The sequence below is a fragment of the Dermacentor variabilis genome, chromosome 8 (genome assembly GCF_050947875.1).
Source record: "Dermacentor variabilis isolate Ectoservices chromosome 8, ASM5094787v1, whole genome shotgun sequence".
Taxonomy (NCBI): domain Eukaryota; kingdom Metazoa; phylum Arthropoda; class Arachnida; order Ixodida; family Ixodidae; genus Dermacentor; species Dermacentor variabilis.
In genome coordinates, this window is record NC_134575.1 from 71011969 (window position 1) to 71084057 (window position 72089).

Sequence of the window (72089 nt, forward strand, 5' to 3'; positions counted from 1 at the left end):
ACTCGAAGCGGGCAAATCTCGCCACTAAATGAGGACCGCAGCGTACGAGGGAATTTAAACTCTCGTTTTCAGCTCGCTTCGGCGCGCCCGAAGCAGCCGACGCGGCCGCTATGTCCACGTGATCCCTCCTAGCACGTCACGCCGACGGTGGCGCCAGCTTTTCCAGTGGTGGAGCTCGAGGCCAATATTAGTTGAATAAAGGCACACACACATAACTTCGCCGTTTGTTTCGTCCTTTAACAGCGGAGCTGTTTAAGCTTTTAGTTCCGCCGTGGAGCTCTACCGGAAAACTCAGCCGAGCTGTGCGCCGCCTCGCGCTGCCTAGCAACAACCTGCGAGAGCACCGAGCCACGTAACCTCCTCGCACCCCACGCGCTTAGGGTGGAGTCGTGACGTCACAGGCGAGTAAAAGCTCGGAACAGCCGGCACGGCGACGCACATCTTCCCTCCTGTACTCCGTGCGTACATGTTGCTGCCTTGGGAAGACCGAAGAAAGTCCGAACGCTCGATGAAGAAGCGGCTTGCCGTACTGCCTAGCGAGAAGCGATGCGTCGCCGCCGAGCTGATCCGGAACAGCGCGCCGAAGCTGCGGCTGAGAAGAGGCAACGCGGAGTGAAGGATCCCGAATTTCAGCACAGGGAACGCGAGAGTCGGCGCCTGAACGCCCGACGTCGCCGAAAAAGCGATCCCGGCCTGCGACTGCTCGAAAACTTCAAGCGTCAAGCACGCCGAGACAACAACTCAGCAGTACCTAGCACAACCTCGCAAAACCTACAAACAACTTAGGCAAGCCACGTAAAAGCTAGGTGATCACAAGCTCCGCTGTTGACTCCAGCCTTGCACCACGTGTGCAAGCTGCGCACGTTTTTTCGTTCTATTTTATTTATTTTCTTTTTCCATTTTTTATATTTTTTCTATATCTTTATTTTATTCATTTTTACTCTTTTTTCTTACTTTTCACATATACACTGAAGCTTCGACACGCATCATCATAGACTGCCGTTTGGGCAATCGCGTTGAGCGCTCCGGCGACTGTGAGAGTTTTAGTATAGCGTAAAGCAGCAAACGCAAAGAGTTAGCGTTAGCGTTGCGTGCACCACACTGCGCATGTGCTGTACGTAAACGCTGCTGGAGCTCTTACGTACGTACGCTATTTTCAGGATTTAGCGTTCAACGCTAACGCACGCAAGGGGAGCCTTACGTACGGCAAGATGGCGGCGCCAGTCGAAGTGAGAGCAGCCCGCTTCGGATCTATCGAGTCGTCGGCCTGCACTGTTCGGCTCATTCGTTCCCCACTAATGCTCGTGTTTGCTTTAGATTTTTGTGATGATGCTTCGACAGTGGCGCACAGGTGACAAATGGGCGTTGTTTACGATATACGTTCTCGATTAGCGGCGCAGTAGGCTTAACGAGAGGGTTTGCTAATGTTTGCTCATGTTTGCTGTATCCGCCTCGAGATGGTGCCCAAGTGTATTGCGCTCGTTCGCTTGGTGTAAAGCCGCATGTCAAGCCGATGCATGTCACGTTTTCCGCGGCAAAACACAGTAGTGTGGTCGGTGCTGTGGTCACAATGCGTGTGCGTTTTACCGACGACGACGATATGAACCTCCTGATGGAAGTTTTCGCCTTGAACCCATTCGGACGGACAAAAAAGTGGAAAGAAGTGCGAAATCGGATTTCTGGAAGCGAAATTGCCGGCGAAACGTCCCCTCCGGAATAGCTTCGATGTTGAGTGGATCTTGAGGACACTCTCGACAAAACAACACTCAAACTAAACACCTACATGCGTAATTAACGCATCGACTGTGGCTTTCGATAAGCTTGACTTAGGGACACACTTGCGGATTCGGCATTGGATAAGCTCGACATATCGCGTGGATATGGCTTTCCAGTACTTTGTGTTTTTACATCTAGATGGCGCTGTATTTGTTTGCGTTAACGTTAACGCTTTTCTCCGTTCCGCTATTCTAAAACACTACCTTGTGCCGCGCAGTGCAGTCTTTCTTTGCGTTAACGTTGCGTCGCACGCTAACGCAAGCATTTTAAAACTGTCTGTTAACATCTCGGGCACATTTCTTTCCGGATCCTAACCACAGACAGCTTCACTGTAAAAATTCATCAGCCCCTTCACTCTGTGAACAAGGATGAGCACCGAAGCTGGGGTGTGTTTTACCTCAGTCGACGCATATACGTATATACAGGTACTATTATGATTATTATTATTATTAGTAGTAGTAGTAGTAGTAGTAGTAGTAGTAGTATTGAAGCGCACAGACAACAAATGCGTATTTTGACTGTGGAATGCTTTATTTTTGTTCTTTTATGAAGTAGTGACGTATACAAGTATACCGACGCATGGCAGACGGGAATTCTACGATATTTACAACTTCACTGTGAACTACGTAATTACGAAAAGTAGATGAAACTCGGCGTAATGTTAGTCATCTTAGCAGCTAAGTGTTATAATTTATTTTGGAATAGTTTTAATAAAACAAGAGTTACCGCCTTTTTCTGTAACCATACTCCCTCTGTAGACGCTCATGTATTGACAGCAGACGGGAAATTTGTAACGCTTACAACTGCACCGTGAACTAACTAATTATTACAATTAAATGAAACTCGGCGTAATGATAGAGTCGTCATAGCGACCAATTTCGGTTAACCTTTTCCGAGATAGCTACACTAGAGTGAGAGCTACAGAACATTCGCAACGAACTGGGGACTACAATTTTTTACGTGTCTACGCGACGCGTAGACAGACGAACATGACCACCGCCAGAGGGTAGCTGTATACAGCGTCGCTGTAAAAACGTACAATAAGTCGCTGACTCGTTTAGCCACGGCAGATGCTCGATACCTGATTCGGCTGTACGTGCCCAGCAGGAACGAGAGAAATCAGGCTGATGGTTCTGAGAAAGGCTGAATTGAAGGAAGATGTATTGAGTGACAAATACACTGGCTGGGTGATGTATGGATGGACATGTTTTCAGACATTGCTGTACCTCTTGCACGTTGCACAGCTGCACGTTTCTGTGAATTTTCCTTTATTTCGAATTATGTTTTTAATTGTGTCTCGCGGCAAATCTTTCCTCCCTCTTACCCCCCCCCCCAAAAAAAAAAAATATGGAGGACGCTGAAGCTTCGCCTTTAAGAGTGGAACGCGACAGCATTCAAAGTTCCCTGACTGCTTCTCACGCTTCACGGCAACTGCAGCTTATGTAGCCGCAACGTTTACCTGGAAACGCTGGCTGCGAGCGCTATGTACGAAGGCGAGCTTTCTGGTAGAAACGCGCGGTCACTTGCGTGGGCCGCAGATGATGACCACGAAGGCCGGGGACCTTCCCTATCGGCGTCGCCGCCGCTGGGAGGCGGCCCTCAAAAGTTGGTAGCTGGAAGACCAGCCCTGGGCCGTCCGGCAAGCCGAAGATGCCGCCCGAGTCCAAGGACTTCGAGCCGCCGCCTGAGGCCACCACAACCAAAACTGCCGGGCCATTCTTTTCAATGAAGTTTATTTTCTTCTTTTTTTCCCCACGATATCTTATTGTCGCTGCAGTTTTAATGCGTAGCATTATAAAGGGAGTCGGTTGAAGAATTCCGTGTAAAACCAGAAAACTAATTTCCCAATACAGGGCGAGAAGGCGTACCTTAGGCCCATTGTGTCGCGGTTGATAGCTGTCATCCGGCGTACAGTGTCAAACGACCCATTCTCCGCGATAACTATAAGGGTGTCGGCGCAAAACCTTCCACGAGCCCGGCAGCTGTCGCCGTTCCCCATACGACACAGGTAGAAAGGAGGCGTTAGACGGGGGCCAGAAATGACTAAGCCCATACTATACTAAAAGGGGGATAATAAGCAGTAATGGGCCACCCTGGTAAACGGCCGACCTCTGAGAATGTATGGTCACTAAGGGGTACCCAAAAAATTGGCAGTTGCTTAGCTCGGCTATGCCAGGATATACGTAACGAAAGCTAAGGCATAGGATGGTTAGCCTTGGCTAATCTTGATTGCAAGTCCAGGTTAGTCTGGTTGTCTAGCTATGATGCGGTGCTTAGCCAGTCGTTCGGCGCGCTGTTCGTCTGTTTCCTGGGCGATTCGTTTCCTCTTCATCTCGCTCCGATGTCGATTCCAGGCCCCCTCCTGCTTATAAGAACTGTCGCCGTCCATAAGGCCGCCTCAACTGTGGTTGCGGCGCACGCGAACTCTCCTTTTCAATCCTCCTCCATGTTATCCGGCATGCGACGCAGCTGGCGAAGCGAGCGGAGGCGAGCGCAACGACGAGGAACGCGGTGTGACGAGGAACGCGGATTGACGTCGTGTGCCTCCTTGGAGCACCACCACGGCGAAATCGCAAGTTCGCGGCCAGTAAAGCTTCCGCTTTAAAAGAAAAGAATGCGCCACTCGTGCGTTAATTACGCATGCCGGCGCAGCCCTCCTCCCTCCGGTGCCTATGACGGCTAAGTGAAGCCTCCCTGAACGGTAAACTACTCAACGCATGCGTAGCATTATATGGCGTCGGCGTGATGCGACATGTACGTGTTCGGTAATGTAAGTGCATCTCTCTGGTGGTACCATTTTTGTGTAAATGACTAAATAATGCATACTACACCAGCATAACCCATCACACACGTCATCACTACGCCTAAGACATACCGCTATACACGCCGACTGCCCTATAATGCTGCGCATATCTTCGACATTTCCCACTCAGAGAGGTTCTGCTTAATTTTTTTTTAATTTGGTGTATTTTGATATAACAAGTAAGTAATGACATTTTTAAGACATGCAATCATCGAGTTCCTCTGGCAGGCCCTGGACGTGCCCGATCATGCAGGCCTGCGTGGCCTCGGCCTATAGGTCTTGAAGTCACGGGCCCAGTCCGGGCTCTAGTTTTAAACAGTGAGCCCGGCTCGAAAAATCAGGCGCGCACAGTGATTTAATCTAAATTAGAATTTGTGAGCTTCCGCAAAACATTAGGGCTTGGAAATTTGCACTTAGCGAAAGCTGCTCTTGCTACGCATTTCAGCTTACGAACAATTTTATCTGTGTACCCTCGTGACAATTAAGCAGTCATGACCATATCCGAGTATTATGTTCTGGGATTTTACTTGCCAAAAGAATAATCGGATTATGACGGATGCCATAGCGGAGGGCTCCGGAATTATTTTGACCACCTAAAGGGTTCTTTAACGTGTGCGCAGATAACTGTCGCGAGCGTTTTTGCACTCCGCCCTCGTCCAAACGCGGCCGCCACGGAGATCATATCCGCGACCTTAAGCTGAGCAGCAGAAAGCCATCGTCGCGGACCTACCGAAGCGGGTATAGACGAGGATAACTTGCTCCTATTATCCTGCAAATTTCCGAGCGTATAACATGCAAAAACGTGCACGTATTCGGTTTGGGTATAGGCACGATATATGTCCTCGACTTCAATGGATACGAGTGGCCAGTTTGCGTGCGTTTTTTCTGAGGTTTTGATGGGGTTAATTGCGTGGCTATTACACAACTCGAACGGCTAAGGAAAAAATATTTTACTGTATTTTACAATGAACGCATTCCCTTCCATCCCAGTCTACTTTTAGGAGATAACCCACTTGTAGGAACTTCATCTGTTTTTACTTTTTTGAAAGACGCAGCGATCCTAAACGAAATATAATATATCACAGAACTACTAATTCTAAAAATTCTTACCCAGTTTTCTCACGCATCTCATGATGCACCTCACCCATTTTCTCAGTCCCGAGAAGAAGGCTGAGGTCTCCATTTCATTTGTTGGGCTCCTCAGAGTCCTTGTCCGGACAAGGACTTTCGCTGAGAATACCCAATTTTTGAAATAAATCATACCATGTGTTTGGCGCATGATAGCCTGAGTTGCTTATGCGTCATAAAACTCAATACAATACAATTAAGAAATGCCAGGCTAGGCAAAAAATAACCCACACTCATAAATTTGTCGGACGGCCCCACGCGTGCCCTACCAACCGGCGAAAATGCCGAGAATTCATACACAACACAGGCCTCACAGCACACATATAATACACATATACGCATCAAGAATTATGCCTTAAGGGCAAGTCTTTATCGCAATAAAAAAAAATGCCGAGAAGACCTCACCCGAAGGGCAATTGCTTTACGGTCGACAACAGTGCCAGCCGCGCCTGGGCCTGTCTATCCACGTGCCGTATGATGGAGGGCTGGAAGTAATCTACTGCGAACGCCATCGCGAAGGCCGAGCATGCATGGCCAAGACAAGAAGCTGGTGGGTTTCACGCGCGCTGTCTTTCCGTGCGGCTGTGGTCTTGGGGTGTCGCGCAATCTGAGTTTCGTACGCGAAGCAGTTTAAATGATGAATCCAGCGGCAGCATGAAGCGTTCGCTTTGGGACAAGCGCGCGCGCTCCCCGCTGCCGGCGCGACCGTCGGGGCTCTTGAATGAAGTGTTTATTATCTCTCTCTCTTCATCAAGCCAGCGTTGCCACAGTGAGCGTTCGCGGTAATCGAGTGACATATTAATGCGAAGCATTCTTGGGAGTTCAAACCAGTTTTCTGTAACGACAATATGGTGACTATCTGGCCGTTTTTGATGGGCCCGATCCAGAAGATAGCGTAGTCTGAAAAGATAGGCTGATACCGAAGGGCTCTAGACACATGTGTCCAATGGTCATACATGTGCCACTAGATATGTGCCCCACGGGCCACTCTTTATGTGCCACTGGGTATGCATGCCCCTCTTCAATCAACCTCTTTGACGCCAACTTTAGTCACTAGGCAATGCCCATCGGTATGCCCATCGGTTCCCATCGTTATGTGCCATTGTTTCCCCGGGAGCCACGGGGTATACGAGCTCAAGGATGTTAATACGGGCAGTTTCCGCGGGTATTAGCCACTGGGTACGTGCCACTCTTCAATGAATCATTTTGACAACTTTCCCTGTGGTGGGACTAGACTGCGAATCGAATCTGTAAGCAAGTTGCCACGCTTCCCGCCTAGGCTCGCTCGACTCGAAGCTCTCTCAGCCGAACAGTTGCGTGTTACTGCTGGCTGGCAAGAGAGCGGGAGAGAGCGGACGCTGTTACATACGGGACCTTTTCCTGAGCCTCCTTCGAGTTCACCAGACCACATCGAATCGCGCCACAGCTAATTAAGGAGCGCAGAAGCACATCTACCCCGTTCCCGAGGCGCGGCACGTGCAAACGAGTTGGCGTTCCCCACCTCGTGCGCCGCAGGTGGAGCTATTCACTGCTTGACTCTTCCCGAAAGTGCAGCGGGAGCCTGGCACGGTTCCAGGTAACTCAGGTCCCGAGCAAAGCTGCTTTGCAGCACTGAAACGTCGCCCCCTTCCGCCTATTGTGACGGCGCTTGCAAGCCAGCAAGGCAATACCGCAGAGAGAAGTAAGCCCTCGGACAATTGGAGCCCAAGGAGCGACCCTCTGCGCCGGGTGTGACACAATCGCACGGGCGCCTACCATTGGCCGAAAATGACGACACCTGAGCGGGCTCGCCGATTGGCCGAACGTGACGTGACTTCGAGACACCGAAGGGATTAAAAGCCAGAGACCGGGAGCAGCAAGAGAGCATTCCTTCATTCATCTCTTTCGAGCTTCTTGCCACGGGCCGCAGCGTCCGAGTTGCTGCCGGCCCGTAATGACTTTATGACTATTAATTTCTTTGTACTCTCACTGTAAATAATGTAAATAAACCTCCAGTTTTCTTCTCAAGGTCCTCCTCAACCTCGGCAAACTCCCGCACCCAACGGCAAGGTCCAAAATCTGGGGGACAGCAATTGGGACTGTCCTCCAGATCCAATAACGCACACACTTGTTGCTCGCTCTGTTCAAACCGGAGACTTTAGCCCCGCATCCTGTGTGTGGCTTCAAAGCAGTGCAGGAGTGTATGCCGTCTTACCGCCGCTTGTGTTGCAGTTCCCGTGAGAGACGAACTCGCATGTCTGCGCGACACACCATCCCTCGCTCCCCGGATTAGGCAGCTTGAAGACAGCGCAGACTGAAAAATTTGGGCCGATCGCAACTGGATATATGCCGCTCTTGAATGAATCGCTTCGACGCCTACTCTATAGTCACTGTTTATCACAACATTAACGAACAAAACTATGCGCTACGCTTCGCATCAGTTAGCAACACGTCGCAAAAGCATTAAACATTGTCTGCAGAACAGGTTTGATTCATAAGAACCATTCCCTCCCAACCGTGAATGATTCGCATTACATACGTGTCAACTGGAGTTTAGTCTGCCTTATTTTTTTCATGTTTGACTGTATGCGCGTGACACGTACCATATCTTTTTTTAGTAAGCAAGCGAACGTTTACTGTAGCTTATATGGCCTATAAATCTACGAACATTCGCGTAATTCTCTAATGCATTACAATCGCTATCGGTGCTCTGCCTTTTGACCGGAACTGTGACTTTTGTTTTTATTGGCAACGTCGTAACACTTCAAAACGTCACCAAATTTAGCATGTGCCACGAAGGCCCGATAATATCGACGAAGCCGCGTCTGGCATTTCAAGAATGCCTTTACAGTCTAAGAAAATGTTGCGCCCTTCAGGGCATATCTTGTTCACAATAAATAATTCGAGAGAGAGAGAGAGAGAAAGAGAACTATATTTTCGTCGTAATATTACCGGGTGGGGCCCTTATAGTAGAGGGCTCAAATGACCATGGCAATGTCGTGTCCCCACCGGACCAGCGCCTGTTGAACTGCAGAGTTTGAATAGGGTACCCAATCCACACTCAAGCCTTGGGGGACGCCTACTCCATTGTGGGTCCTACGTGCTCTATTTGTGCTCGCTGTGCGTTCTTTTGTGGGCGCGCCTGTTTGCGACCCTCAACCCTTGGGCACCCTGATATCTCTTGCTTGCGCTTCCTTTCTTGAAAACTTTGCGTTCACTATACTTTCCTGTTCAGAATGCTATATATCTGGCTGATCACGCGCATGCCATTCATGGCCCAATATAGATGACGATTATTGATTGGGAATAACATAAGTGTCAAACATTGCACACATTCCGAAAAATACTCTCAAGAGTTTACACCCTTTGAGGAGTATCTTTTCTTCAAACGATAATCTCCATCTACCTTGCTTGCCTTTCATTAACGCTGCGCGCCGGTGAGCTTCCATGTCAGGAAAGGCATGCGCGTTATCCGTGTGCCGTATAAGATTTCTTGACAGGAAATTAGCGAGAGCAATTTTCTAGAAAGGGAATGCAAGCAAAAGAGATTACATTTATTGATTTGGGACAAGACACGCTCGAAAGGGCGTAAACATTTTTTTTTTTTTTAGAATGCATGTGGTATATGCACTCTAAAAAATCTGGGCTCGTTACTTTCCAGTCCCTAATTTTATGTCACGCTGGTAACGCGAATGTCGTTCATGACCGAAAGTATTGGCGCCCAGCGTTAAGAGGAAGCTTTAGCTGTGAGCCGCCTACGATTCTGCCTATCCAAACACATGTCAAACGCAGAAAAACTTCATGAAACAACCCTTTGACCGATCTGACTGGAATGTGTGGCATATTATGGAAAAACTTCGTTTCTAGAGGCTATAGGAAGCAAATTTTGATTTAGAGCCTCGGATTTTTTTATAAATTCCCGGAAATTTGCAAGTTTGAAAGAAATGATAGCCCAAAGTTCACAAATTGTGCCTCTGCACCAGAAATACACATCACAGTTTTGTAAACTGCATTCGTTAAAATATCTGAAAAGGACAAACTTGATATATAAATTTGCAGCTTACGTAAGTTTGTTACGGTGTTTACAAGGGTGTTGCAAAAGTTCGACTCACAAAGCTTCAGAGGGGTGCATAATACATCAACTTTGTCCGCTGTAAATGTATTAAGTGCAGTTTACATATTGTGGTATCCTTCTTTTTTTCATTGCGAAGTAAGAGTGCTGTAAATTTGAGTTTCCATACATTAAATTTTAGAATTTACAAAAATTTCCATAAAAGTATCAACAAACTAAATAAAGAAGCAGCTTGCGACAGTCACAAGATCTCAACCTTTTCTTTTAAATGCAACGAGCCTCATTTGTTAAATCGGTTTCTTTGGTTTCTGAGAAAAACGATTTCTTCCTTCCCATGCGTTTACCCAGGGAACACACTTCGCCCGTAGAAAATAAAAACTAAGTCCCAATGTCCGTGCACTGTTTCGGAGACAAAAGATTTGGCACCCTCAACTGTAGTCATTGTCTATAAGGCGACGCGTTCATGATTTGTAGAAAATTATTGCATGAATAATGTAACCGTTGTGTAGCGAACGGTTATGTAGAGGTTATCTGCTGTAATATTTATGTTTATATTAAGCTAGACATAATATTTCTAATGGCAAGATATAAAATTCAAAGCAGAGTAAAACCCAGTGGCAGGTTCCTAAAAGACATTCGGCAAGACATGCGTGATATGCGAAGCGCTATTGAAAAAGAACTCCGAAAGGAATTCAAAGATATGAAACATTCCATTGATTTCTTCAGCACCCAGTTTGACGCAATGACGACACGGTGTGCTGCAATTGAAAAGGAAAACGCTTCCTTAAAAAAGGAAAACGCTGCTTTGACAGCCAAATGTCAGGAACTTGTAGGGCAAGTGTCTGGCCTTGAGGAGAGGGTGACAACCCAGGAACAATACTCTAGAAACAGAAACGTTGAAATTAAAGGTGTGCCATTCACTGAAAATGAAAATCTTTTTGCAGTGGTAGCGAAGCTCGGCAGCGTGGTCAATGAGCCTATCTGTGACGCAGACATCGATGTTTGTCACCGTGTGCCGCGGAAAGACGGTAGCTGTCCGAATATTGTCGTTCAGTTTCGTTCGCGTTCAAAGCGTGATGGGCTCATTGAAAAGGCGCGAAAGAAGCGTATATCCGCCACTGAATTCGGTCAATCTGGTCATGCTCCTATTTTCGTAAATGAGCACCTGTGCCCAACACTAAAGAAGCTTCTTGGGCAAGTTGTTGCGCGGAAGAAAGACAAACAGTGGAAGTACGCGTGGACTCGGGATGGTAGAATTTTCGCGCGGAAAACTGACACGTCACGGGCACTACGCATATCTGCAGTTCAAGACCTTGATAAAATGGAGTAAGCACTTGCTAGTGTGCATCGGGCGTCGTCCTTACTGCAGCAGTTAAACATGGCTGAAAGACTGTTCACACCAACTGACGTTGGTAAAATATTTTCTAAGGGAAGTAAGTGCACGTCCTTTTTACATTTAAACACGCAATCTGCACGCAATAAGGACGATGATCTCAACGCATTGCTGTCTTCTTTTGGTTTTTTATTTGACATTGTCATGCTGTGCGAAACATGGTATCGCAACGAAGAAGTGTTGCAAATATCAGACTATGTCTCTCATTATCTGAATCGCTGCAATAAAAAAGGCGGCGGTGTCCTGTTGCTTACAAGGACTAACTTGCATTGCGAATTGTTGAAAGACTTTACTCAAATTACTGCTGACTTTGAAATTTTGACTGTTCTTCATGGTCGCAGCATTTTTTCTGTGGTATATCGCCCACCGGGAGGGAATGTGGTTAATTTTCTTAAATACATCGACAACCTGCTATCCTGGGTTAACGATAACGACTACAGTTTAGTTTTGGGTGGTGATATTAATATTAACATGTTACACGATAGCCCACTTCGCAGAGACACATTGCGGGTACTTGAATCAAATGCTTGCATTAATACAATTACTGCTCCTACTCGTGTTCAAGGTGACAGCCAAAGTTTACTCGATGTTTTCATTACGAATTTTGACACAGAAAACATTGAATCGGGCGTAATCACTGCTCACGTCAGTGACCACTTGCCTATCTTTCTACTTATTAATTCACCTGCGTTGCCCTCGCGTCTTTCTAAAGATCAACACTTCACATTTCAGGATATTAACCCATTCACACTTGAGAAATTTCGCAACGAAATATTGCGCATAAACTGGCAAGACGTGTATAACGAAAAAGACTGTGACAAAGCGTACGAGTTGTTTTTATCATTTTTTCAGATCGCTTACAGAAAGTCGTTTAAACGCAAAACAAAAAAAGCCAGAAAAGCAAGGAAACCTTGGATTACTGACAGTACGTTGAAATTGATCAAACAAAAAGATGCTCTTTTCAAGCAATTCCTAGGCACAAGGGATGCAACAGATTTAGCAGAGTTCAAAAAATTCCGGAATAAAGTTAATGGTACTCTAAGGGCAGCAAAAGCGCAATATTTCGAGAAATTATTTAATCAAGAAACGATAATGCGAACCGATATCACCTGGAAAAAACTAAACAGTTTACTTCGTGTAAACAATCAGCCAGAGAATGCAGAAGAGTTAGAAATAAATAATCAGCCGACATCAGGCACGGCATTGGCTGACGCTTTTAACAATCACTTTGTATCGCTGGTGAATAGTTCCTACGATCCTCGTTGCACAGAATACGTAAAACCAAAAGTCGTCGAAAGTGCATTCCTAAGCCCCACTAACACTCATGAAATCTACAGCACGTTTCTCAGCCTTCGAAATAGCAAAAGTTGCGATATTGATGATTTGCAGATTCGCCCAGCTAAGCATGTTCTAGACCTAATCTGTCCTGTCTTAGAGCACGTGTACAATCTTTCATTGGCGAATGGCATATTTCCTCGGCGCATGCAAATAGCGAAGGTAACAGCACTTTTCAAATCTGGCGACAAAAACGACCTCTCAAATTATAGGCCGATATCGATCCTGCCTATTTTTTCTAAATGTCTTGAGAAATTGATTAATACCAGAGTAACCTCTTTTTGTAAAAAGCACAATGTAATTACGGATTGCCAGTATGGGTTTAGAAAAGGTTGTTCAACAGAAATAGCTTTACTGATGCAAAAAGAGATAATTTTACGAGGCTTTGAAGACAATTTACTTACTCTCGGTGTCTTTATTGATTTTTCGAAGGCTTTTGACACCCTTAATCACGACACTCTACTAACAAAACTTGACATTTCTGGCTTTAGGGGAACTTTCCTGAACTTAATTAGAAGTTATTTGCAGTACAGGTATCAGACCGTTGTCGTAGGTAACAACTGTTCAAAAAATTTGCCTATATTCGCTGGAGTTCCTCAAGGAAGCATACTAGGACCACTATTGTTTAACCTGTATATAAATGACATAACTAATATCAATACCAACGCCCAATTTGTTATCTATGCCGACGACACTAGTTTGTTCATAACTTCTAAGGACGTGAAAGAATTACTATGTGTTGCTAATGATACACTAGCCCAAATAAACAAGTGGAGCTTATTCAACTCATTAACTATTAATACTACCAAAACAAAAGGCATGCTTTTCCAGCCAAAAAACAAAAGGCACAGTATTGACGGACATCTAAAAATAGGCACATCTTTCATAGACATAGTACCATCGGTTAAAAGCTTAGGTGTCATATTCCAAGAGAATATGCTGTGGAATGACCATGTCAACATTATTGCTAACAAACTTGCACGTGTTGTTGGAATACTAATAAGATTACGCTTCCTTTTACCATTAAGAGTGAAGCTCCTACTTTATAATTCTCTTTTCTTATCTCATGTTAACTATTGTCACCTCGTATGGGGCAACACGACTAGCAGTAACATCAACATTCTATATTTATTGCAAAAGAAAGCCATCCGTGCAATTTCAAACTCTTCATTCGATGCGCATACTGATCCTCTTTTTTGTCAATTAGATATAGCGCCGATACAATCGGTCTACAATACAATTTTGCTGAAACGCTTTCTTACGGAAAGAAAAGGTAGCACTCATTTTCTTGTGCACTTGTCAAGGCTAACACTAAATACAAGCACTTTCAGTACACGTCACAGAGAAACTTGGCATATTCCGCACTCAAGAACTAACTACGGGAATCAAATGCTGCGCCATGAACTACCATCTCTACTTAACTCTTTTCATTAATCACCCTACTTATTATCATTTCAATTGGGTGGCCAAACTTGCCACTCATATTGGCATTCACGTGAATGCTTAGTGTTTTTCTTTGTGTTTTGTTCTGATGTATACGTGTTCTAAGCTGTAATTGCACAGTGACCTATTTAGTTTTGTATTTCTGTGAATGTTACCCGTAAATGAAAAGGGATTCATAATGTCTGCATTTTGTTTATTTTTTTTTTCCTGTTCGTGTTTTTCGTAACTTGTATGACAATACTATATCTGCATTCATGTCAATTTTTTCGCCGCAGTGCGAAGTAACTTTGTATAAATAGTCCCATTTATTCACATATTGTTTATATTTTTTATTGTTCATCTTGTACTTGTGCACGCATTGCTACGTGATGCCAAAGAAACCAATAAGGGACACAGACCTAGTCAAGCCGATTTTATGGCTTTTTGTCTGTGCCCCTGCTATCTGTACGTTGTATAGATACAAATAAAGTTCAAAGTTCAGATACCCTATAACCTCGATGGCACATAACTTGAGACTGTACTGTCACCGGGATCGACTCACCGGCACAGCACGATATCTTGTCGCCGCCCCCCCCCCCCTTCAAGAACGTGGCCGCACACAAAGAAGAATGCAATTTGTGAATATATCCCACAGCGGGTAAACGGAGGATGTTGCGCGTGTACTTTTTTTAGGGCACTCCGCCACGTACGTTCCAAGGATATTTCACATAGACCTTTCTAAAATTACACATGAGTAAGTGTCCTTCAAAAAGCTTTGCCTTTGAGTTTCCTCGTAAGAGAATTGTGTGATATATAGCTCGAATTGTGATAGCTCGAATTGCAGTCCCGAGCTATCATTTCTGCTGCTCATGTGTCTGGAACATTGTGAATTTTCTGGCGCAGTTTACTTCGATAACTTCAGTTGGTTCAATATGGCACTTGTGCCTGGCAAACGGTCTAGAAGAATGGGGAGTACACTGCATGCACTTCCGCGCGCGTTCTTATCCGCGCAACATGTGTGATCAACATATCTGATCTTGCAGTGATTGCCCTCAGCCCGTTGCATCTGGCACAGAGCGTGTGCTGCGAAACCAAACGTACATAGTACAAAAGGCCCTGACGAATTGCCCGTGAAATGTGCACAGCGTGCAAGGGATATGTCTGCAGGACATAGAATTCAAGTGCGGCCAAACGTTTGTGCGAGGGACGTTCACTGGACGTATTCGACACATCCCTACGATATATGTTCCGACAGTGGACGCCCACATATACACTCACTGGACGTCATTGCAGTCACTGCAGGTAGGTAGGTAGGTAGGCGCCCCCGAAGGCACCCAAGATAGATGACGACTATTGTTTGGGTGCAAGAAGCCCTAAACGTACAACATTTTCTTAGTGTAGAGTTTCTAGAACATACAACATATATATGTTCGTGCCCCTTTGATAAGTCAAAGTATTTTTTATCGGCACATATATAGTGCTCAAAGTGGGTTCCAATGAGGGTCTCGTTTTCTGTTATTCTCGTTCATAGGCTTCCGTTACGTTCTGAGAAAATTCTGCACCATTTGGGGCTTATCTTAATTGTCCCCCAGCAATAATCGTCACCTATCTTAATTGCGCGCCTCTCCTTTCTTTAACGCTGCGCGCCTTGTGTATTTCCAAGTCACGAATGCCATACTCACTATAACGTGACATAGCATTCTTGGCAACAAGGCAGCGAGCGCAGTTTTTTCAAAAAAGGAAACGCAAGCAAGGCAGATGATGACTATCGTTTGTGGCAAGATGGGCCCCAAAGGGCACAAACATTTTTAAACAGCTAGTGACATGATTTTTCTACTATTTATTTATTTCGTTCAATGAAAGTTCTAGGTGTCTTAACCTTAGAAAATATATTGACGTTCCTCAGAGCGCCGTTAATAATTTAATGTTGGGGCTTTTCTACAGCCAGTCTCGGTTTCGTTTCCAGAAAGATACTATGTCGTGACGTTGCCACACATTATGTGGGAGTCAGAGATTGTTTTGGTCGAGCGAGCCGGAGCGTGTCAACTCGTCACAATGTTCTGCTTCCACGTTCAATACGGCAAAAGCCGTTTCGCTTAGACTGCTACATACCAGCACATATCCGTGTCTGTCCCTTCTCCACGAGGCTTACGCCGACGTGTATCGCGACGACGCCTGCCCGTCCTGCGGGCAGACCTCCACTCTAGCGCATATGCTCTGGGAGTGCGGGTCGACATACCCCAAGTTCGTCAAGGAGGAGTGTGACTCGCTTCTGCGAAGCCCCGCTCTAGAAAAGCAAACCCTGGCTGTCCGGCGTGCCCGCGACTGGGCCGGTGGGCTAGACCTGCCGGTCCCGACGTGGCACTAGCAGGGTGCGCCATAGGTGCGCGACAAGTTCGCGTCCCTCGCCGGACCTGCAATAAAGTTAGTTCACTCACTCACTCACTCGCTCACTTCCACGTGACCGCATACGGTGCCATGACGTCACGACATAGTATCCTCCTGAAAAATGAAACCGAAACTGGGTGTAGAAAAACTATTAAGTTATTCATGCTGATCTGAGGTTTGTCACTTTTTCTAGGGTTTAAAGATCTAGGACCTTCATTTACCGCAAATAAAATTAATTAGTCGGGAGCCGATCGCTGGTATCAACTCTATGGTGGTATCCATCATAGATTTTCGCAACCTCCAGCAGCAGCTGCCTTTGAGTGGTCTTGCAAGCTATGTGGTTACAGTCATAAAATTAGGAACCAGCTAGGGCACAGCTGGTCCAGCCATGGTACAATACATATTCTAACCGCCATAGTGCAAATGAGCAGTAAACGTGATTGCGGAAAAAAGCAGTGACGTCATGGCCGCCATGTTGAACGCTTGTTTCGGAGCAAAAGTAGACGAGCACATTCAACTAAATGTCAATATATTTATCAATAAATTTTTAACTTTTTCTTATGCAAAATATTCCTGAGCTCAGTTATGCCGAAATATGTAACTTGTGAATTATGAGCATGGTAGGACGTAAGCTGCAGTGGTTGTTGTCGGTTAACGGTGTATTCTACGAATGGTGTGCCCGCTTTACTGCCGGTGTATGTGTGTGTATGCGTGTGTTTTTCGTGTTTTATAAGCAGTGGTTCTTGCTGAAGTTTTGCCAGAGTCCCACGTAAACCGAACAAGATGGGGCGAAGATCCATCAACACCACGAAAAGTGGGAAATATATGAACCCCACGGATCAAGCAAGTACGTGCTAAACCACATTCTCACGACATGGTGCCCAGGCGGCAATTCATCGTTCATGCCCGTTCGCGATGTGTGCTCAGGGCTGTTTAGTGGTTCACTTTCCGTAAAATGAGTTGTTAGAAAGCAGATGTCGTTATTTAGTCAACAGAAAACTTGCTTGCCGCGCGATCAGTGGTTTGAGGCTGTGTGTCCAACGTTTGATCGCTCCATCAACGATGTTTGTCGCATCTTCACCTTTCACTGTTATCATCCGAAATAAAAAAGAAAGGGAGCGAGCGTATTGTAACAAACACCAATTTAAATGGTTACGCGATAATGTTCCAGTCCGGTCGCTATCGATCTCGCACACTGGATTCACTTTCTGATTGATAATTTGTGAAATCAGCGCCGTCGAGCTAAATCGTTGCTGTGGTTTGGTCTTTTTCAGGAAAAGAAGCCAGAAAACGAGAGCTCAAAAAGGTAAGGTAAACCATTTTTGCGTTAGAACGTCTTCCCAGTGTTGTGCTCGGGCCTTGTGTGCGTGTTCCGATATGAGCACGGTGAACGTTGTGGTTTCACTGTTCGAACCTCCAAGACCACCCGCTTTGAACTAATACTACTGCTTGAAATGTAATGGGACTCATTGCGTAAATGGATAATACTGGTGTCAGACGGGCACATAGGATCAAGATCGAGCCCGATGCGGATCGAAATCCTCTACCGCGATTGGCTCCCTTCTGCAGCATGCGCAAAGGGGCCATTCGCGACAGTGAAATAGGGCCCGATAGAGCTCGATCGCAATCGAAAGTGCGCCGTGTGACACAGCATCGGTATAGCAACAGGCCGTGTACGAAGGCTAAGATTAACTGTCTTAATAGTCGTACTCAATTGCCTACAAAGTTCTGTTCGTCTTCCTCCCTTAACTTCTATTAGGAGTGGATTCTATTCACGCCAACGAGGGTTATTAGAATTATACCCATAATAATAAGAAAGTATACCCAACGTGTACAAACATCCATTTCGTCTGCGACACCCCAATACTTGTATTCGGTTTTCTCATGCCGTTTGTTGTGTTCAAAGAGAACATGTTTGACTCCCAGCTGCATTCTGATAAGGCTAGAAAGCAAAAGCACTTGTGAACTGAGATTTGGGCGCACATTAAAGAACTCCCAAGTGGTTAAGGTTAATCGAAAGTTCTCCACTGTGTCGTCTCTCATAACCCCATGTGTTGCTTTACTATGTTAAGACTCTAGCCATAATGCTTTAATGAAAGCTTTGCACTTGCGTCACCTTGCATCCAGAGCATTTAGACTGCAGAAACACAGCAAACGAAGCCATTCATTGCACGTCATGGGTTTGATTCCCAGCTGCTTGTTCGCAGGTATTGAAGGCAAAAACACTCACAACCATGCCTTTAGTGCACATTAGGTAAGGGTAGATAGTCAATATTAATTCAGAGCCCTCACTTCAGTACATTAAACCTTCATGAAAGAGTGTTGGCTACAGGCAGCACTCGATCCTCAACACACTGGAAAATTATTTTTTTTTTTCTTGCTTAGTTTCGGTTTTAAGTGTGTAGTTTCCGACCAAATGTTTTTTGACCAACACTGAATGATGGGCAGCAAGCATTTTTTGGGTTAGATCAGGAAGAAAGGACGAGGAAGAAGTTTGGCACGTGTCTCACTTCCTCTTGCAAGCACAGACAGTGGAGAAAGACCAATGCAATATCTCCAGCTGCTGTGGTACCACACAGTCGATATTTATGCAATGCAATGTACACCTCTGCTTCACATCTGACAAGAACGGCCTGTTCAAGTTCCACATGAAGACATGGGTGGCTTGGGGGGAAGCTTGCTTTCAGTGCTCTGCTGCCTGGTGTTGCCCACAGGCAACAAACCTGTTACCAGAAGAGTGTCTAGAAAAATATTTATTTTTCATTTAATGTCCTTATTTGCTGTTTATTTTGCCCATTTCATTAAAAGAATAGGCATTTCCTTTTGCCCCTGACCACTTGTCAGAATTTCTTGTCAAGACTTTCTGTTGCAAGTTACGTAGACTGATGGTTGGAGATGACCTCTAGTGTTGAGCAGAGCACCAATATAAAAATATGTAACATTTTATTCGCACAAACAAATCACTACATCCTTGCAGACTGCATCATCTCCCAGCGTTGCTCGACCAGAGCCATCATTGACGTCACCACTCGCTCGTCCATGATTGGTTAGAAACGGAGTTGCAGATAATCACTTCACTGCAGCAAAAATTCTATCAATTAAGATGTGGTTTTGTTTTTGTGTGCCGTAGTTTTTATATTAACACAAATGAACACGGTCATTGAAAAACAAGTAACTTCAACTACAAGACACAATAGGGGCACTGGCTGTTATTTCACATCCAGCCACTGAGCATTGCTTTTGATGAAGAAATTGCGGTCACTGACCAAGTCAGGGTGAAAATAACACAGAGACATTTTCGGACCCGTACGGGTTCCTTGATCACTCTAAAAGCGGGCAAGAGCCGCAAGTTGTTTTTATGCCAAAATGGGACGTAGAGAATGGGTGTAGTTGGCAGGCAGATGGAAATCTGCCTGCCAACTACACCCATTCTCTATGTCACATTTTGGCATAAGAACGACTTGCGGCTCTTGCCCGCTTTTAGTGTGATCAAGGAACCCGTATGGGTCGCGAAACATCTCTGTTATTTTCGCCCTGACTTGGTCAGTGATCGCAATTTCTTCATCATCATGTAACCTGACCTGACGAACTTTTGTCGAACTCTTGACAGCATTGCTGTATATGCTCCTTGGTGTGTACACAAAAAGTTAGCACAGAAACATCTCTTCTCACTTTTGTATGCTCGTAAGCAGCCTTGTCACCTCATTTTGCACGTGCAATACGCTGGCGAGTGTTGTTCACGGGGCGCAAATTTCGCTCCTCAGTGCATCGTTGTTCCCACATCCTTTTTGTTGTTTGCAGTGCTGTGCTCAACTGCCTCCGCAGGCTATGAAAGACTACAATAGTTGTTGCTCAGTCCTAGGATGCTTGACAAGTAGGGGTAACCGTGATATGTGCTAGAATGCGCAAAGGTAGTTCGCTACCATGGCACCGAGTCCACCAACACACCGGAGTACCTGGAATCCGTGAACATAGAACATGTAGGCAACTATGGAACGCAAGCTTTCACTACGTAGGCACTTCAAGCTCTTGCCATTGGTAGCGAGTGGTTACATCAATGGGTGAGAGAAATGGGGACAGAAGGCTGAAAAATTTTAGTTCGAGAGCATGCACTTGTTTTATTTTCTTTTGAACATTCTCAGCTGAATGATGCTTGACTGTGTACCCCTATCACTGCCACTCTTGTTACATTTGTCTCTCCAACCATCAATCTGCACAACCTGCAACTGAAAAATGGTTACTTGAAAAATGTTCGAGGGCATTTTTAAGATATCGGTCAAGCAAATCAAGACATTTGCTGCAAGAGAGTCCTGTGGCAAGCTGTTGTGTGCTCCGGGAAAGCGATTTTCGCATCCTGTTGATCCATAGACACTCTTAGCGTACTTCCAGTGCAGCTGCACTCAGTTATGAGCACAGATGTTGTACCTAGCAGAACCATTTGATACTATATACACATGCAGTTAGAATGACAGTGTTTGGAGACAGCAAAAAAGGAAACAAATGGAAGTAATGCAGCAAGTCCAAAGATGGTGTCTGTTAACTGTCTTTTGCAAAAATAAGATGCTAATCATTATGTGAAAAGTAAATACTATGACTACTGTAAAATGGCAGGAGAAGTGGGGGGCTGGGCAGCCAACCTTGCTTGAGAGTCCCTTTGAGAGAACCCTACCTTGCCCTTGTAGGTTCTCTCACCAAACTAATTATTTTATTTTGTTCATTGCTGTAGAACAAGAAACAGCGTCAGATGGTCAGAGCAGCTGTACTGAAAGGAAAAGACCCACAGCAGCTGATTGCAGACCTGCAAAGGATTGACGAAATGGGTGAGTTGGAAAACTTAAACGATTCTTTGCCAGAATGAACTGCGTTCAGGGACAAGTACTGTTTGTAGTTGTTGTTTTCTCATGCACGGCAGTCTGTTGTGCATCAGTCGCATTGAATGTTGTGTATTGCATCCAGTCACTGTAGGGGCACAGAATGGCAGTTATTTAGACAACGCAAGATTGCTTTAAGCGCGGAACATGCCTATGATGTCTCGTGATGTCTAAAGACAACACAAGTTAATCTCAATTTATTTTGCGTGACACCCTTATTTTTTAAGGAACATCATTTTCGTAATGCAGGACTTCATTGTCGCTAATGTGCGATAGTAATTTCACTGTCATACACTGTAACCCACTTGTCACCTAATTTAATGACGGGTGACCATGTTGTCATGGTGTAGTGGCAGTGAAAAGGCAGGAAGTAGAATCACTTAAAAACAAGCAAACTGTTAGTCTGGGTGGCCTTTTGCCCTCAAAACTTAGCATGCGAGCGCGTTCATCAGCCATCAAATTGACTGATGCGGCTGCCATGCTGTCTCCCATTTATTTAAGTCTTATCAGACAACCTAGGTATGTCCAGATATCTATCTGCTAAATTTGGCGATGTTTCACAGCAATTCAGTTGGCACTCTGGTCTTCAGCAATTAGCAAGCACAAACACCTTCGTATTGGGAGCATATCTCACATGACAGAAATATGATAATATGTATCCTGTTTCACCTGACAATACGTATGGGTTAGTTTATTGACTGTGCTGAAGATAAGCCTGAATACAATGATTTACATTTCTAACCATCTCATTTTCCAAGTTTCAATCATTGTTTGACTGAAGTGCGCTATACAGGGCTAATTTATTCTAAAAAGGTACGCAACACACAAAAGCTGCTGGAATCGCTGAAGCCTGCCATAATTTTTATCTCTTTTTCAACAAAGTTTGACGAGCGCCACAAAATGTAACAAGGCATTGCTTTCATCTCTGCAGAGTACAATGTGTCCAACCCACCGGTGCTGAGCGAGAAAGTTCTCCGGGACAAGCGCAAGAAACTCAGAGAGACCTGGGATCGTGTCCTTCGCCTCTATGTAAGTGGCATTGCTGGTACTGGGAATTTTTCTTTAAGCTGCCTTGTATGACATTAACGTAATACAGTGCATTCAGACCATTCAATCGCTAAATATTGTGTTCTGTAAGCCGGAATCGGCTCAACAAGTGTTTTATCATTTTTATAGTATTACTGTAGAAGCTCATTAACACATTCCTGATAAATTTTCCCACTTCTTATGCTCTGAAGTACCGGTCCCGTTTCGTTCTAAGGAGTCATGTGCATTAACTTCCCAGTTGTTACATTCAAAGCTGCTACAGCACACCGCCTATGCGGCATTGTTGGTCGGCGAAACCAACGTTGACTGCCGCACATCGCCGTCGGAATTGATGACTTTGCAAAAACTGTCATGTGATGCAGAATCATCGCCATCAGTGTATACAGATCGTTGCTGGTCGCCAAGCTCAACATGGCTTACTGATATGAAAGCCTGTGGAAGTGTGGCAAAGGTGAAGTTTTGATGTGGGTTAGAACCCGACATCCACGTTCGGTGTTGCTGTCTTGTGGCCTTCTGCACATATTTTTGTATGGTTACTTCGATGTACAAGGCAGTGCGAAAACATGAAACGGGCTGTGAAAGCTTGAAAGAGGCTTTTGTTTCCTGAAATTCAACTCAAACGCTAGATGAAAATTACAACCTTTGTTAACCTTGATTCACAGCTATGACCGTTCCAAGAAAGAAAATGCTTAACATTCAATTAAACTGTCAGGCAGGGATGACAACCTTTACAGAGCTAATTTTCAAAAGTTTATTGGCTTCCTGTTGAATCTCTAATAAGCTTTTGTGTGAGAGTAGCTTATTGTCTCATCAATAGTGCTGCGGCAAGCATTATCAGGTGCAAAATTTTTTGTAAAAGTCTCTTTCTGTAGACCCCTCAAGAATGTACCAACGGGGTTTAATGTGGTATCAGATTCTGGAAAACGTGTCCGAATCTACTTGGGGCCTGTGGTCAAATGTGTGGGCACAGGTCGGCCAGACGTACTGAGGAATCATGCAATACAGAGAGAAACGAATTTATACATGTGGCAGTAGACATGGGACTAGACACCTAAGAATAAATTCAAACAGTACGTTAGCGAGGTATGATGAACTGATGTCGCTAACCTCAGTTCAAGCTCTGCAGCACTCGCATTTCTAACTGTAGCAGTTGATTACGAGCCGTAGTGGTGCGGTAGTGGTGGCTGGGGCGTAGTTCAGCCACAAGTTCGCCGCGGCGGTGACGGGAGCCGGGTTAGTACAGCCTCCAAGGACAGCACTGTTAGTTGGGGCAAAGCCCGATCCAGCAGGATCAGGACCGGTGACATCGGGACGTGGCCCAATGCTCGATCCGCAGTGCCCGACGAGAGCTCCCCGTGATGTCCCGCTCCAATCAGCTTGGCGGCCCGATTGCCTCAGGCCGACCTCCCGTGACCCGTGCACCAATCACACACACACACTCACACTTTTCGGCCCTGCACGCCGAACCAAGCACTGATTCCGAAGCCTGCATACTGCATATATCGTCTTCCTACTACCAAAGGACGCAGGAAAGTTAAATTTAAAGGCATACTGAAGAAAGACGCTAGATCAACCTAGACTGGTCTGTTGCAGTAAAATCCTGAATGTAACTTGAAGCCTAGCATAATGCAAGAGGTCAAAAAATGATTAATTCTGTACTTTTTTTCAACATTCATGCTGAGCTACATCGAATTGAGGCTTACACATATTTTTGTCATGTTTGTATAAAACGCATGTAAGTTTTTGTTCTTGCGGTGTTTCTCAGTTACTGTTCATTTATTTAACCTCCTTGTTATGTGTATAATTAGCCTAGCGTAATTGCATTACCTTACTGTTATGTTTTATTCTGACATGATGTAAAGTATGTATTTTCATTCAGAAGGTAATGCACATGTTTTGTTTACAAATGTTGTATTATCGTTGTTATTATAACTGTTCTTGGCAGTCCTGAGAGCCAGGCTGCTCAAACTTTTCTAAACCATGTCTTATTGTCCATTGTCAATGTTCAAGCATGGAGAAATCTGAAAACATTGCCATAGTGAGCTTTGAGAACACATTTAAAAAAAAAAAACAGTATAACCTGATCCAGAGCTCCCCACCGCAGCGTTTCCACCTAAAATAAATGCAAGCAACTCTGGTGCTACGATCTTTCAGCTACAATGGGCAGTACATGGATTTGTCTCATCTTCGCACTTGTGGCTTTAGTACGTTTTTGTTAGATTATTCATTGCGCTTCAGCTTTCTAAGTTTCCATGTACTACAAGGTTTAGACGTTAAAAGGAGGACCTTCCCACCGCTGGCAAACAGTTGTACGAGTTGGGGTCCGGCATGAAATATGTGGTAGCTGCCCATGCCATCGTCCAACTCCCCCACACTTGGGACGTGGTTGTAGGGAGGAGCTTGCTCTCATCAAGAACTAGGAGTACAGGATTTATTTACAGTATTTACGTTACGACTGGAGATACATTTCAACAGTCTAGCATGACTCCCAAGTGGAGTCTGAGAGCCGAAGCCTGAAGCACACAGCACTACTACTTAAAAACCCACTGTCCTCCCTAGATCTCTAGGTGAGGAAAAACTTCCGTCCACAGTTTGAGTTTAACCAGATCTGAATGTCGTGCTGCACAAGAGCAAAGGTTTACGCAGAACTAAACCGAAGGCTTTCAACCACCAATACCCGAACATAACTTAAGCACCTTAACTTCATGAACAGCCTGTTGTTACCCTATCGCAGTGGCGCAATTATTGCACATACTTGTGCCACAGAACAGTCTGGTCAACTTCACAGGTACGTAATCACAATCGCACTAGCTTTGTGGCCCCTATTCACAACGCGTACTTGCGTCGTATGCAAACATTTCATCATGCTTACTCTCGTTTCTTTCTCTAGTCCATACAGGACATGTTCCTTAAACGAGCCCAACTTGCGTAACTTACGCACTCCACAGAAACCATAAAAAAATTGTCTTCTAGTAACTAGTTCTACGCAAGCTTACTAGAGAAGTCAGAACACGGCCATCCTCAACACACCCCAGCAACCCAGTCATAAACCTTCTGCTTCCTTCCGTGCGCACAGGAGACACGCTAATGGAACTATGAACGCTTCTCAGTGCAAATTGTGCACTAACTGAAAACCTACGCACCTAACCTTAGAAAATTCAAAAACACTTATAAAAAAGAAGGTTAACTAATAAACATGCGCGTCACGATAGACCTCTCACCGATAGCCTTGACCTTTAGGTTACTCACAAAAAAAAAATAAGCCAATCTACTCATTAATTAACACCTCGCGAAACTAAAGGTTTACATAAAACGCATCTTTCAGTTGTCTGAGCTTCTCAAACGAAAACATAAACAAAGCTCATACCTTACATATTGAAAGAAAGTCTAGTCTCAAATTGCGAAAATGTTCAAGTGCTAAAAAATAAAACAAAACAACACGTTTCACTTCTATGGAAGGTGTCTCGGTCTCCCATTCCAAACGTTTACGACAGACTCGTACTTTTGAGCCGTACTCTAGGTGGTCGCGGTTCAAAAGCTACTCTGGCTACCGAGGAACAACAAAAGGACCGACACCCTATCAGCTCCTTCATGGCGTTGCAGTGTCTGACCAATTTGCGTCCTGGCGCCAGGCTTTCATCAACTTGACTGACCGCGTCACGAACCACGTCGTCTTGTCTTGCCACCTTGCACTCATTCACAGTGTAAGCTGCACCCCGAAAAGAATGACAGAACGATGAGGAACATAACTGCCCCGTGCCCTTTGTCGCGATCGCGCAGAACATGCTTCTTGGTTTCTTTTTGTCCGGTGGCTCGAACGTGCTTGATACGCCATCGTCGTCAACGACGACCGCACCTTTCTTTTCCTCACGCCCTGGCTTTTTGCGTCTGTCACCGTCTTTGGCTGCGCTACATTATTCAACGCATTCCGATCTTTGTCGCGCTTCTTTCTATGGCGCTTTTTCCTCTAACTCCCTTTCATGCCGCCTTGTCGCGCCTCAAGCTGGCCGGTACACATCTCGTCGGCCCACATCGCTCTCCTACCCGCACAGTCTGAGTGATTTTCATTTAAATCAACTCTCTTTGCCTCGACTGGCGTACAGCTCAACCGACTCTGGAACAATGCAGCAGTCTTTACTCGAGCTATGCAACTCGCACCCCTGCGAACTGCCCTATACTGCATTGCCCAGCTCACGCTGTGCATCAGCACACAGCTCGTCAGTCTCAATCGCTGTCTCACCCGCACAGTCCACATGATTAATAACTAAATCATCCCTCTTTTGGCTACCTAGACTGGTGGACAGCTGCACCGATCCCTGAACAATGCAGTTGTCTTCCCTTGAGCTACCCAGCTCGAAATCCTGTGAACTGCCCTCAACTGCATTGTCCAGCTGGCACTGCGGTTTAGCACGCAGATCCGACTCAACAGTTATCTCTACATGGGTGCTCGTGTCTGCTGGTTCAGCAGTACTCTGTACCTCGTTAACGACCCCGTTAACAATCCCTGCAACGCACACACACGATGACTGTGCCAATTAATTCACAGCTGGCCTAGCTGTCTCTAAAGTGCTCTGTTGGCACAGCACCTCGTCGCTCTCACTATGGCCTTTAACAGCCTCTGTTGCCACTAAGGCATCGTTAGCTGCTAGCACTTTTAGTTCACCTATGAACATGCTGCTAATCTCGCAGGTGCTACTCCTTCTCTCGGCTTTTAACTGAAATCTGCTATCGACTTCCTCCCACTTTAACTGCGTCCAGCCTACAGATTTCTCAAACCGCTCTTGACTTCGTTCGATTGACTGCTCCAAAGTTTGAATCTCTTTTTTCAATGCAGCAACGTACTGCCTCGTTAGTTCTGTTAGGCCATCTTCCTGCGAAATTCTTTTCATTTTCTGTCTAGCTTCTTCCTGTTTTTGCCTTTCTTCCTGTTCTTGCCTAATTGCTTCCTGTTCCCGTTTTTCACTTAGAATTCATTTACCTAGTTGTTTGATGACTTTCACATCATTGTCACTTTGGAGAATGGTTTTACGAATTTCTGCTTCTGTCAAGTCCTCCTCTACGTCTGCCTCGACCTCTTCACATAACCACAACAGGTCAGCTCTCGTCAAACAAAATTGGACGATGGTCACTACTTTAAGCTTTGGCTCTGTTGTCACACAATACTTGCTGCAATGCCCACGCAAATCAGAATAAGAGACCCTCAGCAATTGAAATCTACAGATCCGGAGAAATTGAAGCCTGGTAAATCTTGTAGCCAAAACCAGACGCTTACCCACTCAAGCAATATCATATCGCCAGTCCTTCTCCGCCGTATCCAGACAGTTGTAAGAGGTGGTCAATCCCAAGTCGCCTCCAACTTGATCAGGATACCGGTCGGTCACCATGTCCCAAAGTCCGTGAGATCTCATTGCTGTCTACGAGTTGTAGGACGATCTCACCATTGCCATCCAGTTGTAAGGTTTTAGACATTGAAGGGAGGAACTTCCCACCGCTGGCAAACGGTTGTACGAGTTGGGGTCGGGCATGAAATATGTTGTAGCTGGCCCATGTCGTCGTCCAACTCACCCACGCTTGGGACGTGGTTGTAGGGAGGAGCTTGCTCTCATCGAGAACTAGGAATACGGGATTTATTTACAGTATTTACATTATGACTGGAGATACATTCCAACAGTGTAGCATGACTCCCAAATGGAGCCCAAAAGCCGAAGCATAAAACCCGAAGCACACAACATTACTACTTAAAAACCCACTGTCCTCCCTAGATCCCTAGGTGAGGGAAAACTGCCGTCCAAACTTCGTCCACTCGGACCGTCCACAGTCGTTGGAGGCGCAGTCGAGATCCGCCTTTGAGAGAGAGGGTTCACACACTCTCTTCCGCACTTTGGTCTAACTGAACACACTGAGGTGAGCGGGTCCTTGTACACATGGGTTGTCACGCTTGACGCCAGCGGGCGCCTCTTGATTCCAGAGCTGACTTCTCAGGTAGCCGCCACGACTGTCAGCAGACTGTGACGAATTCTAGGTCCCACGAAAACGCACAGCAAAACCCCCTTTTCCAGGAGCCCTCTTGCTCCAAGTAGACCGTGAAGGCGACAGTTAATCAAGTAACAATACTCAGTTCGCTGAACATGGCTAGACTTCTGGCGCCGTTGACTCTCCGAAGGAGGCGCATGGTTGAATAGCTTTGCTGTGGTCTCCAGTTCTCATTCAGCGTTGCGTTAGCATTGGAGTAGTTGCTGACAAAATATCACCGGAAGGAACTCGAGCACTTGGTGGCCAAGAGTGGTGGGGTTCAGCCAGCATGAGGCTGAGGGACAGTACATGTGGGTTTGCCTATACTTTGCCCTTCTGGCTTTAAACAGCTTTGTGACTTTGTGAATCAATCATTTTTGACGAAATGTTGTCATAAACGAAACAATTAGCAATGACTGTGCAAGCGCACCGAGACTTGTTGCCTTTCTGTGTATTGGAAAGCATGAGTACTGCTTCGATCGGCATGTGGGGATTGGCATGAATTAGCTGTAAGAGGGAAACTAGAGGAATTCCGGATCAAGCTACAGAACAGGTATTCGGCTTTAACTCAGGAAGAGGACCTTAGTGTTGAAGCAATGAACGACTATCTCATGGGAACCATTAAGGAGTGCGCAATAGAAGTCGGTGGTAACTCCGTTAGACAGGAAACCAGTAAGCTATCGCAGGAGACGAAAGATCTGATCAAGAAACGCCAATGTATGAAAGCCTCTAACCCTACAGCTAGAATAGAACTGGCAAAACTTTCTAAGTTAATCAACAAGCGTAAGACAGCGGACATCAGGAACTATAATATGGATAGAATTGAACAGGCTCTCAGGAACGGAGGAAGCCTAAAAACAGTGAAGAAGAAACTAGGGATAGGCAAGAATCAGATGTGTGCGTTAAGAGACAAAGCCGGCAATATCGTTACTAATATGGATGAGATAGTTCAAGTGGCTGAGGAGTTCTATAGAGATTTATACAGTACCAGTGGCACCCACGACGATAGTGGAAGAGAGAATAGCCTAGAGGAATTCGAAATCCCACAGGTAACGCCAGAAGAAGTAAAGAAAGCCTTAGGAGCTATGCAAAGGGGGAAGGCAGCCGGGGAGGATCAGGTAACAGCAGATTTGTTGAAGGATGGTGGTCAGATTGTTCTAGAGAAACTGGCCACCCTGTATACGCAATGCCTCATAACCTCGAGCGTACCGGAATCTTGGAAGAACGCTAACATAATCCTAATCCATAAGAAAGGGGACGCCAAAGACTTGAAAAATTATAGACCGATCAGCTTACTGTCCGTTGCCTACAAAGTATTTACTAAGGTAATCGCAAATAGAATCAGGAACACCTTAGACTTCTGTCAACCAAAGGACCAGGCAGGATTCCGTAAAGGCTACTCAACAATAGACCACATTCACACTATCAATCAAGTGATAGAGAAATGTGCAGAATATAACCAACCGTTATATATAGCTTTCATTGATTACGAGAAAGCGTTTGATTCAGTCGAAACCTCAGCAGTCATGGAGGCATTACGGAATCAGGGTGTAGATGAGCCATATGTAAAGATACTGGAAGATATCTATAGCGGCTCCACAGCCACCGTAGTCCTCCACAAAGAAAGCAACAAAATCCCTATAAAGAAAGGCGTCAGACAGGGAGATACGATATCTCCAATGCTATTCACAGCATGTTTACAGGAGGTATTCAGAGGCCTGGAGTGGGAAGAATTGGGGATAAAAGTTGATGGAGAATACCTTAGCAACTTGCGATTCGCTGATGATATTGCCTTGCTTAGTAACTCAGGAGACCAATTGCAATGCATGCTCACTGACCTGGAGAGGGAAAGCAGAAGGGTGGGTCTGAAAATTAATCTGCAGAAAACTAAAGTAATGTTTAACAGGCTCGGAAGAGAACAGCAGTTTACGATAGGTAGCGAAGCACTGGAAGGGGTAAGGGACTACATCTACTTAGGGCAGGTAGTGACCACGGATCCGGATCATGAAACTGAAATAACCAGAAGAATAAGAATGGGCTGGGGTGCGTTTGGCAGGCATTCTCAAATCATGAACAGCAGGTTGCCACTATCCCTCAAAAGGAAAGTGTATAACAGCTGTGTGTTACCAGTACTCACATATGGGGCAGAAACCTGGAGACTTACGAAAAGGGTTCTGCTGAAATTGAGGACGACGCAACGAGCTATGGAAAGAAGAATGATGGGTGTGACGTTAAGGGATAAGAAAAGAGCAGATTGGGTGAGGCAACAAACGCGGGTAAACGACATCTTAGTTGCAATCAAGAAAAAGAAATGGGCATGGGCCGGACATGTAATGAGGAGGGAAGATAACCGATGGTCACTAAGGGTTACGGACTGGATTCCAAGGGAAGGGATGCGTAGCAGGGGGCGGCAGAAAGTTAGGTGGGCGGATGACATTAAGACGTTTGCAGGGACAACATGGCCACAATTAGTACATGACCGGGGTAGTTGGAGAAGTATGGGAGAGGCCTTTGCCCTGCAGTGGGCGTAACTAGGCTGATGATGATGATGATGACTCCAACGCATTGTTTACCTGCATTTGTAACAGCGGACGAATTCAGCCAAGACGCACACTTGAGACTACTCCATCCATGCTTGGAAATTGGCTACAGAGTGATTGCAAGTTGTGCTTCCATGTGATTGCATGTAACAGGTATCGTGGTGAATTATTTCACATTCACATTTTAATTTACACTGATGGTTTGTATCTGTAGCATAGGTGTGGTATATCGCAGCACAGCACACTTGCCTTGCCTTGTGAAGAGAAAGCACGCCGCTGCCCGCACATTTACTTTGCCTCATTTGCATATCTGACTCCCCAAAACAGCAAAAGGAAGACCCAGAGCACTTTTCGGACCTGAAGAAGATGGAGCTGGAGTATGAGGACAAGCGCAACACACTCATCAAGTACTACGGTGAGTTACCGAGGTCAGGCTTTTGTGCAGGCTCTTTATTTGGGGTGGGGGGGGGTGCGGAGGTGGGAGTGAAAAATTTGGGGGTGAATGGGGGCTGGTTGAGCTGAACTGTGTCAGTTGGGCTGAATATATTTTCAGTACCTTGGTTTGAAGTCAATACAGAACAATATGTATAGCTGGCCAGTCCAGCAATTCTATTTATTAGTGGTGCATATGTATAATGCATATCTTGCTTTGCTCCAAACATAATGAAAATTGCATGCTGATTTATTGCAGTTATAGAAACAGATTCATTTGATTACGTCCATTCCCACCATCTTGTTTCTATTACTCATTTTATTTCTTTGCCTAAATGCTGTGAGCTCGCAACGTTCTTTGCCAGGACAACTTGCACATCTTGTGGCTGAAACATTCAGCCACAAAGTACTCGGCACTTGAGGTTGAATGTTGGTGAAAACACGCAAGTTGCACACTGTCACCACAAATTGTGGCAGCTGACACAAATACCTGCCAACTGTCCTGAAGTTTTCATAAGGTTTACAAATTCCAGCTCGTGTTATGATCTTACGAATGTTGCATCAAGCTTTATTAACTACTATAAAAGCTCTTCTGAAAAGTTTTGCTTCTTGGTCTTTGAACTTTCCATTGACGGTCTTACGTTGAGGTCTCACGTTCGCCCAGCACACAATTTTGAGTGCTGTGCACGAGAACACCTGACTAGCGGCATAAGTCAGTGCTACACGAACACTGAGGCAGACACAAACGGTTCAGAGAGCATGATCACATGCTGGAACATGCTAGAAAATGGCATAGTCTCATTTGCACGTGCGACTAGACGACGTGGAAACAAGCAGATGAAACGGAGGTACATCTCTCTTGCTGTGGTGCGAAGTAAAACAAAAACACGGAGACATTAGGTTTGTGTGTTTTATTATTTCTCTAAACTTGAATTCGTCCATTGAAACAACAGATCACACAAGTAACAGATGTTACCTCGAATAATTGTCGAAGTCACATGTCACTACGAGCGACAGCACAGCATATACACGTACATAGGCACACTTGCAGGTGTACGTCACCTCTCCAGCTGGAAAGGCCGGCACCTACGAGGAGGAGGGCAAATTGCGTTTCGTTTGAGTATAGTAGCTGTAATGACGCTGCTTCTCTCATGAAAGCCTTCTCTGTCTTTTCAAATGTTTGATTCCTTGCTGTAAAAAAAAAGTATGTTAATGAGGTCTGTGTTTGCAACAAAGCATTCTTACATACGTCATATTTTTTAGCAAACTGTCTTTTTCACGCAAATTTACTGTGTTCATTTGCTTTGACAGCTTATCTGAGCCATTTTCACAGAATTATTACAAAGCGCACTACAAGTTATTACAAATTTTAATTCATGTTAAAAGTGTTAAAAGTGGCACATCAGTGAACTTTTAGTTTTGTATTTTCTTTGTTTTGCTTTTAAATGTTTTCAAACTCACCTAGATGTTTGAGACAGATAAAAAAAAAGGAATGAAGCTGATCAAGCAATTGCTTTTCTATCTTGCGAGTAAAATGTTTTTAGCCTGTTGAATTACTGCTCACCTCTCGGATTCTTGATTTGCAGAGTCAGTCAAGTTTGCCCAGTCAGTGGAGATTGACCAGATTCCCCTGCCAAGCGCACCCAGTACGCCGCAAGTTGGTATGTTGAACACCACGTGTACAACTTTTCATCCAGCTTTGCTTCCACAAAGTTAGCCAGTGGAACTATGGAGCACCGTTATTCACCTGCAGAAAAGGAAAAAAAAAATTGCCGGGAGTGTCATGTGCCAGTTGTGAAGCCTAGTGATGGAGAAATATAAAGGGAAGGCTCATGGGAAACAAGGCCTTGCCAAGTCTTAATCGGTGTCACACGGCCACTTTCTATCGCGATTGTGCCCAATCAGGATCAAAATCCTGGACCGCGATTGGCTCCCTCGCGCAGCTTGCGCAAAGGAACCAATTGCGACCGAGAAATTCGGTCCGGATCGGGCTTGATCGCGATCAAAAGTGATCAGAAGTGCGCCGTGTGACACCCTTATTAGGCAAGCGGTAATTTCTAGCTGCCAAGCTGTCGTTCGTTGTTGAATAAAATAATTCCGGTTTCTCTCAAGGCATCATGCGTTGTGCTCTATCTCTTCTGCAGAGCCAAAAGCTTGCAGCATGAAAGGTGCACTGCATAGGTGCGGTTGTTGCATAAAGAAAGCAAAAAAATTATGTTGAGAAAGTTCTGCGGAGAAATTCCTTGTTTTCATTTCTTCCTCGCAGCCCCTTCGTTAATCCCGCTGCCTGTCGACATTCCGGCATCTATCCTGAAAAAGCCCCCCCTGTGAGTACTTTTGTCTTCTTCATCTAGCTGGCCTCATCATGTTTAACATTCCTAGTCTTTGATGCCACGTTTACGTAGTACTACTTTGTTCTCGTGATTGCTTCCTCACTCGAAAGCATGTGTCCGAGTAAGGCGCGCTCTATGAAGTATTTCACCATGTTCACTTAAGGTTGAAAATCATCTCATCTGAAGAGACACTTTGCAGTGCTGGCATTGTTTCCCGTCGGTGTACAATCATTACAAGATGTAAAAACGAATGTAGTGCAGGGTAGACAAACAAAATAGGATGTGTGATAGTCGAGCATCCCCTCGGCTTCTACTTTTATTCTGCTAATTTGATATGGGACAGTAGTCTCATGCAACATTAGTGTTTATGTAATAAAATCGCATTAATTCGAACTCTAAGGGGACTTGAAGTATATTTGAATAAACCAGAGTTTCAACTTAGGAGAGAGAGCCCCTTTAAATATAGCACCCAATGAATTGTGCGGTACAGCGTGCAAAACTAAACCAAACGAAAATGAGACGCGTAATTATTTAGCTGGCACATAATTACATAATTACACATAATTATCCACATCTATTTAGAATTACATATTCAATTCAATTACAATTCAATATAACTATAATTACATATTCACACATAATTATTCACATAAGTACACATAATTACATATAATTATTCTTCCGGCAGACGACTATGCATATGGACCATGGCAGACAAATGGCAGCCGCAAAAAATGCAAAAAAAAATACCTAAAACAAGTTTCACGATACGTGTGCAGCTAACCAGCGCACAGGAAGCGCCGGCGTGGTGACAGCAAGGAGGAAGACGGTGCCATGGTTGATGGTGTGGCGGCAAAGATCTACGAGTGTCGCTACTTTCTAGAGTAAAGGGACTTTACCTTTAAGCTGGAAGGGGAAAGAGGTCATGCGCTGCCCTGCTTGCTCCAGTTCAGTTTTGGCTTCCCACGCGTCTTTCCTCGTCATTTTTTACGACATGTGACATTACGGTAGCTAGCGACGCATCAAACCTTTGCCTCTGGCTTGGGTTTTGTTCACAAGAGATTTGTTCACAAGATTTTGTTCACAATAACTGTTGCGTGGTACTTGGAGTTCGAATTCGCAGGAGTTTCTCTCTATTACCATGCATAGGACTCTGCCGGGGCAAAAGGAGCAGTTTGAATTATCCATAAGTTTGAATTAAGAGATTTCGAATTATTGGAATTTCACTGTGCAATACTGCCGGCCTTCACTTCCAGGCAGGAGACGCAATACACAAAGAAAGAAATCAAGAAAGATATTCTGCACACAAGACTAACACAAAAATCACAACAGCAAGTTATCACAGGTTTCTTGTATTTTACCACTTGTTTCAAAAGATGTATATAAGAATTGATAGAACAATAAGGGAGAAAGTGGACTGGCAACTGCCACTGGAAGGGGAACAATGCCTGCCTACTCTTCAGGAAGGACAGGACAAGAAAATGCAAGATGGAAAGTAAAGAGGAAAAAAGGAACAAGTTGACAGATCTCAGCCTCAAGTAAAGCAACGACAAAGAATAGTGTATGCAGTACTAACAGAAACGAAATCGTGTCTCAAACTTAATGCAGCAAAGAGTGAAAGTCAAGCACGTCATGCACATTTCTTGGGACTCATTTGATAACTTCATTACTCTGTCCGAATCTTGGCTTACAGAGAAAACTAGCAGTGAGACCAGTTGGTGTCAACTGTCATTGGCAAACAGCTTGGGTCGAATTAGCGACATAACGTAGGGCGTCATGACGTGATGGCGTAGAAGAAGATAGTCAAGCAGGGCGCACAAGGTGCGGGCCTTGTCATCGTCTTTTGCTGGCTTGTAGCGTTGGTGATGATCATTATTTGTATCGCATGTGTTCACACATGCTTGTGCACTGCGTTCTGTCATGCTATTTGCTGTGTGGAGCAACTATCCCATTCCTCGCTAAACTCGCAATAAACGTTGGGCCCTTTTATAATTTCGGGTTACAGCAGTAGCGCTTGGCAACATACGCAGTGACCCCTTGGCCAAGGCTCCCGGTGTGCCGCCCGGTCCACCTCCGGAGCTGTCCGATGATGATGATGATGACGAGGAGAATGGTTGGTCATTCCACTTGTAGTAGTAGTTGTCGCACCCGTCGGGTTATTTCGTGTCTCTAGGAAGATCATAGGCTAGAATTAGTAGTGTTGGTGGCAACACCCAATGGTGCGAGCACACTCATGAGGGAGGGGGAAGGAATTGCCGTAACAGTCTTTGTATCCATGTAAACCCAGGTACTGTAATGTGAGAGCCAATTCTGGGATCAGAAAAAGGGCAGCTGGGATATTTTACTTATACTCAGTGCAATGAAAGACCACACATAGCATCCCTGTGGTGCATTCTACAAGGAACAACTGTCCTTGCTGCTCTTGACACCAGCAAGTAATGTGCGAAATCTGTCTGTACGCATGTTATCGGACTTTAAAGGGACACTAAAGGCAAATAATAAGTCGACCTGGACTGTTTAAATACCATTCCGAAAACCTTGCAATGCTTGATTCGTGCCAAGAAAAGACTTCGCTTACGAAAAAATTGCGTCTGAACGGTCCGAATACCTTTTTCAAAATTCAAATCTCCCGCCACCGAACCCAAGGAGTGGTGACAATGCATATGCCATCACCATCCTTTGCTGCCATCGGTGAGTAAAACGGCGCACAACAGGCGGTGGTACCGAGCCAAAACAGAGTGGTGGATTCGCCGCTGCAGCTGCTTTTTGGTCAAGTGGCGCAGACCGTTCGGGCATCCCGCGACGTCACATGGAAGTTCAATTCTCTGCTACTTGCAGTTTGGGCAAGTTTCGTGAGCTAGCAAAACCAGTGCAGCACTACGCGATTACAAAACTACTGAAACGCGAAAGCATGGGCAGCGCAGAGTCGAGCGAAAACGAAACCTTTCAACCGCACGTGTCGTTGTCAAGGGTAATTTTGATCTTCTTTTTCTAAAAATGAAATAAAACTGGACAAGCAGCATTTTATTTTGTCTTATACTAATATAATACAAAGATGTTTTTTTGCAACGAATGGTTGAGTACTAGTGCCAGAATGCAACTTAGGAGTGCTTTCGTCATCGGGCAAGTACTTGAATGTCCCAGGGGAGTTTCTAATCATGTCTTGCATATACCTCAATTTCTGGATTATTAAGGCTCTGTTCGCGATAATATCGATGACTTAGAGTTTCTCGAGCACTAATCTATCACTTTAGCTTGACTTAATATTTGCCTTTAGTGTCCTTTTAAGACCTCAGGATAGAATCGTAGATTTCATTGTTAGCAGTAGTAGCATTCCTACCATCATCTGTTCTTTGTGCCATCCAAGCTGCTCAAACAATGTCGGTAACTTAGCAAGAAATTAACTGGTAAATTTAGGAAGTTTTAGTCACCCTAAAGATAACTTAGCTTCTTTGGTGTCATAGCAATTTTACTAGTGAGTTTTCAGTGATTCAACTAGACAATAAATTGCCTTGGTAACATTTCTCAAGGGACTTTGGCTGAGTTCAGTGCCTTGTCCCCATTGTACATATCCTAAGGGGTTAGATATGCCCGTCCATTTGTTCACTTGTCACTTGTCACTGGTTATTCACATAGTGAAGAGCCAATTATTGAGCCATGTGGATGCATCAAAGATGTTTTTCTATGCAAAACACAATCTTAAGGGCTTATATGGTTTTATAAAATTGGGGGTCATTTTCCCATTCCTACCGTTGACTTGCCACCGTGGAAGCCATTGTTTAAAAAATAATAAGGAAGACATGCAAGAATAATTGAAACATAAAAACGACAATATTCCAAGCAAGTCATCATCATCATTGCCTGGCAACGTTTTCCTTAAAGTGAAGTGTTTCGGGCCTCGACCTGCTGGCTTTGGCCACAAAAGTGTTGGCAACACTGTTTTCAACCCTGTGTCTTACCTTTAACAGTGCCGGCGGTGGAAGCTCAACCATGCTGGTTAGGAAAAGTTAGTGTGTATTCTGTCCATGCCTTGGTGCCCCTAGTGCCCCGCCTTGCAACTCAGCAAGAGCCTCACATGGGGTGCTCACATTCGTTGTACAGAAGGGCATTACATTCTTTGCCAAAGCACAGTCCATGAGGCCAGAAACACATGTAAACCAGAAGCAGTGTAAAACATAGGTGTTTCCGGCAGCTCTGCACTGCGGCTATGTTCTATGTTCTATGTTCTATAGCTGCTTAAGTTGCATGTTCCAGTTAGCACTTATCAGTGCTCCGTGTTCCAAAGCGCTGCCAAGCGTTAGATGGAACACCAATCCATTTAACCTCACATTTCGTGGACATTTATTAGCAGAAATCCTGTGCTGATCACAGGATTTATGCGAAATGAACGTGGCTTCATTGCTTGACTTCAGTGCCAAACTTGGGACATGTACTGCAGAGTGGTTAACCACAAAGACAGTGAGTGAAGTTTTGCTAACAAACTAACAGTACCCTGCAATTTGCCTTGAAAGCAGTGTCTGCCTCTTTGAGTAATCCAGTGACGTGACAGAATTGTGGTACCTGCAACAGAATATATTTGTTAAGTCTGTTTTCATTTAAAGATATAAGCGGCTATAGTATCTTCAGATTGCAAAAGTACATTTATTCTTTACTGGGAAACAGGAAGGTAGGGAGGACTTTACTTAAATAAGGATTGCATTGAGGTACAACCTGGAGCGGACCCAAGCACTGTAGCACTAGGACGCAGTATTGTTCAGTCCTTGACGTTGTCACTTCACTGGTCGACTTGTACACTGTCTTCATTTTCTTCCTTGCAGACTATGAAGCTCTAGCAATGCTCCTGCCAATGCCAAGCTGTAGTCCACTGCCTTATCAAAGATACCTTTATGGCTTCAGGTTGCCCTGGTTTCGTAAGCTTCCTGAGAAGTGAAACTAAAAGCCATTGCAAGTCGTGATTCTAGAATGCACGGGTGTTGGCAAAACTCTTGTCAGTCGGTTAAAGGGATGGCAGACCTATGGGATGTTGTGGATATTGGGCTACCTTTCACGCAAAACAAGTAATGCTACAAAGGATGTAGAGATTTCCCTTACTTCTTGCACTCACAGCCAAAAAATTGTGTGTCACATATGAAAGAGGCTAGTATGCGTTACTTACTTAATTGGATGTAGCATTAAGTGTCATACTTTTATGTCACAAAATATGATCGTAGTTATTGTACGGAAGGCGTCGCAGACCTGAACCCGTTTGCCGTAGTTACCAGAATGTAACACGTAGCTTTTTTTTTTTTTCTTAGTAAACAAGTTTGAAAATTGCCTTTCCATTAACATCGTTCACAAAACCAAAATCCTGTTCGTGGCGTTGGCAACAGCCTTCCGTCAGAGCCGTCAGATGCAGGATGGCAGCAGAGCTCGTTCTTGTGAAGGTTGCCGTGGGTTCACTTTGCGCTCGACTACAATCTGATGCGATTGTCTCAGTCTATCACTTAAGCGAAATTTCGCTCGACCTGGCACTGGATGTTCTGGCAGCCACCAGCGTTTCTTCCGCTGTGCAAAGCTCACCATCTTTGCAGTGACAGCAACTCTGTTGGTTGCATGCTTCGACAAGTCCAATGCAGAGTCACGTAAAATGTCACAAAAGTGATGGCGTAGTACTATCTCAAATGTGACAGCTCAGCGATACCACCCTTGTGTGCTTGGTGTCTGTGGCCAGTAAGGTACAAATTGTAATGATGACATGCCACTTTCATTATAAAATCTCATTTTTTAAACAAGAATTTCCTTTTGTGAAGGTAAATTTTGCACATCTTGTTTTTATTTTCTAATTCTTTTTCATCTTCTGCTTGCAAACAAGGTCACATGCTACATTTTTATTTTATAAATCGGGGACACATTACATTTCACTGCATTTTTATTTTTTTACTTTAAACTTGCCAAAAATTAGGTGCGTGTTAGGTTTGGGGGCACATTAGAATCGGGTAAATGTGGTACCTTCAAAAAAAGAAACAAGTAGAGTGACCCGTTCCTGCGGCCAGTGGCTTCAGTGCACCACTTGCTCTCATCACCAAAACATAGTATGTACAACATCACATACCAGAAGTGCAAAGGGGCACAAATATAATACATGATTTCATGGAACCTTATGTCTGCAGGTCATATAATTGTAATATATGAGGTAGTTATTCTGTAGAAAGTGTCACAGATTAAAGGTAACTGCTCCGCGAAGCACGCAGTGAGACTTCTATGGCCGCACTACTTACATAGTTTCGACAGCACTGCCTGCTAAGTATGAAACAAAGCAGAGAGGCATTAAGAGGTCAAGAAAACGGGTGCCATTTTGAGTGCAGGCTCGTTGCGCACTGTGCGTGTAGCTTGCGCCATTGTTCAAAGTAAGCAATTCCACACATTGTGCGAGTACCCAAAACAAATATTTTTTGCACATAGGTGGATCAGATGTGTGGCAAAGGGCACTTACGAGCCACTTTTGTTCGTGTTCAGTCTTTGTTGCTCCTAGCGTGTGTGTTTTGAGCCACGTGCAGGTTCTAATTGGCTCCGCCATTATTGATGCAGCGTGGAACCATGAATTCTACGTTTCGTCCTAACAGCAGAACAGCAGTACTTGAAGTAACACTTGGCCAACAAAATTGTATATTTGCTCACTGTATGCAGTAATTCTTTGTGTTACTACTCTCCGTGTTGAGGTTACACTGTACTGCTGCTTTGCCCTGTGATGTGCAGGACTGTGCACGCAGCACTGAAGCAGCAGCTTCAGCCAAGCACGTAGGGGCATTTGAGCTCACTACAGGGGTGTTCACGTGCGCAAATCTTTTGATGGTCGCACGTTAAGGCTTCGCGATGTTGCACCACGAGCAGAAACGTGAAATTTTTTTGCCAAGTATTGCGAAATCTGTTTCCGGACCTTTCAGGCATTGAGATGATGTACAGTTCTCATATCACACAGTGGTGATTTTGTTCTCATTCCATTTTTCAGAGCCCCCTGTTACAAATGTGGAGAAAGCGACTGAAGAACAGGATCTTTCAGGTGATCAATGCTGTGCTGCTACTATTTCTTTTTCTTTGTTTCTTTTATTTGAAAACAGGGTTTTAGCTTGTCCACAAACTTTTGTACCGCTTCCAGAATATAATGGGTTACCAGAATGGCATGGCAGCAACAATGCTGGCAGTGACAGCTTGCGGAGCAGTTTAAGCACAGAGCACACAAAGCTAAGGCGGCAGTGACCAATCACATTCTACTTAACTGCAAGCGTAAAGCGTTAGCAGCGACATAACCATTAATATGTAATAGTTTTAACATTTTTCCTTTGACAAGAACACTCGCACAACATAAAATGTTTGAAACGCATTGTAGTTGGAAAAAGTGTCACTACCTGCATTGCTACTGCCATCCATAACTCTGGTAACGTGGTATTCCGTAAATGATAAGTTCATGGACTTGCTTTTTAATGTCTTTCTGGCTGCCACTACCACCGGTGGCTGAGTGGTCGCAATGTTTTGCTGCAGAACACGTAGTCATGGTTTCGATTGCCCTTTATAGCAGCTGCACACTCACTGACGTAGTTGAAATGCAAAAAAAAATTGTCTGTCAAGCTTTGGTGCACATCAAAGAGCACCATGTGAAGAAAACTCATTCAGAGGCCTCTACTACAGTTTTTCTGGTAGCCCCTACCTTGCTTTTGAGTGCTAAGCCTCAACAGTCAATCTATTAAACATTCTCTTTGTTCTAGTTGTCATTGCAAGCAGCCTTCGTGCAGCTTTATTTTAGCGTGTGTGGAATTTGGGCATGTGACGTAAAATGAATAAGAAACGTCACATAAATGTATGCAGCGCTGTATGATGCAGGTACTGCAACATTGTCTTGCCGAAGGAACAGTGTACAACACCTTTTGTGTAAACTTGTAAAGGTGTCGGTAAACGGACATAGCTTAATATACTTACACAATCTTTGTCATGTAGCATTTCTTGAAGGAGCACTAAAAGAAGGAACTCAGTAGTGATTTAGCAGTAAGTCCAAAAGTATCATATAGCATTTCTTGAAGGGGCACTAAAGGAAGGAATTCAGTGGTGATTTAGCAGTAAATGCGAAAGAAATTCGTTAGCATTATGTCACGGATCCACCATTTAAACCACGTTCACCACATTTCAAACTGTTCAGGAGCTCACTCGGCACACGTCCTGCCTCTTCAAGGAGCCAGTTTCTTTAAGCCAGTTCTTTCAGTGCCATAGTTCTTCAGTTCGCACTGTGAGCGCCATTTGCAAAATTCCAGCGTGATATGCTTTAGTGCAGTTCTGTGTGGGGCTGAAGATAATAGTAACTTTTCTCAGTACACAATTAGCACTCGTTACCGACATTTGTGTGTCTTATGGCCTAGGCTTTAATGGGCTCTTGGGGAACAAGAGGAGGGTTTTTCTTACTGTTTCTTTTTTTTTTTTTGGAAAGGGGGCTCTTTGGTCTTTGCTTGTTGCAATATGCACTGCGCTCACCTTGTATTGAGTAGCTTGCATTACTGCCTGCTGCCCTTCCTGAGTTCATCTATGTAAGCAAATTATTTGCGTTTGCCATGTGCCTGTCTCCTTCAATATTTGCCTTTCACTGGAGGCCATACTGGCACCAGATAAGAAACTGCTGATAGCATGCGAAGAGTAGTTGTTTTCAGCTGCATGACAAAGCCATTGTCGTGCACCTATCTCCTTTATCAGTTGTTTCCGCTTCCCAGGGTTTTCAGAGACCATAGTAGCGCGAGATAAACAGCTGGTAAGACGCACTGGCTGAGTAATTAAAACAAGTTAAATTATTCAGTTATTCAGTCTCCCCCGACTATCAACAATGCTTTCTATAAGTAGTTTTGGCAGCCGGTATCTGCACGAAACGGGCCTGCACGCTTATATTCAATTTCATTCCGACGTTATCCTGTATGGGAACCAAGTGGGTAAAAAAATTCTCTTCAACTCGCTCACTTGTATGGTATGCTGCTACTTCTTTGCAACCTGATGTAGTAGCATAGCAGATCACTAAGCGAGCCAAGAGAGAGTGCCACAACACTACTATGCCCTGTTTTATCGAGACCATTTACTTCAGGACAGCACACACATACCCCATCTATGAAACAAAACCAAAATAGGCTCACTGAAACGATATTTTGTACTATGCTCAGTTAGTTCTAACTACATTTTATTTGGATAGCTTTTTAATATCCTTGGAGTTGAAACTATTGAGGTTCCACTGTATTATATTATTAGCGTTAGTATTACTATTATAGTGACAGCAGTTCATTGCTTGTAATGGACTTTGCTTTGTTCATGCATCCATCTGGCCATCCTCTTCGTTACAGTGATGGCGATGCCTGTCATCATCATTATTGTGTCATCATCACCAGGACACTTGACGTCAACCTCGCCATAGGCCAAGAAAGAACAAAAATATTTATCGCTGCCACTGGGATTTGAACCCATGTACCCTTCGGCTATATGCAGTTGAGAGCTGGACGTGCTATTGTCATTACACTTTCACGGGGCTTTAGCATCTGACAGTTTGCATGGAGTTTTGCGCCACACACAGACTTTCGGGAGGGATGTCGTCTGCGTGTGTGGTATTTTGCAGGCAGTGACAGGGCAGTACTGTAGCAGACAAAGGCAACACCGTATGAATTGGAAAGAACAAATTGTCTTTGAGATGGTTGCGGTGTCCTCTGTGAAACCCTGGTGCTGTGGAAGTGAATGAGCTCGACACCAGGGGAATCGGTGAAGTGCACCAATTTCTTTGTTTTTGTTATACTTTTGGACATACAAATGTTGCAGAACGACAGACGGCATGATGTTACCAAACGCTAATAATATGTGCCATTCATTCGTAATGTTCGTTTTGTTGTTGACAGACTGTGCCGTGCTTTTCACACATGCTTTGCAGCTTCTACAAAGCCACGGAAGATTCGTTTTGCTGACGAAGGTCCCGAACGTCCTCCCGGTGTTGACGACGACTCGGATGTCACCGAGTTCCTTAAAGAGGTCAGTACCTTTGCAGACCTTTCTTTCATACATTGGCGCTCTTGCGTTCACTGCTTGTAGGTATCTCCAATTTGTCATCCTGCACTCACTACCGAAGGCTACCTGAAACGCTGCTGTGGATTTAGTTTACCATTTTTATTTGTAACTTTTTTTTTTCTCCGTACTTATGCTCAGTCGGAGGCTAGTTTGAGGGACTCTTCAACCTGCTCTGGCTTTTTCGGCTGGGCAGAAAACTGAGAATAGGGTACAACGCATCACGCATGGCCATCTTGACAAGGACAACAGTGCCCCTCATAGCCCCTTGTAATAACACTTGCCATGCCTACTTCTCTCTCATATATATATTTTTTTTCTTCCCCAGCTCAGGCTTTTCTTTATAACTGTTGCGTGCATGAAGTACATGAAGTTTCTTCCGAGTTCATTTGCTTTTCAGTGTGTTGGTACGGCATGTTGACACAATGGCCAGTGTCGAAATGAAGATGCTGCAGTTGATACGAATGCTTATTTGCCATTTTACTATGTAAAGGAGGCTTACCTTTCCCAAGGTGACCATGGTCGGTTGTTGCTTGTTCAGTGATGTCCGTTAGACCCCACAGAATCCAAGCGCTGGCGTTGTAGGCTTGTAGTGATTGGAGCGAGTAGACAACAAGGGTGGGCAACTTCTTTGATTTGCAAGTGTCATAGTGATACAGGATAATTCAGATCAGCTTGGTCATGTGGAACCTAGGTAATTCGCTTTCGGGTATGAGATGTGCTCATGGGCTATGCCATGTGAACCTGGCAAACCAAAAGGACCAACTGTTTTAAGAGATTATATTGTTGGTTGATCTGACTGCTGCAAACTTTTGTGGTGTGCTTTACAAAGCCTCAGGACTGTACTTTCTTTTTAATGATTCTTGAATCTAATGGTACTGGTTGCTTTCAACTGCTTGCTCGCAGTGCGCTTAACATTCAGCCTCTTGAAATTCGCCACTTACAACACAGCCGCCTGGTAAGTTCAAAGCAGTGCGCTCCAACTCAGAGCGCTTGGAGCTGCTCTTGGCTTTGAGCTGAGAGTGGGGCCAAGATCCGATGGAATTTCAGTCACGTGACTCCACTAATTACTCTGGGAGCAGCTGCATTTTCAGCTCAGAAAGGCTTTTTATGGCTCAGAGAGTTCTCTGCCTTGCTGCGGTCAGAGCATGGCAGGAACCACTTGGATATACTATACAGCTCCCCAAGTCTGAGAGCTCACGATTGAATGGACCATATTTGGGCAATCAACCTACAACAGGGGTACAGCCTTTTCTCTTCTCTCATCATGCAGGTGGAAAAGACGCACAGAGAAGCCATGCCACCTCCAATGCCCCCTCCGATGCTGTTCCGGCACCCTCCTCCGGGCATGCCACCCCCGTCGCTGCCTCCACTGGGCGGTCCCCCGATGGCTCCGCCCCCAATGCGAATGGGCCCGCCTCCACCGCGCCCACCACCACTCATGCGGCCGCCGGCGCCCTCGGTGCTGTCTGCACCGCCAAGCCTCATTTCACGGCCCGTCCACGGGCCCGGCTCGGCCTCTGCAGAAGGCGAGCAGCGGCAGGGAGGTGGCGCCACCATCGAGGCCAAGCCACAGCTGCGCAACCTCAGCGCCGACATCATGCGCTTCACACCCACCTCGCTGCGGGTCAAGAGGGATCCAGCCAAGAGGACCACCAAAGGCAAGGAGGGGTTCATTGTTTGTTTAGTTTATTCATCCATCAGTTGCACCACAATCTCCGTGCATCCAACAGCCAATCTGTGGTATCGTCCAGTCAGCTGGACAAGTCTCAAACAGATGATCATCTAATGAGGACGTGATTCACAGAGAGGAGGCTACAGACGAGGGAGAACCAACGCAGATGCTTGTATAAGCTGTAGTGACGTAGGGCAACCCTAGCAATACCACATAGACCTGCAAGGCTCTTGGACTGCATTCACTGGTATGCTGGAAGTGGCGTGACACAACACTGAGGAATACTAAGTTACGTGCTGGCCATGGATGGCACAGTGTAATGCAATCTGTCAGTCAGTCATTAAGTCTCCTTCTAACAACTTTGCCGTTTTTGTGGGAAATCACTGATATCAATTAGCATTTCACTGTAGGGTAGTTAGTGTGAGTAGATGCACTTGAAAACATCTGTGCAGAATGTTCATGCAAAATGTTGATGCAAATTAATTCTGAAAGAGGCATTTGAACTGGTAACACAAAGAACTGAAATTTCAAAACCTGTCCTTGGTACAAACACATTCTCACGGTGAGTGCCAAGTTGTCTGTGTCTCAGAGAGCCTCCACTCTGCTGAAATTAAGGTTGCGATTCTGGAAACCCTTACTTGCCGGTCTTTTCACACTTTAGATATTAGTACAAGCTCCTATTCGGCTCAAGGTGGCATGGGGGCAGCAGCCACAACCAGATTCAGCTTCCCACATTTGTGTGCACAGTTGCATCAGTGTCATGATATTCCTGCACATTAATCAGAAAGTGGTCAGGATGTAACCTCTCATTATTTCCAAAATTCATCAAAGTACATTAGGGTTTGATCAAGTGTTGCATCTGTTGCTGTAATCATTGTCCACATACATTCATGCAGGACCATAATGGCTTTTTCGAAGTAAAGCTTTTCTTGCGAACCCCTCCAGGCTTTGATGATCATGGCTGCTACGCGGACATGCAAAAAAATTGAATTACATGTCCTGTGATGGGATCGAGCCTCTGTCTCCCAGTACAGCACCCGAGTGCTCCAACCATTAGTCCACAACCACACTCGTAGTTCTCTGGTGCCACTGCCAACCAGCTCTTTGAAACATGCGTGCTCTTGTGCAAAAGCTTTGTAATGTCCAAAGGTTTAAGTGCTGTAGTCGGTGATGGTGTCGTGGTGCGTTGCTCCGGCCCCTTGGCTGATGGTTGTGGGCCGCAGTGGTCTCTAAAGTCCACCCAGATTGACATGTGCCATTTCATCTTTCCAGCTCGACAAAGCTTTGCTTACTCCGGTTCCCACAGAGCATGACATTTGCACGGTTTTTTTCACTCCACTTCGATTTCTCCTTTATTCACTATGTTGTGACCTTATTGATTTTGAAAGCATTGCTTGTTTGAGTCTTTCAACAATTTCTCGACCTGACCAGCCCCTTGCCTTATGTTTCAACGTTCAGTGTCTTCTTTTCACTGATCTGATCCTTTTCACTGCATCCAGCATCACTTTTGAACCTGAGATGCATTGTCTGCAACTTCAGTGGTTCCTCGTGTGCTTCCTGTTTTACCTGTCCTCATTGCCGCAGACATTCAACAAGCATACTCAGTTGAGCTACTTTGAATTTTGAAATGCTTGGGTTTCTCATCAAAACTTGCTGACCTCACTCAGTATTGTTGTTGTACCCGCAGTGTTGCATCACTATTTTCCTTCCGCTGTTGCTAGTATACCACTTGTTTTACGGTCAGCCTTTCAGTTAGGCAGGTGTTGATCAGTCAGTAAATCAGTCAGTTCATATTCACTGGCAGCGGAGTTGGAGATCCACAAGGCTGCAAGCTTCAAGCATGTGCTTGCCCAGGAATACAGTAGAACCTCATTAATATGATCCTATTACATACAACTTACCGGCGCTAACATTTGCGATCAAGAACATAAAAACATTACCCAATTTAGTTTTAAGCTTATCTTTTACTGATTCACATGTTACCAGAAAACGCAATATTTTGGCACCGACATTCAGTGCATCCCCAAACTGCAATCGCATGGTACGCCTTTTGACTGTAGACAAGAAGATGCGCAAAGCGCACACTATCGGAAATAGCGGTGGCCCACTGTGACAGCTTCAATGCACTGCTCACCCGCTCGTCTCGCATGAAAACGCCAGGGCGCCCTCAGTTTCTTATTCCGGTACCAGCAAAGCTCCTCCCATGTCATCGCACCCTGCATTCACAGCTGTTGCCACCAGTGCTATTGTGATAAGCATCCTCGCTTATCTGTTTTACAGCGCGTGGGGCACAGTACCAACGGAATTTCACCGCACGCTTTTAGTAGGTGATAACCCAAATGCACCACAGTTCCCCGCTGCAGGTGGTGCAATGTGAGTGCCACGTTTTGCTCCAGTGACATGCGGCGTCACCGACCAGCTCGGTTTCGTTTCGGTTTCCTGTCGCCACATTAGAACACCAAGCAAAATTGGCAGTGGCTTAGCTCGGCTATGCCAGAACATACGTTGCGAAAGCTAAGGCATAGGATGGTTAGCCTTGGTTAATCTTGATTGCAAGTCCAGGTTAGTCTGGTTGTCTAGCTATGTTGCGGCGTTTAGCCAGTCATTCGGCGCACTGTTCGTCTGTTTCCTGGGCGATTCGTTTCCTCTTCGTCTCGTTCCGATGTCGATTCCAGGCCTCCTCCTGCTTATCAAAATTGTTGCCGTCCATGCTGTCGCCTCAACTGTGGCTGCAGCAGCTGGCGAAGCGAGCGGAGGCAAACGCAACGACGAGGAACGGGGTGTGACGTCATAGCAAACAGCGGCGGCGGAAAGGCGCGGTGCTGCTCAGCGGCAGAACACCTGTGGCTCGGTGCTACTAGTGACTCATGCACAGTAGTGACTACGGAGCGAGCGAGAGAGAAATATCTGCGGCGAGGAGCGCGTTGTGACGTCATGTGCCTCGTTAGAGCACCGCCATGGCGAAATCGCAAGTTCGCGGCCAGTAAAGCTTTCGCTTTTATAGGAAAATGACAAAACGCGTCTCAGGCTGCTGGCGCTCTTTAGCCATGACTGGGTCTTGCACCATAAAGCACCATATATCATCACCTTGAGCTGCCAGAGCCCCACCAGCTCGATGTGCGTCAGCATCTCGTGCCACAACGATTTGCACGACGCTTCGCATTACGTGGATGTCAAGTGCAGTTGAGTCTGTCAAATTTTTTAGTAGTTGCTTCGGCTCACACGTGTACTTGCATTTGCTCTTTAATTAATGTTACCATCTTCAAATTAATTTCAAGATTACACCTACAATATTCTGCTCCATCATTCACTCGTTTCTGTGTTATCATCCAAGTTCCACCCCAGTGTGCTAATATCGGCATAATCCACCATTGATATACTAGGTCAGTGCTTCTTAGCACACAATCTGTAGGGATAAGAGGGTGCCTCAAGTTCAAGCTTGAGGAAACATTAGACGTCAACCATGTGCACGCTTGGAAAACATTACATACACAACTAATACTTTGAGCATGTCAGCTAGCTATAGTTAACATAACTGAGGGAATGTGCTTGGAAAACAGGGTTTTCTCACTCACTGGCTGAGGTATGGGTAGCCATGGTGTGTGCCGTGGCAGAAACATAGCTGGCTAACCACGTGTGGAAGAAAATCAGGAGCAGCAAATTAAACTACTACACTCACCGCTTGCTGGGAACCGAACAGACTCTGGCAATGTCAGCGGAACATCATCTGACTTGCCAGTAGCGTTTGTGCTTCCTGCGAGCAGTCCACGTGAGGATGGTATCGCCCTCTCGCCAACCTGCCGTGGCACACGTCTGCCCCCCCCCCATAGCAAAGTTTTCCATGCCTTGGGGACCCGAGGATTCCCACTAAATTTACTTATGCAATTACATCACCAATGCTTGGAAGCAAAGTTGCGTGCCATTGGTGTGTGTTTCACTGTTTCTGCACTTTTCTCTCGTTTGCAGAGCTTCCTGCGGCGCCTCCCGTGTCGTCTGTGACAGCACCCACGAAGGACGACGCCTACGAGGTCTTCATGAAGGAAATGGAGAACCTCCTCTGAGTTCCACCATGCACATTGTATATAAACGTTGCTTCATCACAGTCTCAACGTCTACTTGTCTGGACTACCCGGACGGTCTTCTCCATTGCTGTTCGCCCATTAAAATGGCTCCTTGGGTGTGGCATTCTGCTGCTTGGCATGAGGTTGCGGGTTCAATTCACCACAGTGGCAGTCGCATTCTGGGGTTGACAGAATGCAAAAAAAAAAAAAGAAAGAAAACACTTCTGTGTTCACGTTTAGGTACATGCTAAAAGGACTCTGTAGAGTAAAACAATTTGTGTTCTTTCAGTAGAGTGCCCTACTACAATGCCAGAAATGTCACTCTTACCACAAAGAGATGTTTGGCAAGCCAGAAAAAACACAAGAACACAAAAGTCAGCTAGCCAGGACACCTTGGCATTCCCCCACCAGCTCACCATGACATCACGGATTTCGCAGTGTTTGCTCAGGCCAAGTAAATGTTTTATCGGTGAAGATCAACCGCATTGTATTCTAGGAGCCAACGACTGAACTTGGCAAGATTTGAGATTATTTAATAGGCCACAACAGCTGAAATATGAGAAGGTAATTTTTAAGATCCGCGACATCACACGTACCAGTGCTTCGGCTCGAAATTAAAGAGAAAAGGGCACTTTAACCTTCATTTTGTCTCCTAGTAATCGGCCTATTACCGCGAAATCAACAAAAATGTAGTTTTGAAGGAATGCTTAACATTCTTATTACGGGCCCTTCTTCTTTACCCCTTCTTAATATTGTATTTATTCCTTAACATTCTTATTACATACGGTGTAGATTAGTCTGGAGCCTCCAATTACAGCATCCCCCATAGCCCACTGCAGTCTGAAAACATCAAACCCCCCAATTTTTTTTTTCTTTTGTAATCATCTGGAGCATACTAGCTCATTCCAGCTTCTCTGCCCTTTCCTACTGATAAATCGTTTCTCTCTCTATTTGTATAATACTGAAATGAGGAGGAAGCTTTGGGAGACTAGGAACAGAAAAAAAAAGTGCTATACTATATCTGCCTCTGCCTTTTCACTCAGATTGCACATAGTATACAAATGTGAAGAGGCCTTGGTGATATCTGTCTGACTCACATCAGCTTGAGGCCGTACAGGGATGACAATTGCCGCAACATAGTGAAAGTGAGGAGTCTAGGCTCTTAACGACTTCAGCAGCATACAGAACACAACAGACTGAAAGAGAGCATACAATTCACGCTGTTGCACTCGCAACTGCCCGTGCAGTAGTGCATTGTCTTTTCTGGTCCCTCATCTCACGCGCATTGCTGATGTCATAGATGCATCGTTGCCAACTAAACCAAATGTCTTTGCATCTAATTAATTTCTTGGTCCCTGCCCCTTTTCTGTCTTCTGTATCCTCCATCTTTTATCACTTGTTGCCACTGGGCAACATGTTAAAAAGGAGTCTGGTTCCATGCGGGCCAACTTCCCAATAGGTGGGTGTACTCCCAACCCTCTGGAACTGCTGTAGTCGCCAAGCACCTGGCCGCTGGTGCACTTGCACCTATTTTACCGGTAGGTACCCGGCGGCAGCAGTCGTCTGCGTCCCACAGCAGCCATGGATGCTCAACTATTTCACCAGAGCTGTGGGAGAAGGGGTGCTCTGAGACCTTCGCCAATCTCTGTAGGAACCCCTTTCGAGATGAGAAGCCATATAAACACGCGAGCACCAAGATATGGTACTTCTCTACCCATTAAAAAACGGCGTTTCCAGTGGCACCAGGATTGGAATCCAGCACCTCCTGCACACAAGGCAAATGCTCTACCATTTCATAATCGCTGCAGTATAAACAATATTAAAAAGAAATTCCTGGCATTGGAGCTCCATGAGCAGTTCACTGACTTTGACACCTTTTACTATACTGTACTTGTGAGACCTAACAATGACATTTAACAGCACAAAGAAACTTGCGACTAGATTGACTCATTTACAGAGAGATATGGTCGGTAACAATTTGGGATGACAGTGGCTTTCGATATCGCCTATGGAAAAAGCTGAATGATGCTCTTCAATGCTGCATATGTTTGGTATGCAGAGTGAGCTCAGAAAAAAGAAGACTGTTTTGCCCAAATTGAGACCAATGCCACGCTTTTGGCACAAAAAGCGTAAAGTTTAGGCAATTGCAGATCATTACAGAAACCAAAGATTGAATGTTGCACTGGCATGTTCAGAATTCATTAATTCTCTGCAGTGATACCAGTTAGCAACCTCACCTAGAACAGAGCTTGCAGCACCAATGAAGAGATCTTGGCAGGGTTGGTGAATAGACAACACCTCTAATAGTGATTTAGGAGACGGCCATCACGTGTGTATCGCTGCTTTTTCACCCCTGTAGGCATACTACAGGCCCAGAATAGTACAGTGCAGTTGGCCAAGAACTAAACGAACATTCCACAATGTTGAATTAAAAATCTCAGATGAAATGGGAATAGAACTTGTGCAAGAAATTTTCAAAATTTGCTCGCCCCTTGTGCTACATGTGACAAAAAAAAAAACATTTGCACACCGCCTGGCAAACTCGCCTGTCGGACATTACGCACGTGCGCGACACCTTGTAGGACACTACATTGACGGCAACTGCAATAAAGCACATTACTGGCAAATGTTCAATTTGGTTTAATAACATTTCGCTTCTGTGATCACACCCAAATTTCTGTCACATTCTGATCACTGATGCCATATACCAGGTATATACATGCACTCTCACAGGACCAGTTGAAGTCAACTGAAATATACTTTATTACGACGAGCTTTGCGCTGTAAACGTGCTCACTGCAAATGTTTCCTACGCGTGATCTTTGCCTGCCAAACAGATTGTTGGTCCTAGCATCAATTCTTTACTGTGACAATGATCATTAATTGTCACAGCTAGAAAATTAGGTCCACGTGTCCAGTCGTAATAGTATATTACAGGCCACTTCTGCACAGTGAAGGAAGTTCGCCCAGCAAGCCAAACGAAGAGGACACTCGAAGATGCCCTCGTGCTGCTGTTGGTCCGCCATCTTGACTGTAGCAATTCTCACTGCATATATTCAGTGAATGCATTTTCTCTTATCTTCACCTGCTCTATTGATCCCCATCACACTTTGACGGAGGTGCAGAGGAACAATTCCGTACAACAGAGCACTGCGGCAGCTGTAGCTTAGATTTTTCCTAGATGGCAAAGGCGGTGGCTCCCTCCTCAGCGGTTGCAATGTCAACAGTTGTTCTTGTCCGGTGTCAAGATGGTGGACGAACAGTAAAGCACACGAGCACTTCTTTGTCTGCCCTCATTGCCTTGCCAGGTGCTTTCTTGATTGGGTGAGAATGGCCTGTAACAGCTAATATGACTGTGCAAGTGAAGCTCCTATAGACAACCACTACTCGAAAGCAGAGGGGTATATGAGATCTGTGCTTAGTGATGCACAAAAGCTGAAGGGATTTATGCAATGGTGTACGTTGTGCTGCAGCTGAAGGAGAGAAAGGAGGAGTGAGTGAGAGGAGCAGAGGGTACAAGCTTGTGCAAGGAGAGTGCACTTAATTGTGGGAGGAGAATGAATTTTGAGAGAAATTGTTAATATGCACGAACGTGCGGCATCACTATTAGCAGGAAGTTCGGTTTTGTCTACTGTCTCAGTAAGTGAGTCCAAGGACCAAAGGAAATCATTGATGTCTGGAGGACACTTTCTTTTTTTTTTACCATATTTAAATATTTTTTACCTTCTTTTAAGTAATTACTGCAACCTGCATGCCTTTCTTTTTCTGTTCCTGTGTGTCTGTTCTGCACCTGTTTGCACACACTATATTGTTTGTGGTTGCTTAACTTTATTTTTGTGACCTGTAACCTTATTCTTTATTTCCTCCTTACTTCCCTTTTCCTTACAATTAAACTTGTGTTTCTATTCTGTCCTTCACAATCTAGCCTGCTAAAGTGTCTGGTTGCTGTCCTTGAGGAATTCTTGTGATGAAGTGGACTCAATTCCACTCAGCTTCGGAGAAACTTAAATGATTTTTTCATTCCTCCTTATCTCTCTTCTCCCCATAATTTAACTTCTGTTTCTATCTCATCTAGTGATCCCATGTCGGCATGAAAGAGGTTTGTTGAAGAGCAATACACACACGTACACATTGCCACATACTCAGCCACCCAATAAGTTTCGAAGCCCCCTGTTCTCTCAGCACGGCAGTCCGATGCGCTATCCGTTCAACCATGGGTTATCCAGTCGCCCAGGTACGCAGGAAAACAGTTGGATGCAAACAAATTTACAAACATAGCTAGCCTCTGGGAAGGGCTTGAACTATCCTAAGAATGCTAACGCATTAATAATGAGAGCAGGTGGAACACACGTAAGCAAAAGGCCTGTGGTGGTGCTGGGAAGGGAGAGAGAGAAAAAGAAAAGAAGGATAAATGAAGAGCAGGGAGGTTAACCACGACTGAGCGTGGCTGGCTACCACTGTACTGGGGGAATGAACAGGGGTAGAGAAAAAGGTGTGTGTGTGTTGTAAATTGATACCCACTATATGGGGGATTATCCACGAAATGGGTATTATTCCAATTAAGTTGTCAGGTGCTCTGTTGCCTTTAGCCTTGGCCCCCTCTTAGACTGTGTCTGAGGAAACAATAAAGAAATAAAGAAAGAGAAGGTTATATCATAGGTGGAAAGTTTTCATTTTTCCGGGGAGGGGTGCTGGGGCCTGGCTATCTTTCCGAATGCCACCTATGTATATTATATATATATATATATATATATATATATATATGTGTGTGTGTGTGTGTGTGTGTGTGTGTGTGTGTGTGTGTGTGTGTGTGTGTGTGTGTAACCTTTATTAACACTTGAAATTGAAACTTCATCTGACCTTGAAGAAATTATTGTTCCCTGAAGTGATGCCCTTATACGAGTACTATATGCAAGACCTCATAGTAGGAGACAGTTCACTTTCACAACCCGAGTCCCTTCGCACCACCAAGAGACTGGCATCTCTTGGATGAGCCATTGGACAAGTGGATTCAGTTAAACACGTTGGGCAGATATATGTATTTTGTGCGTATTAAGTTGCACAAATGCGCATCAATGAAAAAAGCCGTGTAATGTCTTGTGAAAGTTTTAATACATAAGGATACAATCAAGAAATCATTTCCTCGCACTGAATGCGATTGCGCACACAACACAATTGCTTATCGGTTGGACCTTTCTTTTTTTTTTCTATATTGGCTCTGAAGTTCAGGGTGTGTCCCTTACACAGATTCATATGGTAAAGATTTTCCTTTGAGTAACTGTCCTATGCTTCGCTATCACTAACACGGCTTCGCCTTTTTGGCGAAACTGCAGCAGCCTCTCTTTTTTTTTACTGAGAGTGTCTGAGTATAAGTGCCGCTGCACATTACTGCTATTGATTCTGATTTCGAGTGAATCCTGCTTGGCCTGAATGTTTCCATCCTTTGTAGATTAGAAAGGTTTTTCTTCTTCTTTTCTTGTTTTTTTTCCCCCCATGAGTGGTTAGCATTGCCTACTGGAAACAGAAACACTACTGAGACACATATCATTCATGTGCCTTTGATACACCATTGATGAAAAACTCTGCCGAAGGGGGCACTGAAGTCTGCAGTTTTTTTCTCATTTTCCAGGGTCAAAAATTCAGCACGCAAATCAATTTGAAGCAAGGTGAACACACAGCAACATATTCATTCTCTATGTATATAGGCTATCCATACCATTAGAAATAATTGTTACTTGGCTACCTCCTTCTCAATCAAAAATATAATAAACGTTGCCCTGTGCATATATTTAAATATATTGTGTCTGTGCACAATGTTCACAGTCGAAATTTTAAAATGTTCGAAGAAACAATATAGATGAGGTAGCCACTGCTGGTGCTTCTAATGTGATTCTCGTCTTATATTCAGGATTTGCAGGAATAAAGCGAAAGTATGAATTAAAAGCCATGCACATCCACACCAGCAATGATGCAGGAAGCAATATTTAGCCACAATAAAATTTGAAGTGACAAGGTAGAGGCAACTCAAAAGAAACCTCAAATGATGTGGGTGTATATATATTGACACTCTAGGAGAGGGGGGAGGCTCAGGCCCCGAATACCCCCCCCCCCCCCGCAGTCGGCGCCGAGTTATATACATAAATGTTAGGACTGCTATAGAGTAATTAAATGCTGTTGAAAGGTGCAATTAAACAGTTTAAAATAAATACAAAAGTAGCAAGAATAATTATAATCATTCATATGCCATTTTTTATATTTCTTCTTTTTTGTCTTCTTGTTTCTTTTATTTCCTATGCATGTGCGCATGTGTGTGCGTGCAAACTATAGTCTTATCAAAAAGGACAAGAGCCGCTAGCTCATTCCCGCAGTTACAAGGTAAAATCGATCGATACAGCAGGTACATTCTGCTCAAGACTGCAGTGAGCCCGACTAGTATTGCAGCGGTAAAGCGGTCGAGGCTAAGCCCATATATAAATATGCGCATGAGTTGCGCACTAATTTCCCCATGTCTTCTAGCTGGATTTTGTGGTCTAGGTCACATCCAGATTGAGAGGTGCCGCGGAAACTCTGAATAAAGCTGTCATCAGGTTGAAGTGAATTCGTTATAACGAGGTATTTGCAGCGTGTGTCGCAAGGGCCATGGTGCGTGCATGCCGTTTGGGCAGTCTTTACCGCGTAATTTTTGTCCAACAATTGCACCAAGTACCAGGAATTGCAGCCAAGGCTGGGAGGATCCCGCCGCGACTCGAAGCAGCCGCAGTGAGCGACAATCATAACGAACAACTCTGGGCCGTCCAGCCGGTCATCGAGGCGCTGGCCAGGCAGGGACCCAGAGAGCCGGCAACGGCGAGCGAGGACCCAAGGCGCGCGGCCGGCGTTCAGAAGACGACGTAGGCCCTGTCCGGAGCGCGCAGACTCAAATAAACGTTTTACCAATACAATGTCCAACAGAACTAGACATGGCGAAAATCGTAGAAGTACCGGGGTCGTGCTGCGCGCAACTGCTTGAAGTTCACTCATATAGGTGTTCTGTGGTTCACTCTTGTGGAATACATCGTTAGCCACGAGCGCTTAATTTCGGTTTCGTTTGTTACCGTTGGGAATGAGGTTGTAATCAAGGCACTAAAATCCAATCCAAAAAGTCAGTTACGAATTCTTTTTTTTTTCACTGAGATTGTGTGCTATGGATAAATAATTTAAGCATTAACAAATTTTGTTTAAATATGAGACGTTCGCAAGTTGTTACTCGTGTTATATTAAAATTACGTTATGGTTTGACTTTACTGCGTTCCTGCAATGATACACAGGCTAATGGCGTCCGTGCATTATCACCGCTGCGTACTCCGCTATCGTCACGCTGGTGGCTGTACCCGGCTCAGCTGAGCAATGTGACACGCTGCTTGCGCGTGTGAGAGAAAAAAAAGACTCATCGCAGAGCGTTTCGTGAGTTCGATGAGCGGCAGCCGCTGGTTCGTCAGCAAGTCCAAGGAGTCCCGCCGCGAGCGGACTCGGACCTCGCACAACCACGGCGACGAACGCCGCGATGACTACGTCTCGTCGCACCATCGCCGCGGCTCCGAGCGCGCGTCGGAACGTCCGCGCGCATCCCACCACGGCGCCGCCGCCAGCAGCCCCGACCGCAAGGACAACCCCCGGCCGTCAGCTGCCAAGAACTCTGAAGGCGGTGGCGGCCACGGTCAACTCGTGTTTCGGCGCCAGGACCGCGTCAAAGTCAAGCAACGTACGCCCGATGGTTCACCTCGGCGCGACGAACACAAACCCCCTTCTTCCGCGCCTTCCAAGTCGCGTGGCCGGGGAGATTCCAAGAAACCATCAGGTGACTGGCTCGTATGTGGGTCCTGCGTTCACAAAGTCGCAGGAGGCGGTGGTTGTTAACTTTGTTTCCTTTATTTATCGAGTCGCCGCGTGACGTGTTCGTTGAGGCGGGCTACTTTTGTGGCCCAGCACCTCTTCGACGTCGAGACGTAGGGAACGCGCGAATTGGCGTTGCTCATCTGTGCGTCTCTTCGCCAGTGCTCTCGGACGTGTTCTTTTGTCGCCGAAGCCCGGGGAAGGGACCCAAAGCGAAGACGCGACCGTTAGTCTGGCTTCCCTGTCGCGTCACGATGTTTTGCGGTTCGCCCTCTGAACTGGCTGTATCGCGCTATCTTTAGCGCTTGTCTTTGCGGTTCTTCGGCGATAACCGCGAATATGGGTGGTCAGCTTGGCTGCCCCTAAAAAGAGCTGTGGCGCTTCCGCGCTCCCATTTCCTCAGCAAGCAACAAAGCTGTGCTGCACGGCCTTGATGTTCGCCGTTGTTGTAAACACGCGGCATGCGGTTGCCGTGGGATTGGCGCAGCGTCGGTTTGAAAGCCTGTTAGCATTCGTTGTTTCCGCAAACCGATGGCCGACCGACAGCCCGTCCCACGTGGGTGCGTGTTGGCCCGCATGAGTAGTACTGCCATCGACAGTGAAAGCCAACGAACCGAAGCGCAATGTAGCGTCTTCGCGCGCACCGTCACCCAATACCTTCTTTGGCCGTCTCGTAACATTGGAGGGCGAAGGGGCGTGCCTTCCGTGTTTCGCGAGTCAGTAGTGTTGGGGAAACTGCGAATTGGCAGGTTTGAGCTTTGCGCGCGAAGCCTGTGCAAAGCAGGTCCCACGTGGGTACGCGCGATCAAGCTTAATTAGCCCTGTAGAACGTGTTTCGGAACTTCCGAGTCGGACAAATCAACAAAAGAATGCGGCGACGGTTACGTTGAACTACGCTCAGCGCAATCGAATTTCGCGCGTCTCTGTACGTGTGCCCGTACACTTTTGCAAACTACTACGGTATTGAAGCGCGAGCTTTTCCCGACGCCAACGCCAGACGTACACAAAATAAAGACAAAAACGCGGAATTTTTTTTTTTTTTGCGTTTTGTGCAACCAGCCGTCGTTGCGCCAGTGTTGAACATAGTTGTATTAAATGCACCTGTGTTGCTATTTTTCAAATGTCAATACATCAGCTTTTCACTTGGCTGCATTATCTTACCTAGGGAGCTCTTACGGCATATAGCTGCCTGTTCACATTTAGTCAGCCTGCTTTCATTCAACCAACGGACACATATCTGTTGCCATAGCAGTTGCGATGCTGCAACAACATTTCCCTAGAAAGATAGTGAGCAGTGCTTCTGCATCAGCGATGTGATTTGAGCACCGCAGCGCCCTTCAGCGGAGTGAGTGATGCACTCATTGTCGCACTTGACAAAGCACACACTGGGTTAACCTTAGCCGGGAGCAGGCTCGATGCGTGGCATAAACAGAAGCCAGCCGGCTGCATGCATCGTCCGTTTCGTGCGAGGTGGCTGCGAGGTGATTTATTTCTGCCTTTTCTATTCTTTTGTGTTTTTTTAGTTTTTGCATGCTTGGCTATTGCAGCACCTGCACTAACTGTCCGGCACTCCAAACAATTGAACTCTTCTTTCGATTGGTTTTAGTGAAAGCGGTCTGATACGTTTGAGGGTCCGTGTCTCCCAGTGGGAGATCAAATAAAAAGAAAAAGGCTGGATAGGAGGAAGAATTGCTAGCAGTTCATTTATAGCTGCCACGATAGGTAATAAGAAAGGCTTTTGTGAGAACTCTTTCTAATGCAGCAGTAGAGAGGAGCAAGTGCAACTTCTTTTTTGCAGTGAAAACCTGTGTGTGCAAGGCTGGTTGTCAACTATGCAGGCAGAAGTGGTGAGGTCTGCATGAGCTAGAATTTGTGATCCAGTAGAGTCTGTCGTTACTTGTTCCTGCTGTTTCCTGTGGCACGTAATGATTGCAGGCAAGGTAGCACCGCTGTGCTATTGAACTTCTCTGTTATGAAAGCTGTGCCTTGACAGTTGGAATCATGTCAGTGGCTTTCGCAGCTGGATAGAACTGTGAACATTTGTGCTGTTGAACATTGTGCACTCAAAGCTTGCCACACGGATGCAGACTTTTACTTTGTGTGAATGTAATTTATACAGAACTCGCCAACACGCAATTTTAAAGTTTTCTAGAGAAGTTGCTAGCCATCTATCGGGAAGCAGACATGATACTCCAATATGAATGCGTTATTTGCATTCAAGACCATTAAGTGTCCTTGAATTTACAGTGAAATCAAGGTACTGCTTGACACTGTGTTGAAGGGAAGATGTACTTTGTGTGCATCAGCAAGTCATGTTCCAACCTATGCTTCTCCTGCAATGGTTCTGTGAATGTTAGTCTGCTGCTCCCTTTCATCTCAGTGCCCCTCTTACATTGTGGTAATAGGCCTTTTCAGGACTTGCACTTGAGAGCGCTTAGAGCAGACAGCTCAGAGTAGAAATGAGGATGGGCATCCATGCTTACGGAGCCATGTGGAATGCAAAGACGCAAGAATTGTTAATTCACCAATGCCCATTTATACCTGGTGCATTCTTCATGTCCTTAATTTAATTGGGTAAAAAGAGGCTCGTTACCTGTAGAGAAAATTGGATTTAGTGTCTCGTCATCGGTTAAACTTGATAGGTCTTTAAGCCTATTTCACTGCCATACCACTGAGTCTTGGTGATCAGGCCTTATTAAAATAAATGACAGCTGCGGTTGGAATTACTTGGTTTGGCAAGTGGTGCTGTACCTTTTTACAAGCTTGTCTGATGGTTATTTTGTTCCGTGCTTTTGTTTCATACCAATTCGGAGATGCTAAATTTGGCGAGTTGGTCTGTTTGCCGGGGAGAAGTGGCACTGAAAAACTGCTTGCTACAAAATGTTTGCGTCTTAGCAGTGTGCATTGTTGGGCTAATCTATTCCTCCTATTGAGGTGGTGGAAACAAGCTCAAAATTAACAGGCACAAACTAGCACCTCCAGTGTCCTATCTCGTTGCTATTATTTTTGTGCTTGTTTCCATTGTCCAAATATGTTTGTGTTACCAAGGCAGCATCCATTAGGTACATTTCTGTGCTGGAAAATATGCGATCAGCTGTGAAGGGAACAGCGGTGAAAAGCTTTCTCTCCCTCGCTTATCTTTGTGGCCAAAGATAATGGGTTGTGGAAGTAAGCCTATGTGCCCTCATTTTCCTGCCCGCTGTACTTTGCATAAACACTTTTTTTTTCTTTTGCTTATCACTAGTTTTTGCCACACTACTATGGGTTAGTCATTGCTGTGCTCCTCTCAATGCACATTTGACTATCAGCACTAACCTCCTTTTTTCCTTTTGTTTTGCGTACCGCAGACTTGAGGTGCAAATAGGGATGACTTTAAAACAGTACGAATAAATGCAATCCAACTGTAGAAATGATAGGAGAAATTAGGCATAACTGCTGATAACAAAAATTATGCTGTTGCACTCACTATAGGTCATAAAATTCTGACGAAAGCATCACCAAACAAAGCATGCAACAGGATACTGATGCAAGAACTATACTGTTATCGCAGAAGAGATTGCCGGTTGCAGTGTACTCCAGATAGACAAAATTCGCTTGAATGGAAATGCCGGATAAAGGAACAGTGGTATTAACTTCGGTAGCCCGCCCACAGGCACAGTGTTGGCAAACTTGGGCTACATGAAACACAACTTTCTGTGAACTCTGATTAAATAGAACTACCAGCTACCTCATCACCTTATGGAATAGGAAAAATTGGACAAACATGTCAAATTTGATGCTATAGATAATGAAAATATAATTCATCTGGCAATTGTTGGAAAGTTAATGCAAATTGAAGGTTGCAGTATCGCACCAGTGTTTCTGCCATGAGGTCATAAGTACTCTACTGTGCAAGTAATGATCCCTGATAAGGAAAAGAGCACTATGAAGTACGCAGGCTCTTGCCACTACTGCTTCTTCCACACAACCTGGGATGAGAGGCCTCACATGGTGCCTTTGTTACCTGCTCTGTGGAGACAGTCTAAAGTTGTACCAGTAAAGTTGGTGCAGAAGACTATGATTCTGTTGATGAAGATACAGATGTTAATGTTCCAGTGCATGTTACTGCTTTTGGACCAGACGGCAAGAGATGTAGTTGCAAGTCTGCACCGTTATTTTGAATGCGAGAACTGTGCCAAGTGATTGGGAATTCTTTCGCACATGAACACCACCTTTGCACAACAGAAAGATTCAATATGAGAAGCAGAATGCAGTAAAGCTTTTTTTTTTCACCACAGTAAACACTCGGACACTTTTTAAATAAAGCTCTTCTTGTTGATTTTTACGTGCTTCGCTTAAATTAAACTTTGAATAAACGGAACATGTTATTTTGCCTCTTCAAGTTCTGTTTAAGTCTACTGTATATTGAATATTTCAACTGCCATTGAAACAAATGCTGAATGGTTTGGTCTTGCATGCCTGCATCGATTAGTAAAATATGTCCATATGTATCACTGGAAATATTGGCAAAGCATGGATCTCGGAATCCAACACCAATACTTTTCCCTGTTACTTGGTGTAGTCATATATCATATACACTTGATAGTAAAAATGAGTAATTGCCATTGATGTGCTAATATTGCCATCAGAAGGCTAACTTGGCCTGTGTAAGTTTTTTATGTCTTTGTTCTGATATGAAGCTCTCACAATGCAGCTACCATATAAAAAAATGTTTTGTGACACAACATCAATGACATGTTAATAGATTTTTCTTTTGCCTTAATGAACTAAGGACAGTCAACCTTCAGTAAAGCTGGTCATTTCACGAAATCCTTCGGTGTTTGTGCAATACGTAACTTTGTACAGTTGAGAGCAAAAACGTGGACACTGCAGGCGCCGTGAAATAAAAAATATGTCGAAGCCTAGGTGTGAAGGCTGTAATCAAGTGTTGCAGGTTATGTATGCCCATTCAACCTATGTCATGCATTAAGGTAATTCCACATTGCATGGCTATGCTACAAGAAGTTGAAATTTTTTTGCCGATGCCATGATTTCTGGACTTGCTCTTCGCTGTTCGTGCTTTTGTGTAATAAGGGAGTTAGAGAATGTACATCTGTACAGTGATACTCGCTTAGTATTACATTGACAGATTATTCTTCAGAAACGGAGTATGCCTCTGTTCATGGAAAATGTAGTTTTCCACAGCAAGCTATCCGCGTCTCTTGCGATAATAAAAATGACCATGTTGTGACGTTTTTTTACCTGTCCCTGTATATATGCTGACTTGTGTCCGTCGCTGTGTGCCCCAGGGGACGACGACCTGTGGGGCGCCCTGGGTCACGTGTACAGTGAGGTCCCGGCATGGGCGCTGCGGGAGGCCCGCGAGCGCCTGACCCCGGCCTGGGTGGCCAAGCACCAGAGCTACCTGCGCCGTGTGCTCGAGGAGGCCCTGAAGCGTACCCGGCTGCCCCACGATGCCCGCAACGAGCTGGCTGCCTGTCTGTCTGCCTATGGCACCTTGCTCGGCGAGAGGGCCAAGGAGTGAGTGGACCTTGGCGTGCCTGTGCCCATCTGGAGACACACCTGTAACCATTTAGTTGGAAGCAGGAGGGGCTGCTGTTTGTGTTGCACTGCCTGAATCATTAACAGCTAAAATGACATGGCCTTGGGCTGGCTAGTGGTCTTCGGAATTGAACGTGTTGGGCATAGAAGAGTCACCGCAAAGAAGACAGAACAATGGAGAACTTCATTGTTGTCCACCATCTTTGTCGGACCAGTCTATTCTGTGCCCGAAATGTTCACTAAAAAGATATCTTGATTCTAAATCCTTTCGTTTTACTTAACGGGGTGATTGTTTCATTTATTTATTTACTTATTTGTTTTAATTAGGGTACCTTACAGGTCCTACATAGAGCACTGGTTAAGGGTGGCGTAGGGCTGTGCATAAAATATGTGGTATTTTTTTGTGGGAAAACATCGTTCACAACTACTTACTCATACAAGATAAAAGAAGCCACCTTGGCAAAACAGTTGCCAGGATGGCACTTCAAAACTTTTACATCATCTTTCTTGGTGTAAGCTGACCAAATGCCTTAGTCTTCAGTCCTTTCGGTAAGACCATGAACAGCAGTTCTGATGAGAGTCCAAGGGCTGGGATGTGTGGCTTTAACTGAATGATGTGAACAATATTAGTCCGTAGGTGACCAGGCGCCACTGTAGGGTTTATCAAGATCAAATGTCAGCGACCTGGTGTAGTATGCAGTAGGGGAGTTGTAGGAACTTAACTGAGAGAGAAACTCTTTGAGATAACCAGAGGAGCACAAATGAGTTGGCAGAGCTATAGATATCGCTGTGGTGACTGCTGTATGGAAGACAGCATTTCAAGATACTGCACATGCTAGATGTAGCAAGAGATACCAGTAGGTAGAGGGATGAATAATTCAGTGTTTGCAGTTACACTCTTTTGGAAGAGAGGTAGCACTGTCAAGTGCTTGTTTCATCTACGCTATACATGTCATACGTTAAAAACTCCTGCAAGGAGGAAATGTGTGTATTGCAGTACATGCCTTGATGACATTACTGTCACTTATGCTGGTTGTTATAACAGCTTGGTGCAGTTGAATACAAAGGGGAATAAGAACAGGGTCCAGCATTGTTGACATTAAAAGAAGAGTTCGTGAACGTCTCCATTTCTTTTTGGCAAACTACTGAGCAATTAGAGAGATAAATGTCTGTTCACAGCATACCTCACAAAAGAAAGCTAATGCATTCTTAGAATATTATAAATTAAAGGTAACATTTTTTATTCTTCAGCAAGTCTTAGTGAATTCAAGCTTTAGTCATAGTAATTTTTCATTGTCCTAAGGTTAGTACGTTTGTACGTGAGATCGCTAAAACACACCATCGTAAAGTAGTATGTTTGCTGCAGAAAAATTTGGAGTGAGTTTTGTTGGCATTTTGTCCACATGCAGGTTTGTGGACTGGCTACTAAATGTATATGACACAAGCATTCCGGATGAGTCCCGTATCTGCCTGCTGAAAGCATTGTTGGAGGTGAGGCTACAGTAATACTTCAGTACAAAGCATGGTTACTTTCTTGTTCCTGCGTTTCAGCTGTGCCTGCGTCTGTGTTGTTTTCTAAAGTGAATAGATTGTAAAAAGTTACGCGGATCCAACGCACATGTTTGAACCTTGAAGGGAAGCTTTTGTGAAGCTGTTGTTTAAATGCTATAAGGCTATATGTGATGCATTCAACTGTCTTTATTGTCATCCTATGCTCTGCGTAATCTCATGCAATGTTTGTTTGTGCGCTGTACAGACCACAATTTTAATGTTGGACAGTGTTTGTGTTTATGTGCAGTACTGCTTGCAAGGTATGCCAAAATGCAAAAGAATATCTTGACGATACACGGTGTCAGAATGTATACCCAGTGTTGTCGCGAGTATGAATGTGATGGTGTGATGTTTCTAGAGTGGTGTACACATTGAGAAGTAACATGTGAAAGAAAGTGATAGGGTTTACTATTATTCGCCATTTTCATTCCTGCATATCTTGTCTAATAATAGAAACCGGTGCGTGCAAACATGCTTTTGCATACACATGCTCTGTTCAGCATGGCAGCAGCAGCCATGGTCAGCAAGGCTCGCAAAGAAAGCTTTGTTCTAAAAAGAAAAAAACAAATGGACCATTATTTCCTTAATATGCTAGTTTTTAAAACTGTCATATGTGAACCCAAGGTTTCTTTGAAAGATTTGGAGAGAGCTTGTGGAAACTCCTCTAGAGATGTAGCATTTCGGAGTATCGTTTTCGACCAAGATAAAAAGTCTGGTGAGATGGCGGGCATTCATTTCAAAGGGTGCATTGTAAGGGCATGAGGGCTATAAGCTGTGGAGATAACAAGCACCGCAAAGTACAGTAAACAATGTAAACGCATGTCAGACACTACAAAAGGACAGCAGCTTGTTCTTGGCCCTCTGTTTGCACCGCTTACCATATTAGTATGATGTTATGCCAACAAGGCCCAGATAATAACCATTTTGCTGACACCAGAAGTTCTGGCTCCATAGGCATGTGCAGGGATTTTCGTTAGAGAGGGTGGGAAGGGGCAATCTGTCTTGAAGTTCAGGAGTGTTTGCTGTTTGGCTAGTTGGTTGGGAATGGCACACGGTGAAAAATTGTCCTTTTTTTTTTTACTCTTTATTGGGCGAAACGAAGCATCTCGATACACACATATGGCATTCTTTTTTTTGCTCAACGTTGCAGTATTTTGAGCAATTTTTTTTCCTGGCAGGTGAGCTGTGAAAGTTAGATTATGGAAATAACAGGATTGAAAAATAGTTATTTTGTGATTTTTTTTGTCTCAGACCAACTCCTCCCCTTACCGGGGAGGGGGGGGGGACAGTCTAAAAATTAGCGAGAAATCATTTTTAGAAAGTTGCACTTTCAGAATCTGCATCTATTATTCTCTTTATCTGCCATGTTGCTTATCTCTTATGTCGATATTTCAACTATAATATATAAGTTTAAAACTATAGGGCAGGTGATTTGTTTGTTTTCTTCATTTTCTCAAAATAATTTTGCGCACCCAGCCACCCTTTTACTGTGATGTCAGTACCCATCACACTTAGAAGAATAATTATTTTTGGCACGTGAAGATAGATGTTGAAGCACAGAACATAGGGAGCACATTTTTAAAAAATGTTTCTTTTTAAAAATTTTTATATTTGTCTTGTGTGACAGCTGCGTGGACATGTTCAAAATGCTGCAGTTCAGTCTGGTGCAAAATAAGAAATGATGGTTCAATCATAAAAGTGCTTCCTTCATTGTCTTATGCTTTCTAGCATTGATTCATGTGCCATTTGTATATTTTTGTGCAGTGGGTATTTGTCCATTGTTATAAAAAAGAGACCTTTTACTGTACCCCTGCAGTAATGAACTTGCAGAAAAAATAATGCATTTTTAGAATTGGAAGAAGGAACTAAACAAGCATATCAACTTCTATGAAATTTGGTTCAAAAATAAAAAGATTGCTTTAGAATCTGTCCTCCCTTCATAGCCTTCTCTATGCAGAAGAAAACTTGCTAGATGTTGATTGTTGTGCGTTCGCAATTGTGTGGGTTCTCTTTCAGAACTCTCCTTATAGCACAAACAAAGACACTTAGAAGATTTCATTTTCTTAGAAAGGAAATGCAACCCCCATAAAAATTTCGCTGCTTTTCAGGCAGTAGGCATTAACAACTCGGCATGCTAGCAAGCATGCATAATCTCAGTCAATGTTGTAGCACTTACATATTGTGCCCTCATCTGTATAAAGCCTGCATTCTTTTGAAAAATTCTGAAGGATGTACAGTCAACGACCGATTTTCCGGACGCCCGATTTTTCGGACATTCCCGATAATTCGTACGCCTTCGCGGCGCGGCCACGTACCCATAGAGTCAATGTATAAGAACGTCTGAAATTTCGGATGCAAAAAACCTTGGCAGTCCGATTTTTTTAACTTTTTTTTCTATGACCGCGGGTCCGAAACGGCGTTAATTGTATCCACCACCGCCTCCATCTAGATTATCTTGCCGCCTCTAACCGGCGCTTTCGCACGCAGATCCGCTGGCAGCCGAGCCACCACCGCGGCAGCACTAGGCCTAGCTGCTTCGACGTTCGCTCCCAAGCTTTTTTCCGGTCGGGGCTGTGTTTTCCATTCAAACAATTCGCCGCTGTTATCAATGGCGCCGACTCCGCCTTTGTAACCATCGCCTGTGTCTTGGAAGCTCTGGAAGCATGACGCGTTGCATGATGCCGCTTTCCGAAAGTTCGCTTCGCCTCAATGCAGCACTGTTGCGCAGTGAAGCACACGCGAAGTATAGCGGTGAAGCATGCAAAGAGTGGGAAGGGGAAATTGTCACGGGACACAGTAGGTATTCGTTAATTACACACGCGTGCACCCGCCGTCTCCTATCACAGTACGAGCACTTATACGCCTAATAAATGTACTGGCAGGCCTGCAGAGCTATTTGGGACGTGTGGGTGGCGATTTGAGTCGCTGGGGGCAGAAAAAGGCATGCATTCATTTTTTTTTTCGGACTGCCCGATTTTTCGGACGTTTTCGCTGCCCCTCGGAAGTCCGAAAAATCGGACGTTGATTGTATTACTGCAATGGTAAAATACAAGCACCGTTTCTGATCGGCACACCGAACACTACTGCAAGAGGTGACCATGTGAGGCCACTGTAGCAGTAGCTGCTGAGAACATAAGTCTTTCTCTGATGGTGAAATTTATGCATGGCTAACATTTGTCATCTGTGTTGATATTGTTGGCTTCAGTGAAGTCGCCTCCAATGTAGTGTGTCATTTCCTTTGCTTTTGACCTTCATATTTTTGCGCCGCACTCATCAAAATGAGCACTGTTAACAATAAGGGACTCTGTGCAAGTGCATATCAGGCAGCCTGCTAGTACTTGCATGACATTTTAGACTTTTCATTAGACTTTTCATTTATTGTGTTAAAGGAAGGTCCTAGACCTCGAGACCCTAGTGGACAACTTGCCAGGTTTTCTTTTTTTTTGGATCGTGTGTGCTTGTATAATGATCTACTGAGTGAGAATGAGCGCCACTTCATTGGAACATGGTACTCGCTGCTGTTTTGTGATCATCCCTTGTGTTTCAGCGCAGCGAGGTGCCTACTAAGTGTATGCTGTCATTGTGCCAGGCCACTTGCTGTATGTGTGCGTGCTTGTTGGCAAACTGCACCTGCCTTTTGTGGGAGCATCTGTGCAGGGAGCTGGTCTTTGTGTGTTCACGATACCCGGTCATGCACGTGTGTGATGTGCATCTTGTTGAGCTAAAAGCAACTGTTGGCAGCTTTTGTTTCTGCAAGTGATGTGCACTTGGACCGGTCATTCTCAAAGAGTCTATATATAGAGCAGTGGCATGCTTGGGGTGTTGTTAGGGGTGTGCGAATTCAAAATTTTCAAATACGATTTGAATACAAATACTTAACATCGATATAACAATGTGCATATGCATTTATTAACAAATTGCTTTATTTTAACATGTGGGAACATTGCAATTACATTGTCATTTGTAAAAAATTGAACTAGTAAATTCTTATACTAAAAGATTACGTATTTGGCTCATGTTAGCGTTGGAAAACTAAATTTATGACAGTTGTCTGTTCTCGCCAACCTGTGCCTTATTATGCCGCACCGCATCAATTTCCTGCAAACTCAGAGGCATTTGACCCTGTAACTGTCATCACTCATTGCATTTGCTGTCAAGCAATAACCTCAGCATTGCGGATGGGAGCTGCAAAAGAGTGCACCCTCGCTGTTTGCAAACCTGTGCCCCTTGCTACTGAGAGGCTGGCTGTTCTGCACAGCTTGTACGTCAAGTGGCCAAGCGTGATTTACAGGCTAAATTTCGCCAGCAGCATGAAATTTTTGCAAAATTCAGTACAAAATCGAAGACACTTTCTTAGATAACATAGAAATAAATTCTAAGAACCATGTTTGCTCCCGCACAGCCAGAAATATGTTCGATTTGTTTCGAATATTTGTATCCATTGAACATTCGAAAATTTTCGGAGCCCTAGTTTTCGAATTGAATACGAATGCTAAAAATATAATATTAGGTAATTTTCGAAGATTCGCACACCCCTAGTTGTCACCTATTAAAAGTGTACAGTATGCTTTCAAAGGTGCTATGCAGTACGCAAGAGACTCTTCTGAGAAGATAGGTGATGATGCTGATCGTGATAGGGTTAACGGCAATTCGATGCGCAGCAAGCGCATTTTATTTTAGTGTTAAATATGTGCCTAGCCACATTTTTTTTCGCTTTTATCTCTATTTAAAACAAAGTGGTTTCACGTACTCACACAGTTTTCGTTTTTCAATTGCAGGTGCTGAAGGGGAATCCCCAAGTTGCTGCTGAGGTTCTGCAGGTTAGAAGGCTCTCCTTTTAATTCCCTTGTTTTTGTCTTAGCTAAGTGTAACACTGAGGCACTGTACTATCAATAAATTGCAAGATCTTTATGATAGCAGGATGTCACTGAAGTTTATCATGACTGAAAGTTGTGAAGTTGTTGCATACGTACACATTTCTTGCTGTATTTTGAACGTTTCGTATGGGAGAATGGTTTCAACTGACCATTTGACTTAAATGCGAGTTCTTAAACCTACAAAAGCCCAAGCATCGTTCCACTTGAAGAAAAAAATTAGGACAACTAGTTTGCTTTTTGTTTTGGCCATGGAGAATACAGTATTTACATATTTAATCGCATAATGCCTGCACACCCCATATTTGCCATCGAAAATGAAAATTTTTTTCTAATTACACAGGGAAAATTTTTTCCACACAATAATTACACCCCCACACTTCGGATCAATTTTCCACATAAATATGTGAGAGCATTATACGATAAACATATTATATTTGCAAAAAGAAAAGGAAATCTGTTATAGTAAGAAAATAATTATTTATTCATTGTAGTTATTTCCTGAACTATCCACGAGTGGTTCCAGCATTAAAGAAATGGTACTGCGCCTGTTGTGTTAACTTTCCCGTGCTTAAATCACAGTTCGGCGGTGTCCAATTGAGGATATGAAAAATGTGACATTGGGCTATGTGGGGGATTAAAACTGAAAAATTGTAAACGGGAGTTGCCAGTCAGTGATACCTTTGTTTTTTTGTTTTTTTTTTTTTTGTTTTTTTTGCATGCAGACGATGATGGGTCGTGCCCAGTCTATGCTTGAGTCAGCTGAGGACTGCGAGCTGCTGCTGTCGGCATGTGCACTGTCCCTGTGGGCCGCGGAACAGGACCCCGAGGCCTTCGCTGCATCTTACTTCCACGATGCCGTTGACATCCTCGTTGGGTGGCACATTGACGCCCCGTCGGAATCCCTGGCCCGGCGCACGGGCGAGGCTCTGGAGCAGCTTGGTCCCTTCTGGGCCGCTGATCCAAGCTTCTGTGCCACTCTGCTGGGGCAGTTTGTCGAGGACCTGGATGCCTATGCCGAGGATCTTGCCAATGTGAGCGAAGCACTGTTCTCACTATAAACGCTCACATCTGTTCATATTTCTAGTTGCAGTGGCCTACGGTTTCTTGTATTATTTGTTTTCTGACTTTTCGAGAGGAAGTAAGCATACTTTTTGCTGTAGTAAGTAAGCCCAGCCTACCGTATTTACACGATTGTAAGTCGACCCCTTTTTTAAAATTTGAAAGTCTGAAGTTGGGGGGTCGACTTACAATCGAAACCAAAACATGGCCCCGCCAAAAAAAAAAAGCGATACCAACGAGAGCTACAACGTAGTTACAATTTTATGTTTGCTCTATGGTCCTACCCGTATCTTTTCGCTATCCCGCATGTTTGTTTGCTTTTCGGAAGGGTTTTTTAAACATTTTTGAGAGTCTTACAGTGCATGCAACACTCATGGGGGGTGTCGATAATTGATAGAAGCGCCGCTATTCCCATTTGCGGCGGCACCCTTAGAACGGCGGCACTTGCGGGGAGTATCGGTAGTTCATGGAAGAGCAGACACCGTTCGCGGGTTTCTCTTTCTCTGTTTAAAGGCATTGGCATTGGTTTGACGAACTTTTTGACACGCTCCACTTGACTGCCGGCTACGTGCTACTTCTATGCTTCCCCAGTCGTCATGAGTGCTGCAGGCTCACTAATCTTTCGGCACTCGTTCACAGCAGCGTTCAAGAGGGCTGCCATCCTTTACGCCGAAGAAACAAATCACTGCGCAGCGGGCCGCAATTTCGATGTTTCTAAACGGGTGGTGCGAGAGTGGCGACTGCAGCGAAGCGAAATTTTCACCCTGTGGCGGCAAGTGAGAAATTTCCGACGTGCCGAAGTCTGGACGCTTTCCGGAGCTGTAGGCTAAGCTTGCGGCAGCGTCGCTGAAATGCGTGATCGGTCCCTGCCAGTGAAGTGTGACGTGGTCATGAAACAAGCCCGGACCTTCGCCTTAATTTTGAGGTTCTGCTCCGCCGTGAGTACGAGTGGCTGGCGGCAGAAGAAGAGCCTCCCTGACGGCTGCGTGTGGTTGGGTGCATTTGGCTTGGGCTGCTGTTCTGCAAGATGTCCTGGTGCAGTCGTTTGCCAAATTTGAAATTTCGCTGGACCACAACGCGCTGTGGGACCGCAGCAACGATGACGATGGCAGCACTAGTGAAGACGAGTAGTCCAGTGACCATGTCAGCTACTAATAAATTTTCGTTATCGAATGCACCCTCGGGTTTTTTTTTTTTTTTTTTTCCGGTCAAGCGATATGGGGGGGTCGACTTACATTCGAGTCGACTTACAATCGTGTAAATACGGTACTTGCTGCTGGTGGGAGCCATATCTATGACCTCTGCATAACACATGCAAGGCTCACATCAGGTGGAGATTGTGGGTTTAGTTCCTGTCAGGGGTGAGTTATGTCTTTCTATTTCCCTTTCCTTTTAATAAAAATAATATGATTGTAACAGATTTAGACTTCCTCTTCAATTATTTAAACAGTACAATTACAAAAGTGTTTAATTTCTTTATGCTTTTCGTGGTTCCATTATGTTTTTGACTTCATGTGGTCATTAATTTACTGTGAATGTTTCTTTTGCTGATTTAAGAAGCACAAAAATATTGTATAGACAATCTGATAGTCAAAGCCTGAATTGTTTGATGCGTTAGCATTAGGAGTGTCAAAATGAAGGAAGCTTGTGTGTGAGGTGTGGGAAGCCTGTCATCATGTGTTAGAGGTAAAAAGGGGATGGGAGAGCTTTTATATACATCTGTATATACACACACACACACTGTTAATTCGACCCTGACGGGACCGACGAAACTGGTCGAATTATCCGACGGGTCGAATTAAACAAACGGAGTAAAAAACGAAACATGCTTTTGATTCACTTGCCAGTAGTGGCCTACAGCACAACAGC

The 72089-nt window shown here is 44.8% G+C and overlaps 2 protein-coding genes across 5 annotated transcripts in view; both read left to right on the plus strand.

The window, feature by feature from the left end:
• Window positions 1-16941: 16941 nt before the first annotated feature.
• On the plus strand, window positions 16942-49364 carry LOC142590319 (uncharacterized). The gene is made up of 12 exons (XM_075702351.1): window positions 16942-17143; window positions 17571-17602; window positions 21023-21116; window positions 22099-22196; window positions 31094-31181; window positions 32785-32859; window positions 33465-33525; window positions 35562-35644; window positions 40520-40570; window positions 43454-43551; window positions 44858-45245; window positions 49226-49364. Exons 1-12 carry the CDS (start codon window positions 17080-17082, stop codon window positions 49318-49320), a joined length of 1227 nt encoding a protein of 408 aa, XP_075558466.1. The 5' UTR covers window positions 16942-17079; the 3' UTR covers window positions 49321-49364.
• A 7248-nt stretch (window positions 49365-56612) lies between these two features.
• nonC (serine/threonine-protein kinase Smg1) overlaps window positions 56613-72089 on the plus strand; it is a 117741-nt gene continuing 102264 nt past the window's right edge. For 2 of the 4 annotated variants that reach the window (XM_075702352.1, XM_075702353.1), the window contains exons 1-5: window positions 56613-57157; window positions 62481-62712; window positions 64143-64224; window positions 69063-69104; window positions 69884-70192. In XM_075702352.1, coding sequence (XP_075558467.1) covers window positions 56773-57157; window positions 62481-62712; window positions 64143-64224; window positions 69063-69104; window positions 69884-70192 — 1050 coding nt within the window. In that variant the 5' untranslated portion in view covers window positions 56613-56772. Of the gene's footprint in view, window positions 57158-58554; window positions 58674-62480; window positions 62713-64142; window positions 64225-69062; window positions 69105-69883; window positions 70193-72089 lie in introns of those variants that run through there. The other 2 variants (XM_075702354.1, XM_075702355.1) reach the window with 2 other exon arrangements.

Excerpts from the sequence above, each read along its gene's own strand:
- LOC142590319 (XM_075702351.1), top strand. The coding sequence starts at position 17,080 with ATGGGGCGAAGATCCATCAACACCACGAAAAGTGGGAAATATATGAAC. Across the intron at positions 17,603-21,022 it reads GAAAACGAGAGCTCAAAAAG|AACAAGAAACAGCGTCAGAT; the intron begins GTAAGGTAAACC and ends TCATTGCTGTAG. Across the intron at positions 31,182-32,784 it reads CACACTCATCAAGTACTACG|AGTCAGTCAAGTTTGCCCAG; the intron begins GTGAGTTACCGA and ends CTTGATTTGCAG.